The following is a 72089-nucleotide window of genomic DNA, read 5'->3' as shown; positions in this document are numbered from 1 at the left end:
AGAGGCTTATGTTAACCTCCACAGATAATACATATAAACAGCACGACTCAAACACAAATAAGGGCAATATTGTTAAACAGTATCCTAAGACATGATGTCTAGGCGAATATCAGAATACATGAGATATGCAATTTTTATTTTTATAAACTCTGAAGTAATGGCCCTATCCATTTGCCTACTAATTTTAAAATCAGAACAACATTAAGTGGAAGAAATAGTTTTAGAGCCGCGGGATTTGAAAACGTCCTATAGGCTTGCCTACACGCTGAATAGTGGTGTCCTAAGAGGATAATAACTACGCTTGACATAGTAAAACAGTGGGCAGATTTTAAAACTGACTCTTGAGTCCATATAGACATGCTTTCTAATAGTGAATTAAAACATTATTTTGAGAGAATTCATTTCAGGAAAACAAAGCGTTAATTAGACCAACTTCAAAGCAAACTACTCAAAAACTGGATTGACTTATTTAAACTAAACTAATTTTATATCTAGACAGAGTTTCTGATGTTGTTTCCAATAGGCATGCCATCTAATTGTTTAAGAGCTGATATTAGAAACTTGTAGGCATGATAACAAATGAAAACAGATGTAAACACTCGTTATAACAGAAGTTGAACTTGATCATATCCTATAGGCATGGTATCTACTTGTGAAATTGATTTTAAGACCTATAAACACGATTTCTATTATTGGAACCACTTGAAACATGTAGACATGATTTGTAACATGGTAAGGAAAGCATAGCAAATATAACATTCTATAGGCATGGTTTCTACCCATATTACCCCACAAATATGTAGCTATCCACCGTTTTTCACTAGTTACCCCAATATTTGTTTACAAATTATTACAAACCAAATGAATGAATTACATAAATAGATAAAAAAAGAAGAAGAAGAAGCTAAAATACAGGGAGCTTAAAGCAGGCCCAAATGATTTCCCAAGATCTCCAATAGCCTCAAATGCCAATTTCATAGACAATATCATTGTCTAGGTGCGTCAGAGTTCCCTAAGGATCTCAAGGATCCGGTGGAGTGCTCACACCTAGACTTTGTAACCAAATAGAGTAAGTGCAGTGTGGAAGGGCCAGCCTCAGTGTGACAGAGTTCAGAGGGTTCTCAAGAGGATCCCAAGGTAGTACACACACTGGAGGGGGTAGAAACTAGTGACTTAGGAGTAGAGTGAGAGTGCTTGACACTGTTTGAAAGGTTTTAGTGGAAAAACAGTGTTAAAAGGGAATTGCTTGAAATAGTTTTGTGAGAAAACCCATATGGAGCTACTAAATAAGACAGTTTAAAAAGTTAAGGTGACTAACAATCCGTCAAACCAAATAGAGAACCAGAAAGAGGTTCATCATCACTTCAATACATGAGTCAAACAGGTGCACACATCCACTTAAGGGTAATGGGTTTGGGGTAGGCGTAGGGCACATAGTAAGTATAGATGCACATAGGTACAGGGTCAGAGGATCCTCAAAAGCGGTCAAGGCTTTTAAAGTATAGCATGAACTGTAGAGTTAATACAAAATCAATAGGCTTAGGATAGCCAATTACTTCATACAGGAAGGTGCATGTCAGGGATCAGAGAAACATAGTCATATTGGGTCTTACTAGAAGTGGATCCTAAGGGGTATATAGCATGCAACAAAGAATACAATGAAGTATATATGTTAATTGCATGTTGAACAACAAAACCATAGGTAGAAGCATATTAGAAACATGACAAATTGAAGTAATTGGAGAAGTATTGTTTTGGGACTTGAATTAAAATTGGAACATACCAGTAAGGGGATAGTAAGCACAAAGTGAAAGAGAAACCAGTAGTTAGCCTTGGCTTGCAGCCGGCTGACTTTAGACAGTAGTAAGTAACTCAAAAGAGAGCAGAAAACTTTTAGTGTGAAAGAGAGAATGTTTGAACCAATGTGGTCGTGTTTGCGTCAATGAGAAAATAGATATATATAGTAGTTCGAAACTAGGTAAACTAAGGCAAGAATCACGATAGTATAGTAATTATGGAACTCAGAACCAATTATAGCAAAATCAGTACAAGTATTACCATAAGTTAAGGGAATCAGTTCAAACGGTAAGAACAAGTAACAAATAAAGAAAGAAATCAATGTATGACCAATAAGGAAAGATTTCAAATTCAGTAAGTATAGGGTAAACAATTAGGGCTAAGTTCAGAAACTGTAATTAAGGAGATAATCAGTAGGAATAAAATACTAATGCAGGCGAGGTAAGCAAATTAATCAATTTGAATAGAAAGAGTAAGAATAGAAGATTTAAAGGAAGGTCTTCCAATCAAACCATGAAATAGGGAATCCAGAATCAATCAAAGAGAAAGTCATGATTCAGTGTTCAACATATAAGTAGAATAAGATAAGAACAACCAGACATACCAAACACGAAGGCTAAACAACACTGATAGAAAGAAGCAAGTCTTGAACAGTCAAGATGGACACAAGCACATAGAAGTGATATAAGTTAGGCTAAAAATTCAGTAGGAACATATTCGAGGCAAGATAGTCACAGAACTCAAACAAGAAATGATCAGTCATGCTAATACATAGAACTAAATAAGGAAACCTAGAAAGTTAGGGCTTTCAACCAAGAGGAATTGAAGAAGTAGTATAATCATAGAATCAGTCAAAAGTATGCAAGAAATAGAAGTTTAAACACAAAGAATCAGTTAAACAAAATTTTAAAAGAAGTTCCGAAACCCTAATTCTTAGAAGAGGGTGAAAAACAATTGAAATCAACGATTCTTGCAAAAGAGTTCCAAGGACAGTGTAAAACATTAAAGAAACAAACTCAAATCGTCATAGATCTATACAGATCTAAGAGATATAGGAAGAAATTAGGGTTTCAGAAGAAACCCATAGAGAGATGAAAGAACTTGTCTAGAATCCCATTGATCGTAATAGATACAACATAATTTTGCTCGAAATCACACTAGAGTATCCGAGAACAGACAAGTGACGAACCCTAGATGCAAGTCGGCATGGCCTTAGGCCCTTGAAGACCTTAGAGAAGGCAGGCGTGACATGAGAGAAACCATTGGAGGCTTAGGAGATGATGAGAGGTCACCAGAGATGACTGGAGAAGAGAGGTCGGCAGTTAAAGGGCTAGGGTTTGTTTGAGAGTTACTGAGAAAAGAGAGGATCTTAGGGTGGCGGATTTGGAAAAATGGTTAGGGTTGGGGGATTATTTGGAATAAAAAAGGCAAGAACGAACGAGGGTCGTTGATCTTTTAGATCAACAGCCAAGATTTGATAGGTTTTGGGTCAGGTAGGGGTAATTAGGGCCTGGGTCAGGTTATTTAATCCAAAATTGGGCTGGGGTGTTGGGTTAAATTAAGGCTAAAATTGAAATGCAATTTGGCTAGATTTTAAATAGCCAATTTATCCCCATATAATTTATAATAAATAACAGATAATTCCTAGGAAGCAATTTTGTGTAGTAAAATGATTTAAATTATATATTTAACATTTAAAAATATAGAATATAAATTTTATGCATATAAATGTAATTGTACACTAATAAGACTAATATTGCAATTATATGCAAATTAGTTTTGAAAAATGCAAAAATGCAATTATAAAAATGCATTAACAATATTTTAATAATAGTTTTGAATAAATATAGAATTTAGATGACTAAATCACCACAATAATAATTTGAGGGTAATTATCGGGGATTTTATGAGTAAAAAGGGAGGAAATAAATCAATTTAAAATCTTTAAAATTATAGAAAAATTATAAAATCCTTGTACATGCTTATATATGCATATATATGCTATTTTGAAAGTATTTATGCATATTAAAAAATATATGAGAAAAAATTGGGTATCAACAGCTGTCCCTCTTTACCTGGGAAGGATGAAAGAGTTTTCGGGTAAAGAAATGATGGCTAATTTTGACCGGCGGGATGCCTTGGAAGATAGGGGTCGGACTCCATTCTTTGAGCTACCTACATATACCTGGTTTTACAGGAATCAGGCCATATGTAGTTCTGGGTTTATCTGCGGAATATGCCGATGAAATTATTGCAAGAACGGACACGCGATGCCGAACCGGCTATGGTGAGCGGTTAAAGCTCGGGTTGATTGGAGGGAATTGGAGCGAGATCGCTCCTTCTATGATAGCGGTTGCTCACTAGTTAACTGCAGATAGAATATTCTACAAGCATGTATTTGCGAAAAATTAAACATGATGCAAGTTCCCTTGGACCATGAAGGTTGTCTTTAGACAGTTAAAGATGTCGTCCCCAGACCATGACGTCCTGGGCCATGAATTGTTTGGTAAGGGATTTGCATGCCATGAAATGATGTTCTCGGGCCATGAAGACGGTGCCTCCAAACCATGATGCCTTTGAATAATGATATGCAAATTTGAGAGATCGTCATGCCATGGAATAATGTCTTCAGGCTATGAGGATGGTTCCTTTGGACTATGATGCCTTCGGATAGATTGGCTATATTTCAACCATGATATGCAGTAATGATGTTAATAAGACAAAGCTTAGTTCTTATGAAATGGAGGGCAGAGCTTAGCCCAACAGAAGAGCGAATAGATAGTGCTAGAAATAGAGCGAAATTTGTGCGAAAAGGGACATTGCTTAGTCCTTATGCGAATGGGGAGGTAAGGATTATCCTCATGCAAATATCGAGCCAGGGATTAGCCTCACGCAGGTATGGATTCAAAGATTAGACTCATACAAATAGGGAGGCAAGGATTAGCCTCATGCAAGTGTGAAGGCAAGGACTAGCCTCATGCTAATAGGGAGTCAAGGATTACACTTATGCAAATAGGGAGGCCGGGATTCGCCTCATCCAAATAGGGAGGCATGGATTAGCCTCATGCAGATATCGAGGCAGGCATTAGCCTCATGCAGGTACGGAGTCAAGGATTAGACTCATGCAAATAGGGAGTCGGGGATTAGCCTCATGCAGGTATGAAGTTAAGGATTAGACTCATGCAAATAGGGAGGCAGGGATTAGCTCATGCAGGTATGGAGACAAGGATTAGACTCATGCAAATAGGGAGGCAGGTATTAGCTCATGCAGGTATGGAGTCAAGGATTAGACTCATGCAAATAGGGAGGCAAGTATTAGCCTCATGCAGGTATGGAGTCAAGGATTAGACTCATGCAAATATGGAGGCAGAGATTAGCCTCATGCAAGTGTGGAGGCAAGGACTAGCCTCATGCCAATAGGGAGTCAAGGATTACACTCATGCAAATAGGGAGGCAGGGATTCGCCTCATGCAAGTGGAGGCAGGGATTACCTCATGGAGTCAAAGATTAGACTTATGCAAGTATGGAGGCAAGGATTAGCCTTATGCAAATAGGGAGGCAAGGATTAGCCTCATGCAAGTATGGAGTCAGGGATTAGACTCACGCAAATAGAGAGGCAAGGATTAGCCTCATGCAAATGTGGAATCAGGGATTCGACTCATGCAAATGGGTAGGCAGGGATTAGCCTCATGCAAGTATGGAGGCAAGGATTAGCCTCATGTAGAGATCAAGTAGCAAATAAGAGTAGTATATGTATTAGCTGGAGATGTATTCGATGTCTGATGGCCTGATTGATAGTGAATTATCTTTGTGTATACATGTTTTGCGAATGCTATCATTACATCAAATATGCCTGCGTTTAAAGAAAAAATGTATGTTTTGTGAGGGAAGGTTGGTTTGTGCTCCGTCCGCTGTCCTTGCTTTCCTCCGTTCTGAAAGCCTTTTGAGTTTACCTAGGTGACACCTGCCTGTTATGGAAATAGAATTTTTGAAAATATGCAATTATTGATAAAAATAGAGTTGTTTTGGGAACGCATTGATACATCAAGAAATTTTTATGAACTAGTGACTGTAACACATCTCGAAGGTATTGCAACTCTCTCATATTGGAATTTTGAGGGTCCTCCTCAAAATTCTACCCTAGTTTGGTAGATGATATTTGACCGTTTGCGGATAATGGATCTTGCCGAACCTTCTCTGAAATTTTGAGAATCCTTCTCAAAATTCTGCCCCAGTTTCTTAACTGGTTACTAACCGTCTGACATATATTGGCATTGGTTAGACTTGATCCCGAATTTTGAGGACTCTCCTCAAAATTTTGCCCCAGTTTCTGATCTTGAGGGAAATGAAAATTTTATTATGATATGACCAAACCCATAAGGCTGCCTACGTATCCCTTCTTAAACGGGAATCAGGTCAATCATAGTTCAATTATATTAGATGAGGAAATGTACATAATCTAAGCATAGTATCTCTTGACTACGTCTGAATTGATTTGTTTTGGCCAGATTTCTCCATCCATTTCTATAAGTATGAGTGCTCCTCATGCTAGCACCCTATGGACCATGTATGGACCCTGCCAGTTGGGAGAGAATTTCCCTTTGGCTTCATCTTTATACGGGAAGATTTTCTTCAATACCAGCTGCCCTGGTGCGAACTATCTTGGTTTGACCCTTTTGTTTAAAGCTCTGGACATTCTGTTATGATAAAGTTGGCTGTGACATACCGCGTTCATCCTCTTTCCATCGATAAGGGCCAATTGTTCATAACGGCTCCTTATCCACTCTACATCGCTGAGTTCAGCTTCCTGTATAATTCTTAAAGAAGGAATCTCTACCTCAGCTGGAATGACGGCCTCGGTATATGATTATAACGTTGGATTCATCATTTGAGTAGCGATTTGGGATGAAAATTTGGGATAAATTGTGGAGCTTCATAAAATGAATTTTTGTGATTTGAAAGCCGATTCAGAGTCGAAATTGAGTGAAACTAGTATGGGTAGTCTCGTAATTGAATGAGTTGTCAGATTTTGAAACTTTGGTCGGATTCCAAGACGTGGCTCGGGGCCTGTCTTTTGAGTTGAATTTTTGACTTTTGGCCTTAAGCTTAGCATTTCCTAATGGGATTCATTCTTTTAGCTCATGTTGATTTTATCGTATTGTTATGGCTAGATTCGGAGCATCCAGAGGCCAATTTGAGAGGCAAAGGAATCGTGGAGTAGGATGTTGGCTTGGTTGAGGAATGTAACGCTTTCAAACTTAGTTCTGAGGGTTTGAAACCCCGAACTATGTGCTATATGGTGGTATTTAGTTGACACACATGCCAAGTGACGGGCGTGTGGGCGTGCACCGTGAAGATTGCGGCCTGGTTCATTCCATGGCATCGCGTAGTAACTCTTTCTTGTTGATATCCATGTTTCTATCATGTGATTAAGTAAATGTGCTATGAATCATGCTAGATATCATGTTAGGGTTTTACGCCGATATTGTTGATACCCGAGTGGTCGTTTCTGCTATTATCTCATTACATTCATTGATATTCTGTACTCTGTCTTATTCATGCATATCATATCATATCTAAGTCTCAGTTATTATTATTTGGCACATCATATCATTATTTTGGGCTAGTTTCAACAATATGATACATTCCTTCGCTAGCTATGTTATAGCTCTTGGGATGTAGGAGCCCCTCCGGAGTCTGCACACCCACAATGGGAACGACTAGTTATTATTGAGGGATAGATCTTCCCAGGACATGGATCTTGTCTGAAGTACTTATATTTGCAGATGGATCTTCTCCATGAGGCTGGATTGGCGTATTCCTCGGTAGTGGAGAGTGATGGTCTGTGATGTGTATATATTCCGAGATGGATTTTCCCTGGGCCTTGTGAGCCATATATACAGTACCGAGTGGTTGTGAGGTTGTTATTATTATTAATATTGAGGGATGGATCTTCTCTGGATATGGATCTTGTCTGAAGTACTTATATTTGGAGCTGGATCTTCTCCGTCGGCTAGATTGGCCTTCTTTAGTACTGAGTGACTACTGTCAGAGATGTGTACACATTAAGGAAGGATCTTCCATGGGCCTTATGATCCATATACAGTACTGAGTGGACGAGCATTGAGTTATTGGGCACATGGGGTGCTTGGCATAGTACATTTCATAGAGTATGTGCATTGGCATGTAGATTTAACGGAGTTATACTCCTTTACCATGTTCATATCTACTTTACTTCCTTGTTTTGAGCTGTTTAATTAACTGAAAGAAATGCCTACATTTCCGTACGATATTTCTGTTTATCTTATGAAGAGGTTGAGTTCGTCACTACTTCTTAGTCCATAGTTTGGACTTGTTACTTACTGAGTTGGTATACTTACGTTACCCCTTGCACCTTGTGTGCAGATCCAGGTATCTATGGTCCTAGTAGTAGCCGTTGATTGAGGTCGCAGGCTGTGAAGTTGATGAGGTATCTGCATGGCATTCGCAGACCTTGACTCTCCTTCTCATTTCCAGTTGTATTTTTCTGATGGTTCTTAGACATTTTAATAGACTATGTAATTACCTTAGACGCTCATGATCTCTGTGACACCGTGGTTTCGGGACAATTGCATCATAAAATAAATCTTTCTTTTATGTCTTAAATGATTTGTTTTAAAAATGATGAAAGTTTTCCGCAAATGATTTTTAATATTTACATTGTGGTATTAGATTGCGTTGGTTTGAGGCTGGCGGGTTTAGTAGAGTCTTGCGGATCGGTAGACGTCTGTACTTATCTTCGAGAGGCTGCAAAACCTTTAGGAAATACAACACTATGAATTCTTATTGTGAGTTATTGATTCATCTTGAAGTGTAACTCTTTGAATTCCTTCCACGCGTTTGTATGCATACATGAGCTCTCGGTATTAGCTGTGCATCGACGGTTTGTGATTCTCTAGATGAGGTGCGAGATGTGATCTTGGCATGTTGATGATGGGCCTGTCTTGAGGACTTGAGGCGGAGTTTTGTCTGTGGCTTGAGTACTAAGATTTTGATTGTGTGAGCACGTGCATTTGGGACTTATATATCTGTTTGTGTCCTTATTGGTGGGAATTATGGCTGGATAGCTACGTGGTGAGTATGATGTGACTGCGAGATGTGTTAATATGATTTGAATGTGACAAGAAGAGTCTACTTGAAGGTAGAAAGAACTATCTAGTGCTTGAATTCCATCGTGTTTGAGGCATAGCCCCGAGTTGTGGGTGTGTTGAAGTACCTTTTCATGTTGTCCAGTTGGGAAGTGAAGTAGATTTCATGTTGTGATATGAGTTCGGACTTAGGAAGATTAAGTGATTGTGTAATAGTTATGATTATTGAAGAGTATAGAGAGATATCGGTTTAAGGCTAAGCAGGTGGGTTATTTCCTGCGGGGTGTCCTGAGGGTGAGTGATCCCTATATTGTTTAGTAGTGAATTTTCTTCTATCAGTGAACCATGTCGCACCTCCTTTTTACCGCGCCCGCGGGGCGCATGGGGGAGTTTTCTCCAATTGAAGGACAATCGAAACGGGATTTATTTAATTATTTCAGAGTCGCCACCTGGGAATTTTAAGGCGTCCCAAGTCACCAATTTTAATCCCTGAATCGAGGAGAATATGACTCTGTTTATTATTCTGCGAACCAGAAATCCTGAGTAAGGAATTCTGTTAATCCGGAAGAAGGTGTTAGGCATTTCCGAATTCCGTGGTTCTAGCACGGTCGCTTAACTATTTTTATTATTGGCTTAATTATCTTGATTTTACTAAATACGTTTTTATTGCATGATTTTACTACCGCTTTTTACTTATTGTTTACAATTATATGGACGAATTACGCGTACGTATATTCGTATTATATACTTTTTATAATTACCGGGGATCATGCCACGCGTACGTGTACACAATAAAATTGTCCATGTTATAGTTTTTATAAAAAATATATGTTCGAAATTTAAAATAAAATCAGGAACATCATCACCCTTTTTATTTAAATAATGAACTGCACACCTCGGGTTATATGAAATTATTTTAACATCCTTGGAAAAATCCTTTTCTTAAATATTCGCTCGAAATTGCGCGTACGCATAATCCGAATTTGCTTTTTTTAAAAAATAATCAGGGTACGCGAACGCATCCCCAATTGCGTAAAAATTTTTGTAATAATATTATGGGTTTTCCACAAAATTTTTTATTATATCTATACATTTTTTATATGAAATTCCTGTAAAATTCATATTTTAGGGGATGCCTTTAAATTCTTAAAAGAATTCACAATTTATTAAGTATTGCCCGTTGACTATAATTTCTGAGTATTAATTATGTTCATCCCAAGACTATTCAAATTCAAAGTAAAATAAGAACATGATTAATACTATTCTTCACAAATACAACATATACATATACCAAAGGATGAATGCCATATGAAACTCACAAAAATAATTTATGAAGGGAAGAGGTATTTTTGAACAATTTTTATTTATTTTAATTAGTGCAAATTCTACTTTTATTTACCATTGATATAAAGTGTTGCGATTTGTTCTTATACATATCACTTCATTCTCACATGCTTGTTTTTGATCCAGAATTATAATTGCTCAGTTTATTTATAACGATAAATAATCAAATTGATGAGAAAAGAGTTATTATTCAAATTGATTCAATTCAAATTGTATTACATATAATATAGTTGTACGCCTAAACATTCATAATATTCTTAACATCATGACGAGCTATACCAACTCACTTTACTCATATGATTATACCTGTCATCATACCATATAATAACTTATACCAATCTAAACAAAATCATATTTGTTGCAAGATATACTACTAATGTAACTTCTTAATATTTCCATTCTACTTTACATTTAGCTAATGGTATTATGGGATGTAATCAATGGCCCATTTTTATGCCTTACTCCCTGTTTTGACAATTCACATATACCTATACCAATGAGATTTCGGAATGACTAACATTATTACAAAGCTTTATATGAATTTCAAAATAAGACAATTAACTCATAGCTATCAAATTGAATTCACTACTAGTTAACTAACATGAAACAAAAAAAATGAAATTTAAACTAATGAACTTGGACAATTGGAAATAGAATTGCAATTCAGGCTTCATGGATTTGTCATGTTGAATCTCTTTTCAACATAAAATTCAAAAGATAAGTACCTGGAAATGAATGTAGAAGAAGTAAATTTCAGCAGTAGTAGCAGTAACAAAATACTGGCAGAATATCAGTATTTCCACAGATTTGAGCAATAACAAGACCCGAGAAACCCAGATTCACAAGAGTAAAGCTTCTTAAAGAATTTCAGATTTTAAGACCAAATAGTATCAGTACACAGACCCGGACAGATTCCAAAAAGAACAACAAAGTTTCGGATTTTTTCTTTTCTTTTCTATTTTTTCTGTTTCAGCTTCACTGTGTGTGTGTGTGTGTGCGAATACTTTCTTTTCTGTTTCTTTTTCTAAAAGAGCTCCTAAATCAGATTTCTTCTCCTTTCAAAATCAGATTTTTCTTCTTAAAATCTTTCTGTTTTAAAATCTGCCTCTATCAGATTTTTCTCTTTCAAAATGTGCCCTCAAATCTGATTTTTTTTCTTTTTCAAAAAAAATCTCTCTTATCAGATTTTTCTCTTTCAAAATCTGCCCTTAAATCAGTCCCAATCCCCCTCTATTTATACAGGGCTGTCCTGTACCCTTCTAGTGCTGCCTGGACCCTTTTCTCCTTTTAAAAATCAGAAAGTTTTCCATTAAAACTGCTTTTGAATACTTTAAATCTAAGTGCTCTTATCCTGATTTTTCAGCAGCTCATTACCCTTTGTTTCCCATTAGTATCTTAGATTATAGCCAAATAACATTCCACTTTCAGTCCACTATTCTATCACATTACCCTCACTATTCTGTCCCAAAAAAATGTCCCAAATTTCCTACTGTAATTACTGTTATTACTGCCTTAAATTCAGAATCTAACAATACAGATTTTAAAATTTGTTTAAGCAGCTATAACCAATCCTAAAGTTTTAGACTGAATCCTAACTAAGAATGTAACCTTCTAACACAATTACATCTAATCAACATTTGTAAATCACACTGAATTCAGAACTAACATCATAACAACATATTACTGAAATTATTATAACAATTCAGACTGGAACTTAACATTGAACCAAGATCAAACACACACAGGAGCATTGTCAATATACTGACAATGCCCTGTTCAGAAAACAATACATACACATCATACATTTGAATTTACTGATTTGTAAACAAACATGATTTAATTGACGAGTATTAATCAGTTGATTATTTACAACATTTGTCCATAATCAGTTTAAAACAATAGAAGCAGATTGTTTCAATCAGCATCATCATAAATGAGAATTCATAATATAACTAATCGACGAACTTAATCGAGTCGATTACTTACATTGTGAATAATCACAACCAACAGAAACAGTTTCATATTTTGATCATATAGACGGGCATGAGACAAAGATGACAGAATTAATCAAAACAAAAATATGAAAAATTAACAAGTTATTAAAACAAACGAAAATACATAGAGAATACACAAACAGAAATAGAAAAGTACCTCTGAATTTTAATCAAACTAGAACTCAACTTGGCTTCGGATTTTGTTTGAAATCAAATAGACCTTAGTCGAAGTAATTTCCACTGAAAATACTTCGACTAAGGTCGATTAAACCTCAATCTTTATTCAATCTGGACAGAATCCAAAAGTCTGGTATTTTTAGAGTTCTTGAAAGTTCGATTTGGGACTTATCCATTTCTGGTCAGATTCGAGGAGAACCAAGTACAACACAAGGGTGAGGGAAGCCTAGGGGTCATTTGGTGTCACTTTGGAACAGGTCTGGGTAAGTTCTTGTTTGGTCCGAATCTTCAAAAGAAGATTCGAAGAGTTCTGAGAGGATTCAAACCAAACAAACAACAGATCTATACTTAGGGTGGTTAGGGGAAGCTATGGTGTTATTTTGGAAGCCATTGGAAAGGTTGGAGTTTTCAGACCCACCTTCGATTTAGTATTCGAAGAGTTGGGGTCTGATTCGAAGGAAATTAAGGTCAGATCTGTGTAGAGGATGTTCAGGGGGTTCTAGGGTGTTATTTTGGTGCCCGGCGGCGTTGTTGCCGCCGGGTTTCAGGCGGTGGGATCCTAGGGTGGCTAGGGTTAGGGGTGAGTTTCGGAAGGGACGATGAACAGGGAAGGAGGGGGGGTTTGGCTAGGGGGCCGGGGTAAGGTTTTGGGCCTTATATAGGGGTGGGGTGGATTGACATTGTCCGTTGGATTAGGGAGGATAGACGGCTAAGATCTATTCACATAACCAAACGATGTCGTTTGGTTTAAGTAATGGGGACGGGTTGAACCGGGTATTAGATCGGTTAAGGGTCTCGGGTTAGGGTGATGAGATCTCGGCCGTTGGATGGATTTAATCCAACAGCCCTTGATGAAGGATGATGAAACGTCGTCGTTTGACGTAGCTGAATTGGACCGGACAGGCTTGTTTGGATTGGGCTGTGGAGGGTTTAAAATTGTTTGAGCCTGATTTTTTGTTTCAAGATTTTTGGCCCAGATACGTTTTACCCTCTTAATTTCCACTTCTTTTAATTTAATTATTAAAATCCTAATTAAGATTATAAAAACAAGAATTAACTTTACAATAATAATCAGTCTTTAACAATTATTAACACATAAAAAAAAATTAATCACATAGTGAAACATATTTAAAAATAGAACGAATGCATATATTTTTTATTTATTTAAATTATCTTTCAAATGCATAATTAAATCCTATATGCATGCAACATGTATTTTATTTTAATTTTCATTTCATTATGATAAAGTAACATTTACGGACATAACACAAATATTTAACACCACGCAAAAATTCAAAAATTACACAGTAAAAGAAATTTATTTTATTTTTTGATTTATTTTGGAGTAGTTTTCGTAAGGCAAAAATCACGTGCTCACAGCTGCCCCTCTTTGCGCGTAAACTCGAAGAGTTTTCGTGCAAAGATAAAGTGAGCAGATACGAGCGATTTTTGCCCGTTCAAATACTCCGTGGGAAGCATTTTTTTGAAAGATTTGACCGAACTTCTGCTTCAAAGGTTTCCTACATATCCTTGGCTATAAAGGAATCAGGTCAATGTAGTTCGGGAAGTTTTGGGGTAACTGGGACTACCGTGGGACTGTGATGTTACTGCTGCTTTGTGCTGTTTTTACTGCCTGCTGACCTCCTTATTACACCTTACTTCCAAGGTAATACAAAAAGCTAAACTAGACTATGGTACATGAATTATAAAATCTTATCTAGATCATGCCCTTGCGTTTCTTGTTGTCTTGATATCTTGGTGACTCTTGGGCATTTGGCTTTTTTCGTTTTCCTTTTCATTGTGTCCCGTATTTTCTTCATCTGTTTGGGACTCTTGTTGTTTCTTGCTGGGGATTTTGTTGGACTCCTCTACTTTATTGATTCTAAGTGTGCTCCTTTATCATATGAGCAGGCTTTTGACTTCAATACTTCAATTGTATTCACTTGTTCTCCAGGTGGGTGCCTGACTGCTTCTTTTCTTTCTTCATCCTCGTTCTCCAGGTGGACGCCTGACTTCTTTTTAACTTCTTCATCCTCATTCTTTAGGTGGATGCCTGACTTTTTTAATTATTATCCTCGTTCTCCAGGTGGACGCCTGACTTCTTCAATTCTCCATCCTCATTCTTCAGGTGGACACCTGATTTCTTCAATTCTTCATCCTCATTCTCCAAGTGGACGCCTGACTTCTTTAATTCTTATCCTCGTCTCCAGGTGGACGTCTGACTTCTTTAATTCTCATTCTCGTTTTCCAGGTGGACGCCTGACTTCTTCAATACTCATCCTCATTCTCCAGGTGGACGCCTGACTTCTTCAATTCTTATCCTCATTCTCCAGGTGGACGCCTGACTTCTTTAATTCTCATCCTCATTCTCCAGGTGGACGCCTGGCTTCTTCAATTCTTCATCCTCATTCTCCAGGTGGACGCCTGACTTCTTTAATTCTTATCCTCGTTCTCCAGGTGGACGCCTGACTTCTTCTTTTCTTCTTCATCCTCATTCTCCAGGTGGACGCCTGACTTCTTTAATTCTCATCCTCATTCTCCAGGTGGACGCCTGACTTCTTTAATTCTTATCCTCATTCTCCAGGTGGACGCCTGACTTCTTTAATTCTCATCCTCATTCTCCAGGTGGACGCCTGACTTCTTTAATTCTCATCCTCATTCTCCAGGTGGACGCCTGACTTCTTTAATTCTCATCCTCATTCTCCAGGTGGATGCCTGACTTCTTCTTTTCTCATCCTCATTCTCCAGGTGGACGCCTGACTTCTTCAATTCTCATCCTCATTCTCCAGGTGGACGCCTGACTTCTTCTTTTCTCATCCTCATTCTCCAGGTGGACGCCTGACTTCTTCAATTCTCATCCTCATTCTCCAGGTGGACGCCTGACTTCTTTAATTCTCATCCTCATTCTCCAGGTGGACGCCTGACTTCTTTAATTCTCATCCTCATTCTCCAGGTGGACGCCTGACTTCTTTAATTCTCATCCTCATTCTCCAGGTGGACGCCTGACTTCTTCTTTTCTCATCCTCATTCTCCAGGTGGACGCCTGACTTCTTTAATTCTTCATCCTCATTCTCCAGGTGGACGCCTGACTTCTTTAATTGTTATCCTCGTTCTCCAGGTGGACGCCTGACTTCTTCTTTTCTACCAGGTATTTCCTGACACAAATATTGTCTTTGCCCCTGTTTTAAATTAAAGAAAACTTCGTTAGTTTAAAGCAGGGTGGTTAACTGGGGTATTCTTGCCGATGGTGAGGCTTCTCTTCGTCTCTTTTTTGTTGCCTTGGAATGGTTGAAAAAGACCGTTTTGTCCTTGTAATTGATCCTTGACTATAGGATTTCCCTCTATATGTTTTCCTTCAAATCCTTTTAACTGTAATCATATGTCCCTTCTGACTTTGCTGATCCACTTTTGATTTCACTTTTCTTACACCAATATCTTTTTATCTCCCGCCTTTCATGGCCGTATTTTTCATCATGTAACCTTGAATCTTGGTAGTATACCTTGACATTCCTTCTTATTTGTTTGGAATAAAACTTATCTCAAAGCTTTAGAAAAGTAAGATTATTAGTGACGAAACGCGCTGATTTCGACAATTATAGAATGAAAAGAAAAATCCAAATTTGGATGACTGTCGGAGAAGGAATAAAACTTATCTGATTGGAGTTACTGACACCAATGATCAGGGTATGCATTTCGGATTAATCAACCCAGTCTTTTAATCAATCTCCTCTCAATTGTCTTATTTTCGTTTTCCCCAAAATTTCCATAATCCAACTTCATTTTTCATTTCACAGACCTGTTGGACTTGCAATATCTCAAAGAGTTTTCACCGATAAACCTTCCTCATTTGTTCATTTCTCACTTCTTTTTCGCCTTATGGTGCCTACGAAGGTTTTCACCAATAAGACTCTCTCATTTTTACTTTTCTCTCAACTTTCGTCGCCTTATGGTGCCCGTGTGGGTTTTCACCTATAAGACTCTCATTTTTACTTTCTTTTCTTGTTTGTACCAGAGTGTTATGAACCGTCTTCATTTGCTTGTCTCAGCATTTTTCTAAGATTGATCGAAAGGTCTTTTTGGTATGGGGTTAGAAATGGAAAAGGTATTAAAAGCTAAATAGCTTTGGTATGGGTTTAAAATTACAACTCTTGGAATCTTTTCTTATTTCCAATACAATTCCTGCCCCAGTTTCTTGATTGGGGTCTCTTAATGTTTCTTTTCGTGCACATTGTGTATGTTGTGCACCCTATGACCGAGCCGTGAGGCGCCTACGTATCCTTCTTTGAGGAATCAGGTCAAACGCAGTTCACTAAATAATAGTGATTTTCTCTTTTATTATTATTATTATTATTATTATTATTGTTACTTCAATTTGATTTTCATTGATTCCAAGAGAGGGTAGGAACGAAACAAATATGGCTCAAAAGGGGAAGCAAAGGGTATAGTGTTTGGATAGCAGAATAAATTGCCTTTGTCATTCCAATCTTCGAAATAATGCTAAATACAAATATTCAAAAGTTATGCGTAATATCTCTTTACCGCGTCAGAACTGATCGCCATGTCCATGCATTTGCCTTCAATATCTGTTAAGCATAGTGCACCATTCGACAATACTCTGGTCACAATGAATGGTCCTTGCCAATTCGGGGCAAATTTGCCTTTCGCCTCAACCTGATGTGGAAGAACACGTTTCAGCACATGCTGACCCACTTCAAACTTCCGTGGACGCACATTTTTGTTATATGCTCTTTCTATTCTTCTTTGATATAATTGACCATGACATACTGCAGCCAATCGTTTTTCATCAATCAAGTTTAACTGTTCCAGACGGGTTTTGACCCATTCATCATCATCAATCTTTGCTTCGGCGATGATCCGAAGGGAAGGAATCTCAACTTCTGCAGAAATTACTGCTTCAGTTCCATATACCAACAAATAAGGAGTTGCTCCTACTGAAGTGCGAACAGTAGTGCGATATCCCAATAATGCAAATGGTAATTTTTCATGCTATTGTTTTGAACCTTCTACCATTTTCCGAAGTATCTTCTTTACATTTTTGTTGGCTGCCTCTACTGATCCATTCGCCTTGGGCCGATATGGGGTAGAGTTGCGATGTGTAACCTTAAACTGTTGACATACTTCCTTCATTAAGTTGCTATTAAGATTAGCACCGTTATCTGTGATGATCACCTTCGGGATTCCGAATCGACATATGATATTTGAGTGGACAAAATCGACCACAACTTTCTTGGTCACTGATTTAAATGTCTTGGCCTCAACCCATTTGGTAAAATAATCAATAGCTACCAAAATGAACCTGTGCCCATTGGATGCCGCCGGCTCAATTGGTCCAATCACATCCATGCCCCAAGCAACGAAGGGCCATGGTGCCGACATTGTGTGCAATTCGGATGGTGGAGAATGAATCAAATCTCCGTGTATTTGGCATTGATGACACTTGCACACAAAACTGATACAATCTCGCTCCATGGTAAGCCAATAGTAACCAGCACGGAGGATCTTCTTTGCTAATACATATCCACTCATGTGGGGTCCGCAAACTCCCGAATGTACTTCAGACATGACAGCTGTAGCTTGTCTGGCATCTATGCATCTTAATAATCCAAGATCTGGTGTTCTTTTATACAAAACTCCTCCGCTTAAGAAGAATCCATTTGCCAATCGTCTAATGGTCCTCTTTTGATCTCCTGTGGCTTGTGCGGGATATATCCCTATCCTGATATACTCCTTGATGTCGTGGAACCATGGTTCACCATCAAATTCTTCTTCGACCATATTGCAATAAGCGTGCTGATCGTGGACTTGAATATGTATCGGATCTACATAAACTTTGTCCGGATGATGCAACATTGATGCCAGGGTAGCCAATGCATCGGCAACCTCATTATGGATTCTTGGAATATGTTGGAACTCCACTGATTGAAACCGCTGACAAAGATCATGTAGACATTGTCGGTATGGTATGAGCTTCAAGTCTCGAGTTTCCCATTCTCCTTGAATTTGATGTACCAAAAGATCTGAATCTCCCATGACTAAGATTTCTCGGATACCCATGTCTACGGCTAGCCTTAACCCCAAAATGCAAGCTTCATATTCATCCATATTATTGGTACAATAAAATCGCAATTGAGCCGTAACAGGATAGTGATGCCCTGTTTCAGAAATGATTACGGCTCCTATCCCGACTCCTTTCATGTTAGCGGCTCCATCAAAGAAAAGTTTCCAGCCAGGTTTTTCAATTCGCTCCACCTCATCGATATGCATTGTTTCTTCATCAGGAAAATAGGTTTTCAACGGCTCGTATTCCTCGTCGACCGGGTTTTCGGCTAAATGATCGGCCAGTGCTTGAGCCTTCATTGCAGTTCGAGTCACATAGATGATGTCAAATTCTGTGAGCAATATCTGCCACTTTGCAAGTCTTCCCGTTGGCATAGGCTTTTGAAAAATGTATTTCAATGGATCCAATCGAGAAATGAGGTAAGTAGTGTAGGATGACAAATAGTGTTTCAATTTTTGAGCTACCCACGTTAGGGCGCAACATGTCTTTTCCAGATGAGTATACTTAACCTCATAAGCTGTGAACTTCTTGCTAAGGTAGTAGATGGCCTGTTCTTTTCTGCCAGTGAGGTCATGTTGCCCCAATATGCAACCAAATGAATTTTCCAAAACTGTTAAGTAAAGAATCAAAGGTCTTCCTGGCTCTGGCGGGACCAACACAGGTGGGTTCGATAAATACCCTTTTATTTTATCGAACGATTCTTGACACTCATCGGTCCATTTGACCGCAGCATCCTTTTTCAACAATTTGAAAATTGGCTCACAAGTTGTTGTGAGTTGAGCAATAAACCTGCTGATATAATTTAACCTTCCCAACAAACTCATTACTTCAGTTTTGTTCCTGGGAGGTGGCAATTCTTGGATGGCTTTGATTTTTGATGGGTCTAGCTCGATGCCTCGTCGACTGACTATGAATCCTAGCAACTTTCCAGATGGAACTCCAAATGCACATTTGGCAGGGTTAAGCTTGAGGTTGTACCTGCGAAGTCTTAAGAAGAACTTCCTCAAATCCCCAACGTGGTTGGCCTGATGTTTTGATTTTATGATCACATCGTCCACGTATACTTCAATCTCCTTGTGTATCATATCATGAAACACTGTGGTCATTTCTCTCATATAGGTTGCTCCAGCGTTCTTTAAACCGAATGGCATTACCCGGTAGTAATAAGTTCCCCATGATGTGATGAATGCCGTCTTTTCTGCGTCTTCTTCATCCATTAGAATTTGGTGATACCCGGCATAACAATCCACGAAAGATCCTATATCATGCTTGGCATAATTGTCGATCAAAATATGGATATTGGGTAATGGGAAATTATCCTTTGGACTTGCTTTGTTGAGATTGCGGTAGTCGACGCATACTCTAATTTTGCCGTCTTTCTTTGGTACAGGAACGATATTAGCCAACCAAACAGGATATCGAGTGACTCGAATGACCTTTGCTTCCAATTGTTTGGTGATTTCTTCCTTAATTCTCACACTCATGTCAAGCTTGAATTTTCTCAGCCTTTGCTTGACAGGAGGCACCGTTGGATCGGTGGGCAATTTGTGAACTACTAAATCAGTGCTCAGGCCCGGCATGTCGTCATACGACCATGCAAAAACATCTTTGAATTCTATGAGTGCTTTAATTAACTCCTCTCAGATTTTTGGTTCGAGATGGACACTTATTTTAGTTTCCCGGACATTACTCGTGTCCCCTATATTGATGTCCTCGGTATCACTCAAGTTAGGTTTGATTTTTTCCTCAAAGTGAATTAACTCTTTACTAATCTCTTCAAAAGCCTCATCTTCATAATATTCTGATTCATAATCACAATATATTTCTTGAATTATTACTTTGGAACCAGATTGATTTTTAAGACTGGGCTGAGGATTCCTCATGCATGCCATATCACTAGAGCCAGCATAAAAAGAACTGTACAGAAAAAAGAAAAAGAAAAGAAAACTATTAGGAATGACAATAAAAAGGAAACTGCTTTTTATTGGATGATGAAAGATAACAAGGTTTGCACACTTCAAACAAACTGTAAGATAAGCTTTGGGATTACAACCCTGAAGTAACCCAAACAAACTTGAAAGGAAATAAAAATAAACTACCAAGACTCCTTTCGAATGGGGAGAGGAGTGGCTTTCCAATTATTAAGCTTTGTTTTTGGCCCAACGAATTGAACTTCCGCGTTGCTACACCCTTCTCCGCTTTCCAACATATTCACATCATCAAACAACTTCTCGAATCTTTCAATCAACTTCTCCTCAGGATTGACCCGGGATTTAGGAATTGTTGTTATCGGGCGATTTCTAGCACCGGTCTTGACAAAAGATTTTGACAGATGTGGGACTGGTTTTGGAAGATCCCATGCCTTATGTTTCAACTTTCTGGCCTTTATCACGTCATTTACGGTGGGTATGAACCCCGATCTGAATGTTCCCCAGTTCTCGGGGAGAGATACTGGTTGTATAATTCCTTGCAAAGATAAGCCCAGGCCTTTTCCGGGTATAAAACTATTTTTTAACATTTCATAAGCTATCATGACTGATGCAGAGGATATCTTTGGATTCAGAAGGTATTTCCCCTCTGGAATTTTCTCTACCGACACTGTGTCGGATACTTGGTATACCCATGGTCCCTGGTCATTTTCTGTTCCCTCGACCGGTACAATGGTACTGCTGCGAGCATTTAAACTTTCTTCCCCATGCACAACTATTTCTTGATGATCCCATTCAAACTTGACAACCTGATGTAGTGTTGACGGGACTGCTTTAGCAGCATGGATCCATGGTCGGCCCAACAACAAGTTGTAAGAGACAGTTATGTCCAACACTTGAAATTCCATTGTGAATTCAACTGGCCCTATTGTTAGTTCCAACACTATGTCGCCAAATGAATCTCTGCTTCCACCGTCAAACCCCCGTACGCAGATACTATTCTTCTGGATCCTCTCCTCTTTAATTTTTAATTTGCTTAAAGTGGAGAGAGGGCAGATATTTGCACTTGACCCATTGTCAACCAATACCCGGGTTACTACGGAGTTTTCACATTTCACGGTGAGGTAAAGAGCTCTGTTGTGCTAAGTACCTTCCATAGGTAATTCATCATCAGCAAATGTAATTCTATTTGTCTCAAAGATTTTGTTGGCTATTCTTCCTAAATGATTTACGGAGATCTTTTCAGGAACATGAGCCTCATTCAGGATTTTCATCAAAGCCAGACGGTGCTCCTCTGAATGAATCAGTAATGACAACAATGAAATTTGAGCGGGCGTCTTCTTTAATTGATCCACAACAGAATAATCATGGAGTTTCATTTTTCTTAAAAACTCTTCCGCCTCTTCTTCCGTCACAGCTCTCTTTATTGGTGTTGGATTGTTTTTAGTTTTTCTTAACTCTTCGGGCGTAAAACATCTTCCCGAACGAGTCAAGCCTTGCACCTCACACACTTCTTCCTTGACTTCTTTTCCTTTGTACATTACAGTTACCCGTTCGTAGTTCCATGGGATGGCTTTGTTGTTGATGACCGGCAGCTGGATTACAGGTGCGATAATAACCCGATCTGTACGGGCTCCTTCCACGAATACAATGGGTTTGTTAGCAACCCCTGGTACTATCACTTTCGGCCTTTCTTGTTTTGCGGCAACTTTGTTCGATGATCCCTCCTCGATTATCATAGATGGTCCATCACCATTTCTATTCTACTTAGGTACCGACTTCTCCTCTGTTAACTGCTTATCTGATTTGGGTTCATGAGACTTGATCATCATGACAGTTTGTGACGGCTTCTTTGTCTCCCCATCAGCTTGTATGATTTCTATCATATTAGCCCCTTGATGGGCTGGCATTGGATTTCTATTGATATTTGGGACTTCGGGGGTTTGAACCTCGATTTTATTAGTATCAATCAGCTTTTGTATTGCATTTTTTAAATGCCAGCATTTCTCCGTATCATGGCCTGGTGCACCGGAGCAATATTCACAGCTAATGGTGTAATCCAGATTCTTTGGAGGAGGATTGGGTAGCTTGGATTGTATTGGTCTCAGCATGTCTAGCTGTCACAGCCTGTGGAACAGACTAGTGTAAGACTCTCCCAATGGAGTGTAAGTTTTCTTTTTCTGTTCTCTTTCCCCCCTGAACGCTGGCCTCAGCCTGAAACCTGGTCCGGGATAGGCTCATGGGTAAGTACTTGGTGTGGCAGGAGCACGCCAATTGGTGTGAACAGGTGGCTGATTGTATGCTTGAGCATGGTAATGGAGAAATGAGGCTCCGAAGGGTGATAGTAGTGTTGGGATGAATCATGGTGGTAAGCTGATTGGCGAGGTCGTTGTTGATTATAGTAAAGCGGTGAACCTCTGGGTCCCGACCAAATTCCTGAATCAACTACCGCTGTTTCCTCCCTCTTCTTTCTTCCGATTCCTCCTACCCCGCCTTGAATAGCTTGAGTAGTTGCCTTAATTGCTGAATAGCTCATAATTTTATTTGTTTTGAGACCTTCTTCCACCATACCTCCCATCTTCACCACTTCGTTGAATGATTTTCCAACCGCTGAAACCAGATGGGCATAGTAAGTTGGCTCCAAGGCTTGGAGGAAGTAGTCTACCATTTCGCTCTCCTTCATAGGAGGATCCACTCTTGCTGCCTGTTCTCTCCACCGAAAACCATACTCTCTGAAACTTTCATTGTGTTTCTTCTCAAATTTTGTCAAAGATAATCGATCTGGGATGATTTCCAGATTGTATTGGAAATGGTATGCGAATGCCTGTGCCAGGTCATCCCAGGTGTACCATCTCCCATGGTCCTGGCGTGTATACCACTCCAAAGCTGATCCGCTTAAACTTTGACTGAAGTAAGCCATCAATAATTCATCCTTTCCCCCAGCTCCTCGCATCTTGCTACAGAAACCCCTTAAGTGGGCTACTGGGTCGTCGTGCCCGTTGTATAGGTCAAATTTGGGCATCTTGAAGCCAACTGGTAATTGTACATTGGGGAATAAGCACAAATCTTTGTATGCTACACTGACTTGCCCACCTAATCCTCGCATGTCTCTGAACGATTGTTCTAAACTCTTGACCTTCCTGAACATCTCTTCTTGTTCAGCATTTTTGGCTGGCTTGTCAATTTCGGTTGGGAGATCAACACGATGAGCAGTTGAATTAATTTTGGAGGCTTTGAGGGTGGGTTCCGGGGGGTAATATTGGTTGTCCTAGGCCTGGAATGTAGGCTCACTAGGAGATTTGTGAAATGTAGCAGGGGGAGGTGCTACGAAAACAGGAGTCATAAGTGGAGGAAAGTATGGAACTGGTTTCGGAGGTGGAGACTGTGGTGTCTGAGAGGTGGTGCCTCGGTAGTGCTGGTAAATGGGGAAGTTTGGGGATAATTCAGTGGTAATATTATCCTGAGTTTGGGTCATTGATGGAGCAGGGTTATTTGGGTAAGATGGGGGTAACTGTCCTGTAGACCAGGATTGGTACATCTCAGCCATTTGCTGCTTGAGTTTAAACATCTCTTCTTTCATTTTCCCGACATCCATCTCATCTAGCTCCATACCTGTGTCAACATCTGGGATAGACATACTTTCGGGTATTGGTCCTTTTGATCTTGTGTGATAGTGATAATATGCCAGTATACTCTTTAGAGAAACTAACTGCTTGAATTCTGAAAATGAACAAACTTGTTAGTTTTGAGAGTTTAACACATATATAATCACACGTTGAGATGCAATGCTCCTAGACAAATAATCCCTTTCTATTATGCATTTGCTCGGCTGCTTGTGTCGTCCCAGCTTTCTTGAAATTTTTATTGTTATTCACTTCTATTTATTATATATATCTTTTATCGTGGTGGTCGAATCTTATAGAGATTGCCTACGTATCATGCCCTTACATGAATCAGACCTTGCGTAGTTCGGACTAAAGGCAATCACTTTTATTCATTATACAAAGATGGAATTACATTTGAAAACTTTTAAGAAAATGTCTTGAAACACACACACTTAAATCAAAATAAAAGATACAATTCTTAACATCTCACAACGTGCCCCACTTTCCACTTGTGTTGTATATTATTAGACTATTTGCTCAATGTGGAGCTTGACCTGGATGACCTCCCAGCGTACGATACATCCTTTCCAACTCCATTGCTAGATGACGAGCAAAAGTGGGCGCATGCTCTGTAAACCTTTCATAATCCATTCCTTGGCAGTTTACATAACTTTGAGATGTGAAGACTGCCAGGTCGTGGATTTGTGCCCTGAAACCTTGAAGACGTTGGTCTTGGTCTTGCAATTGCTGCTGACGAGTGGTGGCTATATCTCTGACACGGTTTTCACGATCTAGAGCTGATTCTAACAGAGCTCGGAGTCTGGCCTGCTCTAATCTTGCTTGCGCTCTTTCTCTGTCGAGGTCTGCTTGTTGATGTTCTTTGTTGCATCTTCTTGCCTCTTCTAGTTGTGCACGAAGCTGGTTTTCTGATCGTATCCAATGGTCTTTTTCCTTCTTGAATTGTGCCTTGTCTTTTTCGGATTGCCTATCTTGGCGTTCCTTATTAGACATGGCTTCTTCGTTTTATCGTTGGATCCTTTCTTTTGCTTTGCTCAATGTCCTTTCGTTTTCTGCAATAATAGAATCATAATCTTGCATTCTTTCAAAAAGATTGGCGATGGTTTTTTGATCCTTCCAGCTCCTCTTTGGTGTTTCAGAAACTCTTTTCATTTTTTGGAATCGAGCATGAAGATTTTCATTCTCACAAGCTAGACTCTTCTTCTCGCCTTCGGCTTCTTGTGCTTGCAAATCTTTCTCCAAACTGACGCTTCTCAGATTTTCTTTTAGGGCATGGATAGTTGCTTTGTACCCTTTTTCCTTTTCTCCCCAGATCAACCGCTCTTGGATTTCATCATTGAAGTTTTGAACATGGGGTCTTTTTGTTGGCCTTCTTAGCTCAGGCTCTGGTACATCATCCACGCGAGACCGTTTTTCAAACCACTTTGCATATCCAGGATTTATCTCACCCTTTGTAGTGTCTGGGACTTGAGTATCACTTTTTAAGTATCGACATCCATTCCACATCTGCTGAAGTAGAGCCTCGGGAATAGTGGCTTCTGGGTGTAATTCGATTACTTGCATACTCAAATCTTCATCATCAGGAACTACTTGATATCTCCCTAGTTGCCTTAAGACTCTTAGTGGCACATACGGCTGAATGCTTCTCAATCCCAATAGTAGTAGATAACTATTTGAGGTTGACATGTGTATTACTTCCCTCATCCGGAGCCATCCCAAAGTCCATTCAATCTGATTTGCCGTTAAAGCCTTTAGATGAGATACCCATGCTTTTATTCCTTCTGGAGCCTGATAATTTTTTGTTCTTTCCTCATAGATCTCGATGCAATTATCATTGTTTGACCCATACTATATGATCTTGGGCTGTTGTTGGAGATGTTCCATCACCCACATTTGCAACAAAATTTTGCATCCTTCGAAGACCTTTGCTCCTGATTTACATAAAGTCAAAGCCCGATAAATGTCTGATAGAATGATGGAGACAAGGGTGTGATTTTCTTTGGTGGTGAGGGTTTGCACAATTTTTGCGGTGCGAATATCAATTGTTCGCTCTTTGTTTGGGAAGATCACGATTCCTAGAAAAGCCACCATGAAGGCAAAGCGACGGTGAATCTGCCAGATGTCTTTGTTTTGCTTGTTAGTAAGGCCTTTCTCATGAATTTCGAACCCATATGACTTTCCGAACCTTGAATACAAAAAGTTAAAGGAACAACATCCATTGATGACATTGCTTTTCCTGATTTGACTGCTGATGTTCAGAAGGCCGAAGAATCGAAGTACCGAAGGAGCCTTTGTGAATATCAGGCTTTGATTTCTTAGACTTCTGTCAAAACCAGCATATACAGCTATTTCCTCTAATGTAGGAGTAAGCTCGAAGTCAGAGAAACGAAAGACATCGTGAGCAGGGTCCCAAAAAGTTACTAATGCCGCAATCAGATCATCACGGGGTTTAACCTTCATAATATCCGTGAGGTTTCCCAAATGCTTGACGACCCATCTTTGACCGTCTTCGCCTAAATCATACCACCATATTTGAAGCTGAAAGAGAAATTCTTCTGTACTCGTGGATGAGGGGCTTTGTGTGGTGCTCATTTTGTATCTGAAGTTTAATTTAATAAAGTTAAGACTCATTTTGAAAATAAAAATAAAAACTATTTTCAAAATTTTATATTTTTGAAAATTTACACTAAAGAAAAATCATTTTATTTATTAAATTATCTTTATTTCAAGATTAAAAAAAACCCATTTTATTCCTCTCTTCTCACCATGATTTCGTTTAAGCTGGTCAACAAGCATGTTCGAGGCAAATGAATGCACAAGTAGCAAGTAGGATGCATCAGGATGGTCTTTTTGTTTCGGGTTCACCTGTCCTAGACAGACCCAACCCCTGTGTTGAGTCTCCAAGGCCAAATGTATATGATGCAAATAGACATTCCTACTAGGGATCCGGTACATGGCTGAGTTATTCTAAGTGTAAAACCTGAGGTTGATTGTTCTAAACCTGGCTTACCCAAACGGACAGTTTGAGCCGAAGCGGGGGCAACGTACCGGGAGCACGAAAGTCTGCCCGGCCAAGTTACTTGTCCCAACTCCGTCTTATTTGGTATGACTTTAACAGAAAGGTGGGTCACGCGCACGTGTACACCATAAATTCAGAAGACTCAGAAAGAAGGGGGTTTCGTAGCAGTTGTATATATTCACAATTCAAATAATATTAAAGCGGTAAAAAGCAACATTTAGCATATTAGCATATAAATAGTTGAAAATCATATAGTAAATAAAGCCAATTAACACAGATATTTTAAGCTCGAATTCTTTAAACCCTGAACCAATGGTTCTGGGTTACAGTTTACACTGTAAAGTCCCCAGTAGAGTCGCCAGAGCTGTCGCACCTCCTTTTTACCGCGCCCGCGGAGCGCGTGGGGGAGTTTTCTCCAATTGAAGGACAATCGAAACGAGATTTATTTAATTATTTCAGAGTCGCCACCTGGGAATTTTAAGGCGTCCCAAGTCACCAATTTTAATCCCTGAATCGAGGAGAATATGACTCTATTTATTATTCTGCGAACCAGAAATCCTGAGTAAGGAATTCTGTTAATACGGAAGAAGGTGTTAGGCATTTCCAAATTTCGTGGTTCTAGCACGGTCGCTTAACTGTTTTTATTATTGGCTTAATTATCTTGATTTTACTAAATACGTTTTTATTGCATGATTTTACTACCGCTTTTTACTTATTGTTTACAATTATATGGACGAATTACGCGTACGTATATTCGTATTATATACTTTTTATAATTACCGGGGATCATGCCACGCGTACGTGTACACAATAAAATTGTCCATGTTATAGTTTTTATAAAAAATATATGTTCGAAATTTAAAATAAAATCAGGAACATCATCACCCTTTTTATTTAAATAATGAACTGCACACCTCGGGTTATATGAAATTATTTTAACATCCTTGGAAAAATCCTTTTCTTAAATATTCGCTCGAAATTGCGCGTACGCATAATCTGAATTTGCTTTTTTTAAAAAATAATCAGGGTATGCGAAAAAATTTTTGTAATAATATTATGGATTTTTCACAAAATTGTTTATTATATCTATACATTTTTTATATGAAATTCCTGTAAAATTCATATTTTAGGGGATGCCTTTAAATTCTTAAAAGAATTCACAATTTATTAAGTATTGCCCGTTGACTATAATTTCCGAGTATTAATTATGTTCATCCCAAGACTATTCAAATTCAAAGTAAAATAAGAACATGATTAATACTATTCTTCACAAATACAACATATACATATACCAAAGGATGAATGCCATATAAAACTCACAAAAATAATTTATGAAGGGAAGAGGTATTTTTGAATAATTTTTATTTATTTTAATTAGTGCAAATTGTACTTTTATTTACCATTGATATAAAGTGTTGCGATTTGTTCTTATACATATCACCTCATTCTCACATGCTTGTTTTTGATCCAGAATTATAATTGCTCAGTTTATTTATAACGATAAATAATCAAATTGATGAGAAAAGAGTTATTATTCAAATTGATGAGAAAAGAGTTATTATTCAAATTGATTCAATTCGAATTGTATTACATATAACATAGTTGTACGCCTAAACATTCATAATATTCTTAACATCATGACGAGTTATACCAACTCACTTTACTCATATGATTATACCTGTCATCATACCATATAATAACTTATACCAATCTAAACAAAATCATATTTGTTGCAAGATATACTACTAATGTAACTTCTTAATATTTCCATTCTACTTTACATTTAGCTAATGGTATTATGGGATGTAATCAATGGCCCATTTTTATGCCTTACTCCCTGTTTTGACAATTCACATATACCTATACCAATGAGATTTCGGAATGGCTAACATTATTACAAAGCTTTATATGAATTTCAAAATAAGACAAATAACTCATAGCTATCAAATTGAATTCACTACTAGTTAACTAACATGAAACAAAAAAAATGAAATTTAAACTAATGAACTTGGACAATTGGAAACAGAATTGCAATTCAGGCTTCATGGATTTGTCATGTTGAATCTCTTTTCAACATAAAATTCAAAAGATAAGTACCTGGAAATGAAGGTAGAAGAAGTAAATTTCAGTAGTAACAAAATACTGGCAGAATATCAGTATTTCCACAGATTTGAGCAATAACAAGACCCGAGAACCCAGATTCACAAGAGTAAAGCTTCTTAAAGAATTTCAGATTTTAAGACCAAATAGTATCAGTACACAGACCCGGACAGATTCCAAAAAGAACAACAAAGTTTCGGATTTTTTCTTTTCTTTTCTATTTTTTCTGTTTCAGCTTCATTGTGTGTGTGTGTGTGCGAATACTTTCTTTTCTATTTCTTTTTCTAAAAGAGCTCCTAAATCAGATTTCTTCTCCTTTCAAAATCAGATTTTTCTTCTTAAAATCTTTCTGTTTTAAAATCTGCCTCTATCAGATTTTCTCTTTCAAAATGTGCCCTCAAATATGATTTTTTTTCTCTTTAAAAAAAAATCTCTCTTATCAGATTTTTCTCTTTCAAAATCTGCCCTTAAATCAGTCCCAATCCCCCTCTATTTATACAGGGCTATCCTGTACCCTTCTAGTGCTGCCTGGACCCTTTTCTCCTTTTAAAAATCAGAAAGTTTTCCATTAAAACTGCTTTTGAATACTTTAAATCTAAGTGCTCTTATCCTGATTTTTCAGCAGCCCATTACCCTTTGTTTCCCATTAGTATCTTAAATTATAGCCAACCAACATTCCACTTTCAGTCCACTATTCTATCACATTACCCTCACTATTCTGTCCCAAAAAAATGTCCCAGATTTCCTACTGTAATTACTGTTATTACTGCCTTAAATTCAGAATCTAACAATACAGATTTTAAAATCTGTTTAAGCAGCTATAACCAATCCTAAAGTTTTAGATTGAATCCTAACTAAGAATGTAACCTTCTAACACAATTACATCTAATCAACATTTGTAAAATCACACTGAATTCAGAACTAACATCATAACAACATATTACTGAAATTATTATAACAATTCAGACTGTAACTTAACATTGAACCAAGATCAAACACACACAGGAGCATTGTCAATATACTGACAATGCCATGTTCAGAAAACAATACATACACATCATACATTTGAATTTACTGATTTGTAAACAAACATGATTTAATTGACGAGTATTAATCAGTTGATTATTTACAACATTTGTCCATAATCAGTTTAAAACAATAGAAGCAGATTGTTTCAATCAGCATCATCATAAATGAGAATTCATAATATAACTAATCGACGAACTTAATCGAGTCGATTACTTACATTGTGAATAATCACAACCAACAGAAACAGTTTCATATTTTGATCATATAGACGGGCATGAGACAAAGATGACAGAATTAATCAAAACAAAAATATGAAAAATTAACAAGTTATTAAAACAAACGAAAATACATACAGAGTACACAAACAGAAATAGAAAAGTACCTCTGAATTTTAATCAAACTCGAACTCAACTTGGCTTCGGATTTTGTTTGAAATCAAACAGACCTTAGTCGAATTATTTTCCACTAAAAATACTTCGACTAAGGTCGATTAAACCTCAATCTTTATTCAATCTGGACAGAATCCAAAAGTCTGGTATTTTTAAGGTTCTTGAAAGTTCGATTTGGGACTTAACCATTTCTGGTCAGATTCGAGGAGAACCAAGTATGACACAAGGGTGAGGGAAGCCTAGGGGTCATTTGGTGTCACTTTGGAATAGGTCTGGGTAAGTTCTTGTTTGGTCCGAATCTTCAAAAGAAGATTCGAAGAGTTCTGAGAGGATTCGAACCAAACAAACAACAGATCTGTACTTAGGGTGGTTAGGGGAAGCTATGGTGTTATTTTGGAAGCCATTGGAAAGGTTGGAGTTTTCAGACCCACCTTCGATTTAGTATTCGAAGAGTTGGGGTCTGATTCGAAGGAAATTAAGGTCAGATCTGTGTAGAGGATGTTCAGGGGGTTCTAGGGTGTTATTTTGGTGCCCGGCGGCGTTGTTGCCGCCGGGTTTCAGGCGGTGGGATCCTAGGGCGGCTAGGGTTAGGGGTGAGTTTCGGAAGGGACGATGAACAGGGAAGGAGGGGGGGTTTGGCTAGGGGGGCCGGGGTAAGGTTTTGGGCCTTATATAGGGGTGGGGTGGATTGACATTGTCCGTTGGATTAGGCAGGATAGACGGCTAAGATCTATTCACTTAACCAAACGATGTCGTTTGGTTTAAGTAAGGGGGACGGGTTGAACCGGGTATTAGATCGGGTAAGGGTCTCGGGTTAGGGTGATGAGATCTCGGCCGTTGGATGGATTTAATCCAACAGCCCTTGATGAAGGATGATGAAACGTCGTCGTTTGACGTAGCTGAATTGGACCGGACAGGCTTGTTTTGATTGGGCTGTGGAGGGTTTAAAATTGTTTGGGCCTGATTTTTTGTTTCAAGATTTTTGGCCCAGATACGTTTTACCCTCTTAATTTCCACTTCTTTTAATTTAATTATTAAAATCCTAATTAAGATTATAAAAACAAGAATTAACTTTACAATACTAATCAGTCTTTAACAATTATTAACACATAAAAAAAATTAATCACATAGTGAAACATATTTAAAAATAGAACGAATGCATATATTTTTTTTAAATTATCTTTCAAATGCATAATTAAATCCTATATGCATGCAACATGTATTTTATTTTAATTTTCATTTCATTATGACAAAGTAACATTTACGGACATAACACAAATATTTAACACCACGCAAAAATTCAAAAATTACACAGTAAAAGAAATTTATTTTATTTTTTGATTTATTTTGGAGTAGTTTTCGTAAGGCAAAAATCACGTGCTCACAAACCATATGTAATACAATTTGAGTTTGGATCACTTAGGATAATGAGCTTGACTATTACGAGGGTGAATGCGAGAATTGCAGATGATTGAAACACTAGATGGTTTGTGTTGCATGAGTTTGTGAAGGATTCAGTTGAATCTCACTTTGGTATTATGGTAGTAATAGAGTATGGGAATTGCGAGTTTTGTGTGTTTTGATCTATGGCTTTGAGCCAAGTGGGGGAGTTCGCTATTGATTAGTTGATTGCACGGTTATGTGTTGTATTGGTTTCAGTTTGAGGTATACGAGTGAATCAGTTGTGGCTTGAAAGGTTTGAGATTGAGGATGGCTTGAGTAAAGGAAATCTCAGATAAAGGTTGTGTTATACTCTATAGGTATGTGAGAAGCATGGAATGATTGAGTTGTTATTGGTGAAGGATGTAATGTGCGAGGGGCAAGGATTTATCTGGTTGCATTAAGGTGGGTTACTTAATTGGGTGTTGGAGTGCTAATGGGGCATAGATCATTCGGTTCGTTCGATTAGTCTAATTGATATTTAAGCATAGTGGCTAACTCTCGAGAACGGTACTAATATGTTCAAGATTTATACTTGGCAATTGGGAATCTTCAGGATGTGTGCTGGCTAGAAATTGAGATTTATATGGGAGTATGTCAGGACTTGTGGCATTTCTGTATCATTATGGATTCTACATACAAGTATCAGGAAGGCGAAGGTAATGGATTTAGATTCGCAGAATGGTCTCTTCAGAACGGGTATCTTGGTTTTAGTACTTTTGGGGGTACTTCAAAAGAATACAACGGTTTATGAGCCTTAGGGCGGTGTGGTCTTATGATTAGGTCGCGTGTGGTGAGTCTGAGCTAAGGATTTGCAGTATTATGGTGAGGAAACATATCTAGCTAAAGGTAATTCAGAAGGAAACTCACAGAATTAGGATAGCTTGGTAGTGGGTTGGATTGGTATGGTAATAGATATGATCGGTTCTTGGGTGCATATGATGCGGTGGGTTTCTATAGGTGTTTCGTTGCAATGCTCTTAGGTTTTGATGGCTTGCGTAGCTTGGTTGTGTTAGAAGGAGTCAGTCCTGATGGTTTGGTTTTGTGCAAAGGGGATTCAGAGAGTTCTTGATGATTTCTACCATAGTTGGAGGTCTACATTTTCTACTGGCGTGAGGAGCATGGGATGTATAGTGATTTTCTCCTAGATGGGATCAATGGATAAGTTCTTAGCCGGTTGAGTACATAACTGCTTGTACCTCGGAGTAGATTATGAAGTTCTCATATTTATCATAGGATGGTATGATATATGTGGTATGTTGTGTAGGGTTGAGATTGCATGTGTAAGGTCACAGTTCAATTTTGAAGGGAAGGTCATAAGTTCTTAGACATCATAGACAGGTTCAGATGACTAGATAAATGAGATCACTGATTGGTATGGCTTGATGAGGATTTACATTTCAGAAAAGGCGATGTGGTTGAGTTAGAGATACATCATTAGTATTGCTACACTCTCTTATTGGATCCATTGTTGATATTCAAGTTTGCTTGGAGGCACAAAAGAATTATCGGAGTATCTCTTGTGGAATGATCGAATATTAGATGTGTGTTAGATGTTCGGGCAGTGGAGTTGGGATCGGATATGGTGATTCGTGTGCTTTATGGATTTGGAGACTGGGAGTCCTCATAAGCAAGTTATTTTGTGGTTGTGGACTGTGAAGATGTGGCAAGCTAGTCAGATAATAGTATATGCTATGATTCAGTCATTATGAACTTTCGGAGAGTTATTTATCTATTATGGGTGACTAGAGTTGATTTGGGGTTCATTGGTATGCCAATATGGATGTGTGTTTTGCATCAAGTCAGATATGTCGACTCCGAACTGCTATTGTTGAGAGAGGGTGTTACGACCCCGGTTCGCGCTCCATGAACCATCGAGACGCCACCTAGTCCATACCACTAGGTAAGCCTAAATTGCGGAAAATAAACCAATTTGCAGAAGTAAAATAATTTAAAACAGAATTAGAGTAATAAGATAGTGTTTAAAAGTGCCGCTCAGCATACACAATATTTAACTCTCATAAACCAATACTTATCTCCAAGACCTGAAACCCATGAATCATAAGCTGAGGATCACTATATAGTGCTCTAACTCTAGAATAGCCTAAAACAAAATAAATACAAAAGGGCGGTAACTATAAGAGAGAGAGGAGAGAGACTCCTCGGTCTGTGGACGCTGCAGATATACCTCAATGTCTCTGAATGGTTGCCTCGCCTCAATGATTGTAAGTCTGAGTCAACGTACCTGGATCTGCACATGAAAAACATCTGCATAAAGGGCATGAGTACACCACAGCGCTACTCAGTAAGTGCCAAGCATAACCTCGGTCGAGTAGTGACGAGGAAGGTCAGGGCCCTACTGAGGTTAAATAAACTATAAAGTTCAACAGTGTAGAACAGAACAGTATAAATAAGTACAGAAATAAAAGTAACACAAGATATAAAGAGCAACAACAACTATTACAGAGACAAGGTAAACACATAAAGAAATGCGGTTCAGCACCAAAATAACAATCGGGGATCTCCCAAGATATCGTCCTATAGTCCCAAATATACATATCCAATGGATCTCCTGGGATCCCGTCCCGTAGACCAACTCATAGTGCGCGGGGATCTACCGGAATCCCGTTATGTAGTCCCAAATGTAAATACCCAGTATTTGGGGAATCTACCGGGTGCATTCTAGTAGTTCCATATAACTATGCAAGGGGATCTACCTGAATCCCACATCCGTAGTCCAAAAATAAACAAACAAGGGGGAGCTACCGGAATCCCACATCTGTAGCCCCAATGTAAATGCACAACATCAACAAGAAAAATATTCAGAAATGGCAAATTTCATATTAAGGCAAACAAGTAATTCTAGCCTAGCATGCTGCACAGAATTCAGGTAAGGCAGTTTGAGCAAGTAAAGCAATTAAGTCACGTAGACATGCTTCCCTAGGCTAACAACAGGCTTAATAGTGCAGGTAATAAAAATAGGAAAGGAAACATACTAGTAATTACTTAATGAAAACCAGATTTCCAACAATTAGCACAAGTACGCACTCGTCACCTCACGTACAAGGCATTTCAATTACCAAATATACCAAATCCTATGGGGAAGGTCCCCCACATAAGGTTAGACGAGTCACTTACCTCGAACCGGCTCAAAATCAACTCCTAACCATGTTTTGCCACGAGTACTCGACTCCAAATGGTCAAAATCTATTCAATTCAATTTCATAATGTAAATAACACTTCAAGTAACTGATTCTACAAAGAAATTCTAAGCTAATACGCGAAATTAGGTAAAATTACCAAAACGCCCCTGGAGCCCACGTCTCGGAATCAGGTAAAATTTATATTTTCAAAATCTTCATACTCTCACGAGTTCATGCATACCAAAATTATCAAAATCTAAGGTAAAATTCCCAATCAAAAGTCGAATTTTAGGTCAAAGAACTTTCTTCCAACTTTTCCCCAATTTTTATCTCCAATCCGAAATTAAATGATGAAACTAACTATAGATTAATGGAATATAACTAGAAAAGGTTAAAGAATTGTTACCCACTGATCTCCTCTTTAATTTCTTCCCAAAATCGCCCTCTCCCGAGCTACAAATCGAATTTCCAACTTTTGAAACTAAACCCTCGAAATTTCATATTTCTGCCCAGCCGTTATTGCATCTGCGGTCCCGCTTCTGCGGAGTCAAGATCGCATCTGCGACTTCTCACTTAAAGGCTAGATTCCGCACCTGCGATTACCCATTAGCAGATGCGGTACCGCTTCTGCGGTAAGTCTCCCGCATCTGCGGAACCTGCTGATAACCCCCAATTTCTCTTCTGCGGTTGGTTCACCGCTTCTGCGGCTCCGCACTTGCGAAACCCAAACCGCAGGTGCGGTTATGATAGATAGCAGCTGAAGCTGCAAACTTCTAACTCCAAATTCCTTCCGTCAACCATCTGAAATCATCCCAAGGCTCCCGGGACCTCAACCAAAGGCACCAACAAGTCTAACACCACTGTCCCAACTTATACCAATCCTTAAAGCAGCTAAAACAACATCGAAACGACAAATCAACCACAGATTCAAGCCTAAGAACTCCAAAATTCTCAAATACGCTTTCGATCAAAAAGTCTATCAAACCTTGTCTGAATGACCTGAATATTTGCAAACACATCACATTCAACACTACGGAGCTACTCCAACTTCCGGAATTCCATTCCGACCCTCGGATCAAAATCTCACTATCGAACCGGAAACTTCAAAATTCAACTTTCGGCATTTCAAGCCAAAATTAACTACGAACCTCCAAAACATAATCTGAATACACCCCTAAGCCCAAAATCACCCAACGGAGCTAATGGAACCATCGGAATTCCATTCTGAGACTGTCTTCACACTATTCCGACTACGGTCAAATTTCCAACACTTAAGCTCTCATTTAGGGACTAAGTGTCCCAAAACTCTCCGAAACTCAAAATCGAACATCCCGGCAAATCAAAATAGCAGAAATAAACTCGGGGAATGCAGTTAATGAGGGATCATGGCGTAAATTCTTAAGACAACCGGCCAGGTCGTCACATCCTCATACACTTAAACATTCGTTCATTCTCGAACGAGCATAAAGACATTTATGAAGTAATGAAAATATAAGGGTAACAGCTGCGCATCTTGCTCGGTCTCCTAGGTCACCTCCTCGACTGGCTAACCCCACCACTGAACCTTTACCGATGCAATGTTCTTTGACCTTAGCTTTCTAACCTGCCTGTCCAATATTGCCACTGGCTCCTCAACATAAGATAGATCCTTGTCCAACTGTACTGAACTGAAATCTAACTCGTGCGACGGATCACTGTGATACCTTCGGAGCATCGAAACATGAAATATCGGGCCATGTTTACCCGTCATAAACAACCTCCCAACATGCCTCAATATCTCAAAAGGGAAAATAAATCTTGGACTCACCTTTCCTTTCTTCCCGAATCTCATAACGCCTTTCTTAGGCGAAACCTGAAGCAGAACCCGCCCTCCAACCATATAGGAAACATAATGAACATTCCGGTCCGCGTAACTCTTCTGTTTAGACTGGGCTGTATGGAGTCTATCCTGAATCACCTTAACCTTCTCCAAAGCATCCTAAACCAAGTCTATGTCCAACAATACAGCCTCACCTGGCTTAAACCAATCCATCGGGGATCTACACCGTCTCCCATATAAAGCCTCACACGATGTCATATGAATGTTGGACTGATAGTTGTTGTTGTAGTCGAACTCCGCCAATGGCAAGAACTGATCCCAAGACCCTACAAACTCAATCCACACACGCGGAGCATATCCTTATGAATCTGAATAGTGCGCTCGGACTGTCCGTCCATCTGAGGGTTAAATACTGTACTTAACTCCACCCGAGTACCCAACTTATGCTGAACAACTCTCCAGAATCGTGATGTGAACTGAGTACCATTATCTGAAATAATGGAAACCGGAATACCATGCAGACGAACAATCTCCCGGATGTATATCTCCGCCAACTGCTCTGAGGAGTAATTAGTACACAAAGGAATAAAGTGAGCGGACTTGGTCAGCCGATCCACAATCACCCAAATACCATCGAACTTTCTCAAAGTCCGTGGGACCCCAACTACAAAGTCCATGGTGATCCGCTCCCACTTCCACTCCGGAATCTATATCTGCTGAAGCAACCCACCCGGTCTCTGGTGCTCATACTTCACCTGCTAACAGTTGAGGCACCGAGCCACAAATCCTACTATATCTTTCTTCATCCGCCTCCACCAATAGTGCTGCCTCAAATCCTGATACATCTTCGTGGCACCCGGATGAATGGAATACCATGAATTATGGGCCTCATCCAGAATCAACTCCCAAAGCCCATCAACATTGGGTACACAAATCTGACCCTGCATCCTCATTACTCCATCATCACCAATAGTCACATCTCTGGCATCACCGTGCTGAACCTTGTCCTTGAGTACAAGCAAATGAGATTCATCATATTGATGCTCCCTAATACGATCAAATAAGGAAGACCGAGAAACCACACAAGCTAGAACCCGACTGGGCTCCGAAAGATCCAATCTCACAAACTGGCTGGTGGCCTCAACATCCATCGCCATAGGCCTCTCTAATGCTGGTAAATAAGCCAAACTGCCCAAACTCTCTGCCCTGCGACTTAAATCATTGGCCACCACATTGGCCTTGCCCGGTTGATAAAAAATACTGATGTTATAGTCCTTCAGCAACTCTAACCACCACCTCTACTACAAATTTAGATCCTTTTGCTTGAACAGGTGCTGCAAGATCTGATGGTCAGTGTAAATCTCACAGGGATCTCCGTATAAATAATGGCGCCAGATCTTCAGGGCGTGAACAATGACAGCTAACTCAAGGTCGTGGACAGGGTTATTCTTCTCATGTATCTTCAACTGTCTGTACACGCAGGCAATCACCCTACCGTCTTGCATCAACACCGCTTCAAGGCCAATCTTCGAGGCATCACAATAGACCGTATAAGACCCGAACCTGTAGGCAATGTGAGGCCCCGTGAAAATTTCCACTATAAACCCGAAAGCTCATAGTGGCAATTAGGAATATGTGTTAGAGATGCGTAAAATTCTTCGCGGCGAGCCTTTATAACTAGTCTATGCATTAAAAAGTCAAAGAATAATGTTTTCCAGAAAAGTGCCCTTTTTGCGGTCCACTATGCGGTCGCATAATAGGAATGCAGACCGCATAGTCGTCGTAGAGTGAAGCAGTGTGTTGGCCAAATCGATGTCAACTATGCGGCCAATTATGCGATCGCATAATCGATATGCGGGCCGCAAAGTCATCGCATAATTCCCTTGGGATTTTGTAAGGGGTAGTTCTATGGTGCATTATGTGATCGCAGAACGGGTATGCAGACCGCATTTCTGCCGCATACCCAGGCAGTGTGTTAAGGTCTTGGGGAGCATTTTTGCGGTCCATTATGCGGGCTACATGTCCACTTTGCGATCGCAGATCCAAGTCGAGGCTCCAGTTTTCTAAATTTTAAACCCGACCCCCTGTCGTTATATCCTATGCAATAGCTCATTTTGAGCCCATTTCCTAACACTTTTAGAGAGAGAGAGAGAAGGGGTCTAAGAGAGGGAAAGTGCTTCCCATCAAAATTACTCCACAAATCCTTGGTAAATCATTGAAGATAACACTACTAGAAATTAGGCTTATGGTAACGGTTCCCCAACCGTTGTGGCAGGCAGGAAAACCGTTGCCACAACGCTATTGCGACAGTTTTTGTGCTCGTTACAATAGATCTATTGCGACGGTTTTTAGTAACGGTTGAATAACCGATGCAATAGAAAGCCTATTGCAACGGTTGTTCTTGATTTATATTACAGCAAATTTTGCGATTCTAGAGGAATGGTTAAAAAGCGTTGAAATAGAGTTTATCTGCAATTGTTGCTGAGGCTATTGCTACAGTTATTTAATACTATTGCAATGGTACTTTATGATATTGCAACGGTCACTTTTGGCTTATGCGATTTGGGACTCATGTCTTTTGCAACGGTTATGTTGTTATATTACGACAGTTATTTTCTAGGCTACTTCAACGGTTATTGTAGCTCTATTGCAACAGTTAAACAAACCGACAATGTAACATACCTTGAAATATATATAATTTACGAGAAAAATCTAATTATAAATAAAATAAGAATCCAGGTAGGTGTAATATCCAAAAAAGCAAAATATATAACAATATTTGCCAGTGAATTGGAACACATAAGTTTCCAAAGTGTTCAAAAACAAAACATTCCTACATCATATGTAAAGTTTCTTCATGAATCAAGCTAATACTCCTAAGTCAGATCTTCATCACTTTCGTCTCCTTGTTCATGTTCTCCACCTGCAAATAGTTAAAAAACAAATAATTTAGCAAAAGTTTTATAAAAGGATTTCATTTAAACATATAGGAATATCGATGTCATGTCACGTAATAAGACACAACAATCTAATAGTTATAGGGAAGGGATAATCCAAAATATTTCTCATTCAATAAGATCTCTGAGAATCTACAAGACAACAAGATTCTTTCTAAAAAAAGTTCAATTGTCTTTGTGAAATGTGAAGCAATGGAAACACCAACAGAAATAATAGATCCTATTTTTGATATACTACAACAACAACAACATACCAAGTATAATCACACGAGTGAAATCTGAGGAAGATAGAGTGTACGCAGACGTTACCCCTACCTGGCGAGGTAGAGAGGCCGTTTTCGATAGACCTTCGGAGATTAAAGCAAAAGTAACTTTCAAAATAAAGTTCAGAAAAAGGACAAAGATCAAGTATCAAGAAGGAACAAGGAAAGTTTTGAGTTAATGTGTCATGTATTCCTACCCAACATGTCCCCATTTATAGTAATATTAACACCACCACTCAAGAAGAAAGCAAAAATAACAACAGTAATTCAATGTGTTTACTGAAAACAAGCAAGCAGGAAAAAAATCTCCTACCTAAGAACAAACCATAATGACATTTAAAATTAGGGCCTATTGGTTTGATTTATCTTAATGAATCAAGTTTTACCGGTTCAATCAATTTTATTAATCATAGACACCAATTTTTTGGAGCTATTCGAGAAAAGTGTTGTTTTAATCGATTATGTCACAGGCACTTATATACAGTAATAGTCCGCATAATCCAAACCAAACAAAAGAATTTGCATAGACACACTCTGTAGAATAAGATTTATCATACCACAAACAAAAAAAAACTTGAATAGGACAAAAAGTATTCGCAGTTGAAAATACAACAAAGTATCTAGTGTGACATACAAGAGAATGATAATTGAAGATCAAACGTATTCAATCTCCAAATGTCAAGATCTTCATAAAGACCTATTCAATTTAATAATTAAATTTAAGATCTTCATAGACCCCACATAGTCCAATCTCCAAATGTAGAAAGTAGAAACTAGAGGTTGTTATACCAGAGGTTACAACAGCTTTGCAGGCAACTCTCTTCACTCTACTCAGAAATTTTTTTGTGCAACTCTCTTCATAGTAGACTGCTGGTTGGTAAATTACAAGTACACCTTGGATCAAGAGGTTCTTTTATCAATCACACTAATAGAGGTTCTTTTATCAGTCACACTAACAGTGATTAACATTTCCGTATTTGGAATTCCAAGAGAACCCCATGTTTCAATATGAACTTGAACCTCTAGTAATATGAACTCAGTCACCCAAGATGATAGCATTAAAATATACTAATAAAGTTTATACTAAACACTATCTGCAGAAATATTAATGGTTCTATAATGCTTCATATCAGCATGATTTCATGATTGGAAGAAACGCAGAAAAAGAGCAGATTTTATTAAAAAAATCAATAGTTTTTAACTTTAAAAAACAGTAGTTTGACTGCAGATTTTAAGCAAAAAAAAGCAGCTTTGCAGTTGGTAAAATATATATTTTAACCTAGGAATAAAGTGATACTAACCTTGATTCTATCACAGTCTTATTAATTCAATCACAGTCTTATTAATTCAATCATCTAGACATAGTAAGAATCTTTGTCATGATCTCTATCCAACAACCAATTAAAGAAGATGAAAAAGAGTTCCTAATGGTTTCTACAGGTCTGGACATGTCCATTATATACAGATATTACAAATTGTGGAGACTATTATCAAGACAATGGTTTATATTTACCTGTAGTTTATCAGAACTCCAATATTTCAGGAGTTCTTTAAACTGATATTCTGGTATATAATCGGGCCTTTTTGTCGTTCGAACATCATCATTTTGATAGGCATCATAATGATCTTTCTTCAGTTGACTTTTATTCCTTCTCCAAGCATTTCCAATTGAATATAAAGTCCATTTTTTGCAGCATCTGGAATATCATACTTCGACTACAATTTGATTTCATTTGATTAGCGAAAATTGTAACATACTTTTAACAAGTAAATGAACATTTGGATCGGAACTTAAACCTTGGTATATGTCCATAAATCATCTTTTGTGTCCATTTTCCTCCAGTCCAATATATCCAGTGGGCAAAGGGTTGCAGTCCTTGCCAATGTACCAAGGAAGCTACCAAACTCTCTTACATCTTTTTTAGAAGGACCAATGGGCTGATTGAGATTGTTAAGTGTGATCACCTTACGCACCTTTCGGCCATGGACACTACGCATTTGTGTCCTGCCTCTCTTTCTTTTTTGAGTCTCAAGACCAGAAGCTACAATAAAATACAAAAAATCAGAGGTCATGGATGAATTCAGTCAGATTCTAAGTTATGTGGTCTTGCCTTGTTCTTCAGATTGTTCATTAGCTGTAGGAGTGGTAGAATCTATTTGCATCTGCTCATCTACAATTTGCTCCTCTACAGATTGCTCCTCTAAAGATTGCTCCTCTACATGTCGTTCATTTGCTTCAGATCGTGGTCCTATTATTGGTTGTTCTTCAATTAATTTTAACAGATGCTCTTTCTCTAACCGTATAGTTTGAACAGTTTCTTTTGTTGTAAATGACATTCTCTTTTTTTTGCCAAACATGACAAACTTCCAGCTTGAACATATGACAGACTTTTTCCTTTTTTATTTTTTCTTGAAGACCCTTCTTGACCCATAACTATCTAAATCTGTATATGTAAGACAATCAAAGCTAATCAGGTTAGAAGAAGGTTAGTTGAAGAATCAGGTAGACGACACAATAATGACACTGAAAATTACAAAAAAAAGGAAGAAAAAGCATGAGCATTATATCTATAATAAGTACTTGAAATAATTTGTGCCACTTACTTGAAAAATAAACTTTATGCAACTTACATGGATTGTAATCTACAATCAGTAACACTTGTTGGTATATAACCTGTAAAATTGAAGTAATTCAGAATAAAACTCTAAGAGATAAACAAATGCAAAAGGACTAAAAACATATAAACAAGAAAAACAGTCACATAATATTTCTAAAAATGGCATTATTACTCACTACAAAATAATGATGAGTATATATTTAAATAAGTTTAGAAGATCCTTCATCAATCATCAACCTCCATCCAATTCCAATCAGTATCATCATACTCATCCTCCTCTTCCGATATTTCCATAGTTGTATCTTGTGATTGGGAAGGCATATCAATGATATCAACAGGTATATCTTCTCTCGACCATCTAACATCCACATCGAGTAATCTATTTGATGAACCAATATCATCATCAGGCTCTCTCCAAAAACGTTTCTCCAATATTAGGACAATTCTCTTCTTCCAAATCATGTAGATCAACAGGGACATTATTTCTTGCATAATAAACATCTTTCTCAGTTGGATCCTCCACATAAAAAACTTGATGTACTTGAGATGCTAGTACAAAAGTATCATTTGTACTGCATTTTTTGTTGAAGTACATCCGCGTTAATCCATATCCATCAATTTCATTATGAAACCAATCACATCTAAATAGTACAACACTAAAATAGTCCTAATAGTCAATTTCAATTATATCCTGAATAGCTCCATAGTAGATAACCGTTCCACCGATGGGATTTTGGTCCCTAGCACTAGCAAAACTATTTGTTGTTGCTGACAAAGTTACTCTATTATTTTGAGTCTTGCATGGAGCATCTCGTTCCATTGTATGAAATCGATATCCATTAATGAAATAGGCAGTATATCTTTTAGCCACTGTATTAGGCCCTTTAGCTAGCCATCTTAAATGATTGGGCACTTCAACATTTTTAACTTTCTCTCTAAGCCAATTTTCGAATTCTCGACTATGAATTCGTGCTTTTAGCCATGCATTTCCTTTAGTATGATTGCCAATGAAATTCTTATGCTCTTTGTAAGTATAAATATAAAATTTAATCATTAGACCATTGGAGAAAAAGTTTAAAATATATTATCATGAAAAAAATAAAGTTTAAACTACAAATGACAGTTATATATTTTATCTTACTTGATAAATGCCTCAACTTGTTCATCTCCAGTATTGAACAAAACATATCGATGTGCTTCAGACCATAACTGTAAATCCATGTCAAAAGTCTTGCCTTTCCTTTTATTCTTACTTCCGATTGGATGGCCTATATTAGGAAATATAGGTGAAGAATTATCTCCCTCTATTTGAATGCCTTCATCATCCTCAGTTTGATAGCGACTGAATCTTGTCTTCACCCCATCATGTAAGTATCTCGAACAAAAGTTCAATCACTCTTCTGCCAAAAATCCCTCTGCTATTGATGCTTCTGGATGAGTTCGATTACGAACAAATGCTTTGTACTTACACAGGTTTCTCTCTAAGGGATACATCCAACATAAATGAGTCGGACCGCCAAGCTTAATTTCATTTACTAAATGGATAGGCAAATGTGTCATTATATCAAAAAAGGTTGGCGGGAAAATTGTTTCGAGGTCACATGCTATATCTATAATTTCAGACTGCATTTTATCAAGATCCTATTGCTTTACAACCTTACTACACATGGTTCTAAAATAATTACCCAACCTAATCAAGGCCAAAGAGACATTCTTGGGTAACACTTTTATAACCGCAACTTGGAGCAAGTAATGCATTATGAAATGAGCATCATGGCTCTTGTATCCTAATATTTTCATCTCATCCACTTGCACTCGATGTGATATATTTGAGGCACACCCTTTTGGTAATTTGGCATTTTTTAAGACAGTGCAAAATAATCTTTTTTCTTCCGATTTCATAGAGTAACAAGCTTTAGCTAGATGAACTTTTCCATTTTTTATCATCTTTTAATGGTTGAAGCTCCTTGCGTATCCCCATTTCTTGCAAGTCATAGCGAGAATTTTGATCCTTGGATTTTCCAGGTATATCTAACAAAGTCCCAAGCTAGCTATCACATATGTTCTTCTCTATATGCATCATGTCAAGATTGTGCCTCAATTTATTATGTGCCCAATATGGCAATTCAAAAAAGATGGATCTTTTCTTCCATGGACCGTCATTATGCCGAGGCCTTTTCTTTTGGCCTTTTCCAAAGACATTATAGAATTCACGTAGTTCTTCGAGCATTTCTACCCCCGATAAGGGAGTGGGCATGGCTCGATGCTCCTCTTCACCATTGAATGATTTCTTATCTTTCCGAAATGGATGATCATGCGGTAAAAATGCCCGATGCCCCAAGTAACACATCTTACGACTATGTTTGAGATATTGAGAGCAAGTATCATAATTACAAGTGGGGCATGCCCATCTTCCCTTGGTGCTCCATCCGGAAAGCATTGATAATGCTGGAAAATCACTAACTGTCCATAATAAGGCTGCACGCATTAGAAATGTTTGGTTAGTTTCAACATCATATGTTTCTACTCCAATTTCCCACAGTTCCTTCAAATCAACAATTAGTGGTTGTAGGTACACATCTATATCCTTTCCTAGAGATGATAGACCTGGAATGATCATTGACAACGTTATATACTCCGGCTTCATGCAAATCCATGGTGATAAATTATAGTTCATTAACATGACTGGCCATGTACTATGGGAAATGCTCATGGTTCGAAATGGGTTAAAACCAACGTTTGAAAGACCCAATCTAACATTACGAGGATCTTTAGAGAAGTCCGGGTGCAACAAGTCAAAATCCTTCCAAGCTTCCCCATCAACAGGATGTCTTATATTTCCATCTTTAGGTCGTTCAGTAGCATGTCATCTCATTGATACAGCTGTTTCAGAACACATGAATATCCTCTGAAGCCTAGGCTTTAAAGGAAAGTACCTTAAAACCTTTGCAGCAACTTTGGTGTTCCTATTAGTCAAGCCATCACACACATTCTTCCATCTAGAAGATCCACACATAGAGCAATTATCTGCCTTCTCATTCTCATTCCAAAAAAATATGCAATTGTTCGGGCATGCATGTATTTTATCATAATGAAGACCCAAATCTTTTATCATATTTTTTGCCTTGTGAAAAGACTCAGGTAATTTAGCAAATGGAAATGCCTCTTTTATCAAGTCTAACAAGTCTGAAAAGGCCACATTACTCAACCCATGAATGCATTTAAACAAGAACAACCGAATAGTGAAATCCAGTTTAGAGAAACTTTCACACCCTGGATACAACTCTTGTTTTCCTTCCTCCACTAATTTAAAAAATCTCTTTGCATCTTCAGATGGTCCCTCTCTCACTCCTTCACGGCTCAAGTCACTTTCTACATTTCTAAAAGTATCATGAAGCAGACCATCAATATCGTCATGCATATCAGAACCATCATCATCATCATTGGTTGGATGTGACAAATCTCTGGAGGAAAACCCTTCTCCATGAAAAACCCATTTGGTGTATCCATATGTAAACCCATAAGCAACTAAGTGATCCTCCACCACATTTCTATAATGCCAATTACGATTAAAGCACTTTTTACATGGGCATAATATTTCATTTCCTTGGGAAGATCGTTCAAATGCTTTATCAAGAAAATCATTTACTCCACGAATATACTCATCGGTGGATCTTCGAAGACCCATCCAATTTTTATCTCCATTATCCATTGGGTATCCTACATGATACGAGCAAAACACTTAAATCAATATTCAAATTGTAAATTTTAAAAAAGATCTGTTCAATAGCACTATCAACAAGTTCAATGTATGATCCAATTTCATAATTGGCATACAGGGTTTGAAGCAAAAAGAATATAAGGTAGAGTATCAAGCGATTTTAAATGGTTTAGTCTGATCCTTCATTAATTTGTTTCTTTTCATTGGGTTCACGATAAGTACTGATACTTTTTCTGATAAACTTTTCCTTATCAGAAAAAAGGAAAAGAGTGGTGCCCTTACAACGAATAAGGTTTAATTAACAAAATCTATCTATCTTGTTTGTTACCCACTTTTATGACTTGGGAAAAAAATATACACATTGACAGAAAGCAACAAAAATGCAAATAAAGAGACTTACTTATAAGAGAGGAAACGAATTTTTTCCATTTGTTATCAGGTGAGCTAAAGCTCAGCAAATTTAATATAGTTTACTTACTCATGAACTATTTTTTTAAACTTTTGAAACCATTTCATTGGTGAAAATAACATATGTCATCCTACTTGCATAATCTGCTGAATAGTCTGAAATGAAGAGTCATAACAAAGGTTCTATCATGTACTTTCTAAATAAAACTTTCAATCAACAGACCACTAAACTATTTAACCTTTCAATAAAGCAGTAAGAGAATAAAATCACCCACACATTGAATAAAAAAATACATAAGAAACAAGCAAATCTAGCAACTAAGTAATTCAAAAGAAATAGAATACTTAGTACATCTAGCTAAATTATTATGTTTTGCAATTTTGGTAGATACAGATTAATGAGTTAGTTATCTATATTTTCAATGCTTGGTGGGATTTTATGTATCTTTCAGCAATAAAACCTGTTAGCTTTCTTATATTATTGAAGAGTTACCATAAATTGATACCAAGAGAAATATCTTCAGTTCCTACTACACAATGAAGACTATTTTACTTTAAAGCAACTATTCAATCATACCATTCAAATTAATTAAAAAGCAACTAATTACCCACCCTTTATGTCACATATTACACTTTTCTCAATTAACTCCCTAATCACTGGTCTTTGCAGGACTTCATTTTCTCCTCTTCTTTTGATAAGTTATTTTTCTCATATGGATCAAAAGCAAATAGAAATTCACTGATATCTAATACCTTCATTTTTCCTCCCTTTGATAAAGACCCAACAAGTACTTTATAAGCATAGAAGAAAAGCAAATTGGACATTGCGCATTATACTTCAACTGATCTTACAAGTGAAATATAATTGCAATGACAAATAAAGCAGCTATTCCCATGGTTTATTTCAATTTTCCATTCACTTGCAAAATAAATAAATAAATAAGAACAAAAAAATGAAACTTAACTAGTATAAAGGAAGAGCAGACCTACAAGAATGAATTCAATAAGTGCATACTGCCTTTTAGTTAACTAGCAAAATAAACCCATTCACCAATGAACATTCAATTTCATCCTAAAAAATATCGTTACCTAAACCCAAAATCAAACAAAACCACCTAAAAATATAATAACCCATCAACCGAAACTTTATTCAAAGCAAACCCAAATATTGCAATTTTTCAATAAATAGAAAGGCAAACTCATCGCATACATTTTTCTATCAATAAAACAAAAGACAAATCATCAAGGATTTTCATATAATAAAGTACTAACCCTTTTGATTTGAAGTGAGTATGATTATTACCTCAATATTCTTAGTGGCAAAGACTGAGAGAGCAACGAAGTAATGAAAAAAATTGTTGTAGAATAAAGGTACAAAGGCGTTAGGGCAAGGGGGAGAGAAAGAGAGAAGAACCTGTTGGAATTTCTTCAGATCTTCGTTAGTGGATCAACTATGTTGATTAGGGATTTGGGTACCGTGTATCTTTGTTAGGACATTAATTTTAGTTTTTCTTTTTTTCCTCTCCGTCTCTTATCTTTTCCTTGAAAAAATTGGCGGGTTAGTAAATTGGGAAGCGGCAATATAAGGAGGGAATGCAACACTGTTGCAATTGTATTTTTTTTTAAATAACCGTCACCATAGATATATATAGTTCCACGTTTAAATAAATCGTCCCAATAGACCTGTCTATGGCAAGGGTTATTCCCCTAATGTGACGGTTTATTGTATTAACTATCTCACTAGCCCCGATAGAATTATGCAACGATTATAACCGTTGCCATAGATTATCTTTTGCAACGTTTATATAACTCAAAATTACTCCATGAATCCTTGGTAAATCATTGAAGATAATCAAGTGAGGGACCTAAACCCTCATCCCAAGAGGTAAGGCTTCATCACCTCAGCTCTCATTTTTACACATAGCTACAAAGGGTCATTGGTGAGGTAATTCATGGGGATAAGGGGGTTTGCATTGCATGCATGTGTTCTTGAAGAGTATGAGGAATTATAAAAGAGGAGGCATGGGTAATGGGCTAGTGTAATCTTGCACAAAAGAACCATTAGGCCTTAATGATTACTAAATTCTCGGTAAAATGCTCAAGAGAGCTTAGATTATGATCTTTTCTTGATTATGAGTTAAATTGTGCTATATTGCTTAAATAGATTGAAGTGCGAACATTCCGGAACGTTATAGGATTAAGGAAAGCTCGGTTAAGGCATGTATGGCTAAAACCCCGTCTTTTAGAAATTGAGCTTCATCGGTATTTGTGTGAATATGGTAAGATTAAAGCTGAATTATTGTATTGCTTGTCATTTTACATGAATTGATGTTGTAATCGTATATGCATGAAAAATGTCTCAACATGATCAATGAGTTGTCTTGATAACTTGAAGAGGGCAAGGATATGAATTATGTATCGAAATGCTTGGACTTTAAATTGAAATTGAAGCTGCGTATGTTGCGCCATCCATGTGAGGTCTCCTCTATGCCTATAATTTTAATTGCTCTTGTGTGCGCTTATTATCCTAAATTACAAATCTAACATTGAATGTGGGAACGATGTAAATATGCGGCCTAGTGCCAAGGATAATTTGATAAGTTGCGGCCCCAAGTGCCTATGAAATGATATATGTGAAACAAAGTGATTAATGCGAAGGGAACAATGCCTTGGAAAGGCGGCCTAGCCGAGCCGATCGGGCCGAGATCGGACTCCGCTCAAGATAGCGGTGGTATTCTGAATGAATTACAGAAGGGAAAATGAGATTGTGATTGAAATATATTCCTCAAATTAGGCGACCTAGCCGATCGGATCGAGATCGGACTCCGCTCAAGATAGCGGTGGTATTGTGAACAATGATGAATAGTGTGAAATGCTCCAAAGTAAAAGCTATGTAAAAATGTTGTGGAATTTGTATGATTCTTTTATTTGATAAGGTGGTGATCGTTTAAATCTTGAGTTATACTTGTGATTTCTTATTCTTGTATGAAAGTTCTTTCTAACTAGATGGTGTTTAGTTATACATACTAGTACTATTTCATGATCTTAACGTCCCTTTTGTCGGGGGTGCTAAATTTTTAAATAAATGTAGGTGGCTCCATTGTAGATAGTGCGGATCGCGTGTAGCGGAGTACCGTCTTCTTGAAGTCTTGGTGAGCCCCTTTCTCCTTCAAGGGGTTATATTGCATATCTTTTGTTGTAGACTTCTACTTTTGAGGTATAGCCGGGGCCTTGTTGCCAGCATTGTCATAACTTGTCTTTTCATCCTTAGAGGATCCGTAGACATATGTGTGAGTTATGTACGGGTATTGGATGGGTCTGCCAACTATGATGTAATTGAAATTCTCGCTTTTGCTAAAGTGCATTTGCATGGAATCTTGGAACTTATCGATGGTTTAATGTTGTGATTTAAATGATCTAACATTGTAGAATGCACCCTCTCTAATAGAGTCCTTCTTATCGGTGTGTAGTATCATATCTATAAGTTGGAGGCTACGTGGGCATTTAGGAATAACACCCTTCTTTGATATTCCGGATCGTGCGGTGACACTGTTCCCTCTCTAATTAGTGCATTGTTCTATCTTTCAGTAAATGTCACCTAAGAAGAAAGAAAGAATTGGACAGGAAGCTAATGCTAATGCCACTTCTAGAGTGGCTGATAATTCACTACTTGATACTATGGGTGAGGATAGCCGCCCTGCTATCACTCTGTTTGATTCTTCTATTCTAGAGCAGACTACCCCAGTCCCTACACCCGTGGAGGGTACCACCATCCCTCCCGTTGATACCACTGTCCCGCCTCCTGCCCCGGTTTCCGGTTCTAGTATTTCTGATGGAGATCTTAGAGGATCTATTCAGATGTTGACCCAGCTAGTGGCCTCTCAGGCCCAGAGGTCAAATGTTGCGCCCAGTTCATCCAGCCAGCAATGGGATTCTACTAGTTCTAGGGTGAACAGATTTCTTCAGTTAGACCCTCCAGTGTTTTCAGATGCCAATCCAGAAGAAGACCCTTAGGATTTCATTGATGAGATGTACAAGACCCTCAGGGTTATGCGTGCAACTAAGACGGAGGGAGTATAGTTGGCTGCCTATCGTTTGAAAGGGGTGTCCTATTCATGGTTTGAGTTGTGGGAAGATTCCCGAGAGGAAGGGCGCCCTCCGGTGAGGTGGAGCGAGTTTGCTGATGCCTTTATAGATCATTTCCTGCCTGCTGAGAAAAGGGCAACCCGTGCAGCAGAGTTTGAAAATTTGAAGCAAGGTAACAAAAGTGTGTGGTAGTAACACATGGAGTTTGCTCGCTTGTCCAAGTATGCCATTCATATGTTTCCCACAATGGAGGCCAGGGTGCGCGGGTGTGTTCAGGGCCTTAATTCATTGACTATTAATGAGGCTTCTACAACTGCATTGAATCCTGACATGAATTATGGGAAGATAGTGGCGTTTGCTCAGGCCACAGAGAACCGTAAATTGAAGAACAGAATGGAGAAAAAGGGTAACAGCGAGGCCCGGTCTACGGGCAACATGAGAGAGTCACTAGGTGGGGAAAGATCAGCTTTCAGGGGAGGATCATCAAGGCCTTCCCAGTCTGTTGCACAGTCTTCAGGTAGTGCACCGCCATCAAGGCCTAGCCAGCAGTAGTGGAGTCATTTCAGGCTCGGTCAGGGCAACAGGGGATCCCATCAGCGGGGTCGGTCAAGAGAGAGGTTCCAGCAGCAGCAGAGGTCCCCGTGCCCCAGGTGCGGGAAGATGCACTCGGGGATTTGCTACATGGAGTTGCCCGTATGTTATGGATGTGGGATGAGGGGCCATATTTAGAGGCATTATCGCGTGTCCCGCTAGGGAGCAGGTAGGGGCACAGCACAACCAGCCAGCCTAGCAGTTGCTACATCTTCAGCCTGCTCTCCATCTCGAGGTACCCTAGCACCTGCACGACATGGTGCAGCTAGGGGTGATGCGCAGAGTTCAAAAGGACCCAGCCGGTTCTATGCTATGAGTGGACGCCAGACTACAGAGGCTTCCCCAGATGTTGTTACAGGTATTCTGACTGTCCAGTCTCATGATGCGTATGCACTTATTCACCTAGGTTCCACCCTATCATATGTTACCCCTTTTGTTGCTATGGAATTTGGGAAAGAACCAGAGAAACTTCATGAACCATTCTCGGTGTCTACTTCGGTTGGTGAGTCAATTTTGGCTACTCAAGTTTATAGAAGTTGTGTTGTCACGGTGTGTGGTAGGGATACCATGGCCGATTTTATTGAATTGGGAATGGTGGATTTTGATGTAATAATGGGAATGAATTGGCTTTATTCATGTTTTTCCAAGCTTGATTGTCGGACTAGAACTATGAGGCTTGAATTTCCTAATGAGTCCGCTATTGAATGGGAGGGAGATAATGTAGTGCCTAGAGGCAAGTTTATTTCCTACCTTAAGGCCGCAAAGATTATCAGGAAGGGGTGTATATATCATTTAGTTCGGGTTACGGACACCAATGCCGAGGCGCTTAGCCTTGAGTCTGTACCAGTTGTGAATGAATTTTTGAATGTCTTTCCAGATGAGCTCCCTAGGATTCCACCATACAGGGAGATTGATTTTGGGATCGATGTGATGCCAGTCATGCAGCCTATATCAATTCCACCATACAGAATGGCACCGACAGAATTGAAAGAGCTAAAGGAACAATTAAAGGATTTGCTAGAAAAGTGTTTCATCTGGCCGAGCGTATCACTGTGGGTGCACCGATCCTGTTTGTAAGGAAGAAGGATGGGTCTCTGCGGATGTGTATTGACTACCGGCAACTCAACAAAGTCACAATCAAAAATAAATACCCTCTACCAAGAATAGATGAGTTGTTTGATCAACTTCAAGGTGCTACGTGTTTCTCAAAGATTGACTTGCGGTCCGGGTATCATCAATTGAAGATAAAGGAGCAGGATATTCCAAAGACGGCTTTTAGAATTCGGTATGGGCACTTTGAATTTATGGTGATGTCCTTTGGGCTAACAAATGCCCTGGCAACTTTCATGGATCTTATGAATCGAGTCTTCAAGCCTTTTCTAGACTCCTTTGTGATAGTATTCATTGACGATATTCTTGTGTATTCCCGAAGTTGGGAGGACTATATGACCATCTCAGGGCAGTTTTGCAGATTCTTCAGCAACATCAATTGTATGCAAAATTTTAAAAATGTGAATTTTAGCTTGAATCTGCCGCGTTCTTGGGTCATGTTGTTTCCAGGGAAGGAATTATGGTTGACCCTCAAAAGATTACAACAGTGAAGAATTGGCCTAGACTTACCACTCCAATGGAGATTTGCAGTTTCTTGGGTTTGGCTGGGTACTACAGGAGATTTGTGGAGGGGTTTTCTACTCTTGCCTCTCCATTGAATAAATTGACCCAGAAAGAAGTTAAGTTCTAGTGGTCAGACACTTGTGAGAAGAGCTTCCATGAATTAAAATCAAGATTGACTACAACATCAGTACTAATCCTGCCGGAGGGTATAGAGGAATTTGTGGTGTATTGCGATGCTTCCAGGATCGGGCTCGGTGCGTATTAATGCAGCACGACAAGTAATAGCCTACGCTTCTAGGCAACTCAAGAATCATGAAAAGAACTATCTAACTCATGCCTTAGAGCTTGTGGAAGTGGTGTTTGCACTAAAGATTTGGCGACATTATCTATATGGGGTCCATGTGGATATATTCACGGACCACAAGAGCCTTCAATATATTTTCAAGCAGAAGGAGTTGAATTTGAGCCAAATAAGATGGCTAGAGTTACTCAAGGACTATGACATTGATATTCTCTATCACCCGGGAAAGGCTAATGTTGTGGCAGACACTCTTAGTCGAAAATCTATGGGAAGTTTGGCTCATTTAGAGGCATGTCAGAGGCCGTTAGCTAGGGAGGTTTACCAGTTGGCTAGTTTAGGAGTTCGCCTTGCGGACTATAATGAAGGAGGGGTAATTTTGCAAAATAGGGTTGAATCATCGCTTATGGCGAAGGTGAAGCAAAAACCATTCAATGATCCATTATTAGTACAACTGAAAGAGGGGATTCACAAACACAAGACCAAAGCTTTTTCCCTTGGCATGGATGATGGTACCCTACGATACCAAGACCTCCTATGTGTTCCTTATATTTACGATCTTCGGGGAAGGATCATGGCAGAAACTCATACATCCAGGTATTCCGTGCACCCAGGTTCTACGAAATGTACCATGATCTCAAGGAAATTTATTGGTGGAACAACATGAAGAAGGATGTGGCGGACTTTGTGGCAAAGTGTCCGAATTGTCAGCAAGTGAAGGTCGAACATCAAAGGCCCGGTTGATTGGCTCAAAGCATAGAAATTCCAATATGGAAGTGGGAGATGATTAACATGGATTTTGTGGTAGGGTTGTCGCGCACTCCATGCAAGTTCGACTCAATTTGGGTAATCGTGGATCGACTCACAAAATCAACGCACTTCTTGCTCGTTAAAGCTACCAACACAGCAGAACAATATGCCCAGTTGTATATCAAGGGAATAGTCAGGTTGCATGGTACTCTAGTCTCAATCATTTCCGATCGAGGGGCTCAGTTCACCGCCAACTTTTGGAAGAAATTTCAGCAAGGTTTTGGCACGCAGATAAATCTTAGCATAACTTTTCACCCTCAAACCGACGGGCAAGCATAGCGGACCATTCAGACGCTTGAGGACATGTTACATGCTTGTACTCTTGATTTCAAGGGTAATTGGGATGACCGTTTGCCACTCATAGAATTTGCTTACAACAACAGTTTCCATGCTAGTATCCAGATGGAACCATTTGAGGCATTGTATGGTAGGATATGTAGTTCTCCCATTGGATGGTTCGAGGTGGGAGAAGCGGAATTGATAGTGTCGGACCTCGTGCATCAGGCCATGGAGAAAGTCAAGATTATTAAGGAGAGGTTGAAAACTGCTCAGAGTCGCCAAAAGTTTTACTTGGATGTTCGTCGTAGAGATTTAGAGTTCAAGGAAGATGATTGGGTATTTTTGAAGGTTTCCCCTATGAAGGGTATCATCCGGTTTGGGAAGAAGGGAAAAATGAGTCCGAGGTATGTCGGACATACAAAATTATTAAGAGGATTGGACAGGTGGCATACAAGCTCGAGCTACCACCCGAGTTGTCATTGGTACATCCGGTCTTCCATGTGTCTATGTTGAGAAAGGTAGTAGGAGATTCGTCCACTATTGTGCCAGTTGAAACTATTGAGTTTAATTAAGAGCTGTCATATGAAGAAGTTCTAGTTGCGGTTCTTGATAGGCAAGTTGGAAATTGAGAAATAAGGAAATTGCATCTGTGAAAGTGTCATGGTGGAACCAGCAAGTTGAGGAAGCCACTTGGGAAGCCGAGGATAAAATGAAAAAGTACCCACATTTGTTTGAATAGTCATAAAATAGCTTTTATGCACTTAGCTCCTATGAACTATTATCTTTTGAATTAATCTATGTAAAATTGTCCTGTTTTGGTTATATATATATGTTGCCTATGCGGCCATGGTTAGTATTGTACGAGTTATGTTATGCCTATGGAATGTGTACCTGCTGTTAGGATGTGTTTCTGGGGCTCTCTGATAGGTGGATAAGGCCCATATACAAAGGAAACTCTGGCGAAATTTTCGGCAATTCAGGGAGTTAGCCAAATTTGGAGACTAATAGTATATTTAGGTTGAGAAAAAAATCAGAAGGTTGCATAAGAGATTGCTAATAAGAGAACCTTGATCCTCATTCGAGGATGAATGATCTTAAGTGGGGGAGGATGTGTGTTGGCCAAATCGATGTCAACTATGCGGCCAATTATGCGATCGCATAATCGATATGCGGGCTGCAAAGTCGTTGCATAATTTCCTTGGGATTTTTAAGGGGCAGTTCTACGGTGCATTATGCAACCGCAGAACGGATATGCGGACCGCATTTCTGCCACATACCCAGGCAGTGTGTTCAGGTCTTGGGGAGCATTTTTGCGGTCCATTATGTGGGCCACATGTCCAATTTGCGATCGCAAATGCGATCACAGATCCGAGTCGGGGCTCTAATTTTCTAAATTTTAAACCCGACCCCCTGTTGTTATATCCTGTGCAATAGCTCATTTTGAGCCCATTTCGTGACACTTTTAGAGAGAGAGAGAGATAGAGAGGGGAAGTGCTTCCCATCAAAATTACTCCACGAATCCTTGGTAAATCATTGAAGATAATCAAGTGAGGGACCTAAACCCTAATCCCAAGAGGTAAGGCTTTATCACCTCAGCTCTCATTTTTACACATAGCTACAAAGGGTCATTGGTGAGGTAATTCATGGGGATAAGGGGGTTTGCATTGCATGCATGTGTTCTTGAAGAGTATGAGGAATTATAAAAGAGGAGGCATGGGTAATGGGCTAGTGTAATCTTGCACAAAATAACCATAAGGCCTTAATGAACACTAAATGCTCGGTAAAATGCTCAAGAGAGCTAAGATTATGATATTTTCTTGATTATGAGTTAAATTGTGCTATATTGCTTAAATAGTTTGAAGTGGGAACATTCCGGAACATTATAGGATTAAGGAAATCTCGGTTGAGGTATGTATGGCTAAAACCCCATCTTTTAGAAATTGAGCTCTATCGGCGTTTGTGTGAATATGGTAAGATTAAAGCTGAATTGTTGCATTGCTTGTCATTTTACATGAATTCATGTTGTAATCGTATATGCGTGAAAAATGTGTCTCAACATGATCAAAGTGTTGTCTTTAAAACTTGAAGAGGGCAAGGATATGAATTATGTATCGAAATGCTTGGACTTCAAATTGAAATTGAAGCTGTGTATGTTGCACCATCCATGTGAAGTCTCCTCTATGCCTACAATTTTAATTGCTCTTATGTGCGCTTATTATCCTAAATTATAAATCTAACATTAAATGTGGGAACGATGTAAATATGCGGCCTAGTGCCAAGGATAATGTGATAAGTTGTGGCCCCAAGTGCCTATGAAATGGTATATGTGAAACGAAGTGATTAATACGAATGGAACAATGCCCTGGAAAGGCGACCTAGCCGATCGGGCCGAGATCGGACTCCGCTCAAGATAGCGGTGGTATTGTGAACAATGATGAATAGTGTGAAATGCCCCAAACTAAAAGCTATGTAAAAATGATGTGGAAGTTGTATGATTATTTTATTTGATAAGGTGGTGATCGTTTAAAGCTTGAGTTATACTTGTGATTTCATATTCTTGTATGAAAGTTCTTTCTAACTAGATGGTGTTTAGTTATACATACTAGTACTATTCAATGGTACTAACGTCCCTTTTTCCGGGGGCTCTACATTTTTAAATGAATGTAGGTGGATCCATTGCAGATAGTGCGGATCGCGCGTAGAGGATGACCTTCTTCTTGAAGTCTTGGTGAGCCCCTTTCTCCTTCAAGGGGTTATATTGCACATCTTTTGTTGTAGACTTCTACTTTTGAGGTATAGCCGGGGCCTTATTGTCGGCATTATCATAACTTGTCTTTTCATCCTTAGAGGCTCCGTTGACATATGTGTGGGTTATGTACGTGTGTTGGATGGTCTGCGATCTATGATGTAATTGAAATTCTCGCTTTTGCTAAAGTGTATTTGCATGGAATCTTGGAACTTATCGACGGTTTAATGTTATGATTTAAAATGATCTAACATTGTAGAATGCACCCTCATTCCTCGTCTAAATAAATGAATGAAAGCATGGTTTCCTTATTCGTATCGAGTTGGGTAGGAAGTGTTTGATAAGGCTTGCTCAATTGGGGGGCTGCTCGATTGGGCGCCGGTTGCGCCTCCCGAGGTTGGGGCATGACATGCAGTATCAAAATTGGGGCTGTGGTCAAAGCTATCTTGAGCTTCTGAAAGCTTTCCTCACACTCCTCTGTCCATTGGAACGGACCACCATTCTAGGTTAACCTGGTCATAGGTGTTGCAATTCATGAAAATCCCTCTACAAAATGATAGTAGTAGACCGCCAAGCCAAGGAAACTGCGAATCTCGGTAGCTGAGGATGGCCTGGGCCAACTCTACACGACCTCTATCTTTTTCGGATCCACTTGAATAACATCACTTGATACCACGTGGCCTAAGAATGCCATTGAATCCAACCAAAACTCCCATTTCGAGAACTTAGCATATAACTTCTTCTCTCTTAGAGTCTGAAGCACAGTCCTCAGGTGCTGCTCATGATCTTCCTGACTCCGGGAATACACCAGAATATCATCAATAAAGACAATGATGAGCGAGTTAAGATACGACCGGAACACATTGTGCATCAAGTGCACAAAGGCTGCTGGGGCATTGGTCAGCCCAAATGACATAACAAGGAACTCATAATGACCATACCGAGTCCTGAAAGCAGTCTTCGGGATATCTGGCTCCCGAATCTTAAACTGATGGTAACCTGAGCGCAGGTCAATCTTAGAAAACACTCGTGCGCCCTGAAGCTAGTCAAATAGATCATCAATACGAGGCAAATGATAATGGTTCTTCACTATGACCTTGTACAAATGGCGATAATCAATACACATACGCATAGAAACATCCTTTTTCTTCACAAACAAGACAGGAGCGCCCCAAGGTGATACACTGGGCCAATAAAACCCTTATCAAACAATTCCTACAACTGATCCTTCAACTCCTTCAACTCAGGAGGAGCCATACGATATGGAAGAATAGAAATGGGCTGAGTGCCCGACAATAGATCAAAGTTAAAATCAATATCTCTATCATGCGGCATGCCCGGAAGATCAGTTGGAAACATATTAGAAAAATCGTGTACTACTGGGACTGAATCAACTGGAGGGGTATCAATATTGACATCTCTCACATAAGCTAAATACACGTCACACCCCTTCTCAACCATATGTTGAGCTTTAAGAAAAGAAATAACTCTACTGAGAGTGTGATCTAAAGTACCCCTCCACTCAACACGCGGCATGCCTGGTATAGCCAGCGTCACGGTTCTGGTGTGTCAATCAAGAATAGCATAATGGGGCTACAACAAATCCAAGCCCAAGATAATATCAAAATCTACCATGCTGAGCAACAATAAATCGGCTCTGGTCTCAAAACCACTAAGAGCAACCAAACACAACCGATAAATACGGTCCACAACAAGAGAATCTACTACAGGAGTAGAAACATACGTAGCTTCAGCAAGGGGAAGCAACCCTGCCTGAGCCAGAGTGGTGTACATGCTCATAAACTGTGCCAGAGTCTCCTGAAGAGCTGGAGTAGTAGTAGCAGTAGGCGTGTCAGGTGCCTGGACTCCGGCTAGAACTATTGGTGGTACCTCAGCGGTAGCTCGCGCAGGTGCTCTGGCTACACCACGTGCGCATCCTCGGCCTATACCCCGGCCCCGGCCTTTGACGGCTGTAGTAGGGGGCCCGAGTGCTTGATCATCTTGGGTAGCATGTGTCCTCACCATCTGTGAGAGAATAGAAGACAGAAGTGTAGAATTGTGATGTCAAAATATCGCATTTTCCTAATAGTTACATAGCCTCTAGTAGATAACTACAGACGTCTCCATATCGATCAATGAGAATCTAATAAACTGGCTTGTGATCCATGAATCCTATGAACCTAGAGCTCCGATACCAACTTGTCACGACCCCAATTTGCCCTCCATGAACCATCGTGATGGCATCTAGTCCCTACGACTAGGTAAGCCTAAATTGCGGAAAATAAACCAATTTGCGGAAGTAAAACAATTTAAAACAGAATTAGAGTAATAAGACTGTTCTTAAAAGTGCCTCTCAACATACACAATATTTAACTCTCAGAAACCAATACAGATCTCTAAGACCCGAAAACCCATGAATCACAAGCTAAGGATCACTACATAGTGCTCTAACTCTAGAATAGTCTAAAACAAACTAAATACAGAAGAGCGGTAACTATAAGAGAGAATGGAGAGAGACTCCTCGGTCTGCGGACGCGACAGACATACGTCGAAGTCTCCGAACGGTCACCTAACCTCAAGATGGTAAGTGTGCGTGAAGGTACCTGGATCTGCACATGAAAAACATGCGCAGAAAGGGCATGAGTACACCACATCGGTACTCAGTAAGTGCTTAGCCTAACCTCGGTCGGGTAGTGATGAGGAAGGTCAGGGCCCTACTGAGGTTAAATAAAATATAAGTTTCAATAGTGTAGAACATAACAGTATAAATAAGTACAGTAATAAAAGTAACACAAGGTATAAAGGGCGACAAAAACTATTACAGAGACAAGGTAAACACAAAAAGAAATGTAGTTCATCACCAAAATAACAATCGGGGATCTCCCAGGATACCATCCTGTTGTCCCAAATATACATATCCAATGGATCTGTCGGGATCCCATCCCGTAGTCCAACTCATAGTGCGTGGGGATCTACCAGAATCCCATTCTTTAGTCCCAAATGTAAATACCCAGTACTAGGGGAGTCTAACAGGTGCATTCCCATAGTTCGATATAACTATGCATGGGGATCCACCGTAATCCCACATCTGTAGTCCCAAAATAAATAGACAAGGGGGAGCTACCGGAATCCCACATGCGTAGTCCCAATGTAAATGCACAATAACAACAGGAAAAATATTCAGAAATGGCAAATTTCATATTAAGGCAAACAAGTAATTCTATCCTAGCATGCTGCACAGAATTCAGGTAAGGCAGTTTGAGCGGGTAAATCAATTAAGTCACTTAGACATGCTTCCCTAAGCTAACAACATGCTTAATAGTGCAGGTGATAAAAACAGGAAAGGAAACATACTAGTAATTACTTAATGAAAACAGAATTTCCAATAATTAGCACAAGTACGCACTCGTCACCTCATGTACAAGGCATTTCAATTACCAAATATACCAAATTCTAAGGAGAAGGACCCCCACACAAGGTTAGACAAGGCACTTACCTCGAACCGGCTCAAAATCAACTCGAAACCACGTTCTTGCCACGAGTACTCGACTCCAAATGACCCAAATCTATTCAATTCAATTTCATAATGTAAATAACACTTCAAGTAACTGATTCTACAAAGAAATTTTAAGCTAATACACGAAATTAGGTAAAATGACCAAAATGCCCCTCGGGCCCACATCTCGAAATTGGGTAAAATTTATATTTTTAGAATCCTCATACTCTCACGAGTTCATGGATACCAAAATTGTCCAAATCTAAGGTAAAATTCCCAATCGACATTCGAATTTTAGGTCTAAGAACTTTCTTCAACTTTTCCCCAATTTTCATCTCCAATCCCAAACTAAATGATGAAACTAATTATAGATTGATGGAATATAACTAGAAAATGTTAAAGAATTGTTACCCATTGATCTCCTCTTTAATTTCTTCCCAAAATGCCACTGATCTTGCAAGGCGCGCAACAGGTCTACGAAGCCTCGCGCACCGATGACAGCATACAGCACATTGACCGACAGGAAGATCAAAAAACCCCGGCCCGGGTAGAAAAGGAAGTTAATCTTCATGTTATTTTTGAAATTTTACAAGCACGGTAGTTGGCTATCGCTCAGCTGCAAAATTGCCCAGAGACTCCCAACGCAGTAGCGCCGGAGACACCTCCTTACGCCGAGCTGGTACCTGAGAGATCAAGTATCGACGGATCGGTAACCGACCCCGCCAAATGAGGATGCTTGGGAATCTCTTCGATAGGATCGAATCAGGTTAGTGGAAGCTCTTACAGCAAACATCTCCCGAGGAAACGGTCTCGAAACTCGCTTCACAAAAATCCGGAACGCCGAAAACCCTAGGTGTGATAGGACCTCAGATCTCTACGGGCGCACCACCACTTACGCGAGCTTATTCAAAGGCAGTGACCTCCAAGATAATGAGTTTGAGCCCATCTGTTGAGGAAGTTCGAAGAAACTCTCTCGAAAGAATCCATGATGTAGCGCCACCTCCTTGCACCTGACCTTACAGACTTGCTTACCATACCAGCGTGGTCCTCTGTAGAAGCATGTGCCGATGCCGTCAAAGCAGTACCGAGAGGGCCCGATACACCTGAGGCCAAACGAAGAAGAAATGAAATACCGCGGGAAGCTGCACCCCATTCCCTAATAGGACGAATGAGATCGCTCCCAATTTCGGACGATCGAGCAACACAGGCCTTCACCAGAGGCCTGAACGAAGCATGTCCGACGACTCCAGGACATTTCAAGAAAAGCCTGATCAGATACCTAACCGAGGTTTGGTCGTATGCCCACACCCGGCACCGGCCATGAATCAGGGCCGTGGACAACCGTCCGGGAACCTCCTCGGGTTTGGTATATCTAAGCAGACTCCCGATAAAGAAGCTGATGCCAAATGGATGGAGGTATCGTCCATGAGCTGTGAATGGAAGGAACGACTCGAGATGCAACCTACCTCACAAAAATAGGTAAATAGCTTGAGGACAATACCCTTGAGGAACCTCCAATGGAACCAGATTCAACAAGGCACAGCTAGCAGGGAAACCCCGCCCAGCCGAGTACGATTTCAGCATTGCTATACCAAAGATCGTGATCACCATAAGCAAAATCGGGAAGCGTAGGAACCGCAGGGCGGCACGGTCACCGGCTCAAAAGAATGACAACTGTGCTATTCAATAGAGATCGCCACCAAGTATCATCGAGCGGTCAGGCTCGGATCCAGCTCCAAGGGAGGAAGGAGATCGAGAAAAATGAAGCTGACCAGACACGGCATATTGCCATGATAGTAAAGGGGCGGCGACACCCTTCAAAGATCCATAAAATATAGAGTGAAAGGGCTCATCGTCGGGGAAATACGGGTCCGGGTAATATACCTAAAGGACACCCTTGCATTCAAGGAAAGGGACGCCGAGACTTCGCCTCGACCTCGTATTAACGCGATTGGTAACCCCTTCCTCATTTGACCTATTTCAAATAAAACATGTGTTCATGAGTGAAGATGGTTCGATCAAATATATCGACGATGTCAGACCAAAGCTAATGGGGCGGTTCGGACTAACGAACCAAATCAATCCCACACCTCGAATCTTTGATGGATTCCAGATGCCGATCACCACAACAATCAGTAAGGTCGCTCCCTCTATACAGCCCGCCTGAGCTCGGGATGGAACGCCGAGCCTGCAAAACACGGATGTTTCATTCAAATGACAACGGGCACACCGACCAGAGGTGACTTTGACCACACTCCACCAAAGGGATGAAACTCCACCATAGAGGTGGGACTAAACTATTTGACAAGGAGCTATATGCGATGAGAGGAAATCCCTTACCATATGACCCATCGCCAGTATCAATGCCTCCGCCCTTGAAGGGAACAGAGGGTGAGCAGAACTACATCTTCGGCCAAGACTGGTTGAACACATCAGAAGGCTATATTAAGGGCTTGCGCCTGGAAACAACAGAAACATACCAGACCTCGAAACGTCGCCTACATATCCTGCAGCAGGGAAGAACTACTCTACTCCCTTGTCATTTCTTTTCTTTTTCTAACCTATGTGCAGGCAGTCAGCCGGGGCATTCATAAGTTCTAACTCCACTCGGATATCCGAGGCCTCTGCGAGGCCTATCCTGCTCTCTTCCCTCGACTGGACTTCCAAGCTAAAGAGGGTCCCGCCAGTAAGATTATTAGCAGAGCAGCACAACCCCTAGAAGAGGATCCTACGAAATCGCATGCCTTTCTTCTACAGGCAGACGACGTGCGATGGCCTTCTCTTAAGGACATCGTCCCCTCGGAAGGGCCAATAAATGGCAGGCTAAGTTTCAAAACGGAATCATGTAAATGTATCAGATGATCAGAGGAGCCGCACCCACGGGGGCTAATCTCACAACAACGAGACGACATGTATTTATAGCCTATATTTACACCAAGCAATGAAGAATATCTTTTCAGCATTTCATACTTCGAAAAAGGCTATTTCGGAATATTCGCAGCAAAGGCTTCTCCGCTAAACACGTCTCTAGATACTCAGAGACCTAAATGGTTCAACGCCCACAGAGCCCTAGGGTTGGAACCCCGGGCTCACAAAGCCCTCACAATGCAACTTTGAGTTCATGAGAAGCGGTCTTCAAGCTTAACCAAACTAGATGACTCGGCGACTGTCGCCAATCGCCGAGCACTGAAAATCCGAAACTGTAAGACCCCTAGAGGGCAGACTCGATATAACCAGATCTATTCTACATCATACAAATAGTAATCTCAATGCGACTCGGACACTGCACCCGAAAACTACAATATGCCTAAGGGCATGAGTTCCACTATCGCCGGCTAGGAAATCGAGGAAGTTTAAGGGTCGATTACAGCTCGAATCGCAATGCGACTCAATGAATGGACCTGAAAACTACAATATGCATAAGGGCATGGCATAAGTGCCACTATTGCCGGCCGAGTAAACCACCGGGCCACGCGCCCGTAGGGTCACTTCGACCTAGAGCATAAAGGGCCATCATCATCAGCCCATGCAGGCAGGAAAGAGCTTGAGGGTCAATTGAAGCTCGAGTCACAATGCGACTCGAAGACTGGACCCAAAACAGTTGGAACAGCAAATGCTCAAGGGGAAGAGATAAAAACAATTACTATCTATCCACACAGGCTCACAAAATTCGAGGACAAGGAGGCTCGAGCCGGAGCCCGACTCAGAGACTAAGCCTAAACAGTCGGGCCAAGCACGGAGGCCCCAGCACCTACTCGTACCAATGATCGTACTTAAGAGCCCCCGAGTTTGTCCGATCCGTTCCGGACCTATTATAACCTTGCCAAACACCAAAACCAGCCTGCCCATTCGAAAGCAACAACAAAAAAAAAGGTATAGAAGAAATAAAGCCTCAAGTTTTTTCTTATATATTACATGCGCAAAAAAAGCGCATTCTCCATATACAGGCATACCGTACATATATCAGAGGCAAAACAACAAAATAGCGAAATCTAAAGCGACAAAATGAAAAAATCTAGAGCGACAAAATGGCAAAGTCTACACTCTGCGCTAAAGGGCTATAGTTTGTTAAATTCACCCACTACAACGTCAACAAGAAATAGCCGAGCATCACGCTCGTCTGCCCTTGCTTGAGCCAATTCCTCCGAGAGGACGATGCCCCTTCCACCGACCTCCTCCAGCACCTCTCTTAGAGATCTACAACGAGCATATTCTTTGATCCTCTTCCCTGGTCGAGGGCTCGCTTCAGCTTGGCTTGGGCATCAACAACATCCTTCATATGAATCGCTATCTCACGATCAGCCTTGGTTTGGCTTAGTGTCGCTTCTACCCGGGCATCAATTATCTTGGCTCTGAATTTAGAGAGATCAGATTCTACTTTCCTAATCATATCCACTTGAACTTTGGCGTTGTCATGTGTCAAATGGAGTTGGACCTCGAAGGCAAGAATCTTAGCCGAGGCACTCATCTCCTCCAAAGTTCGAGCCTGCACTTGAGCTTTTAGCTCCCCACAAGCAACTCTGACACGGTTGATGTCGCCTTTGAGGTACTCCAAGGCCTCCGCTTTTCTCTGCAACTGATACGGCAAAAGGGGTTAGCCTTAAGGATAGAAAAGAGCGAAGCACGTACTATAGAAAGTTAACTGCTCCATCAAATAGCTCTCATAGTTTGAGCTTCGGTGCGCCTCATATCGCCAATGCTACAGTTCAACTTCCTTCTCCTCGCTAAGGAGCCTAAGGGATTCTCCCTCATCCAGAATTTTTTGAAGCTTGGCCCCTTGACGGAGCAGCTCAGACCTAAGCCTATCACAGTCCTGCATAAGGAAGGTTCAATAGAGGTAGGAGGGCACGGGGCACGGGGAAACTGTACATGAACTCTCCACAAAGTGATGCCGACGGACTTCCTCGAAGTCAAAATACACTCCTGTTAATCTTGCCCCTGCGGCCCTAGAAGAACCGAGCTCGGGCGTGATGTATTCGCTCAAAGGAATCGCTGGTCGGGAGTCAGGCGCTCCGGGAGCAGCAGACCTGGGCGACGCCCCTTCCTTAGAAATGTGAGCCTAACCAGCAACACTAAAGGCTCGATCACACTACGGGTGCGCCATCCCAAAGAACCTCCCGATATATGCAAACGGCAAATACAACACAAATAGAAGCGGAAAATATTACCTCGAGTATGCGAAGTCAAGGCAAAGGCAGCATACGCACATACCTTGGTACCGCACTGCCCATCCGGTATGAAGTACAACTCGCCACCTGTGCTCGTCGCAGGACAAATGGGTCACTAGCTTCCGAACCCAGCCAGGCAGATCATGGACTTTGCCCGGCGTCCACGAAGTTGCTGCAACAAGGGAGACGACATTATTACTCAGTTGATTCTCGCTATAGGTGAAACCTGAAAAAGCGCCAAACGCCTCACTCACGTGCATAATTCCACCCTTTGGGAAATGGCAAAAACTCCACAAGGATATTGTCGGTCGTCCGGACACGGATAAACCAACTGGCCCACTCTCGATCCCCACATTCCTCGTCATCAATAACAAAGGGCGTGGACAAACAACACCTCAAAGTTAGCAGGCCTCAATGATGGAAGGGCCGATATAGCTTGACAATGTGATTAAGCGTGAATTCAAGCCTGACTTTCTACACGAAGAACCTCATCATCAACGCCGTTCGCCAAAACGCTGGATGAATCTGTGCCAGGGTAACCCGATACTTCAAGAAAAAATCAAGCACAACCCTATAAGGGGGGCTAAATGCGATAGGGTATAGGTATACACTCAAGAATCCATCGATGGAGTCCGCAATGCCCTCATCTGGGGAAAGCACCTGCAGTGTTATCCCCTCGCTCCACCCGCAGTATCTCCTCGCCATCTCCAAGTATTCCTTTCTTATCAAGGATGCCATCTCTAGAGCGAACTCCCTCGGTTCTTGAGCACTAGGAGCAGCACCCCCCGTCCCCAACCGGATCAGCCCCGACATGGTTTCCATGACTATTGTGAAACTAAGAAGTCAAAGCAAGGGCGTGCACCAAATATTTTTGTGCCTAAAGAGATGAAGTACCCCGTTCCAAAGTAGAAATGCGACTATCTAAAAATAGTGAAGTCTTGCGAAAAAGTTGAAGCCGCCCCACATATATGCGAGAAGCAGCGACGAATCGCCTACCTAAGGCAAGCCCCGGGAAGCCAACATCCTCGATACAGATCGACGGGTCAGTACCTGATCCAGAAAGCATCCTTCGACGAGAAGTGAAGACTCGAGGGGCCGTTCGTATTATCTCCTAGCTCAAGATATCACTCTACGTCGAGAATTCCCGGCCCAAAGAAGTCGGACTTTGGGAAGCCTTAAACGCCAACATTTGATGCAAGGCAAGTACTTGGTCTCTGATCCCATCTTTCTAAAAAGAGGATTAAACACAGGAAGCTCAGATCGCGAAAACTCAACGAAGGTCCAAGGAAGCGCCCGAATACAGGCAAACCCCTCAGCAGAGGTCTACCCTATACATTTTAATGGGGCTATCTACATCAAGATCAATAGGGGGCCCCGGATACCCAAAGATGACCTTCATCTAGGGTAGCATTCCCGAAGGCCCCAAAATTCGACGCATGATCTCCATACAACTCGGAGGGCCTCCACAACCTAGACCTATCAGATCGATCCAATATTGGTCCGAAGTACGATGATGGGTTTGGAAAAGAACCATGCCGATCAGCAGAAGACCTGGACGGACGCCGCCCAATATCAGCGGCCAACAAACAAAAGAAAGCATTCAAAGGGCCTCAGAGGGAACAAAAGCATACAGAAGTAAGGAAAGCAGAAATCAACGGGGTATATTCTTATTCATAAAAGTTTGTGTACAAGCAGCCCTCGAGGGGTCGTTACATACTAATTGCAAAAGCCTACAGGGGTCTACGCCTAAGGAAGAGACAAAGGTATGCACACGCAAGGTGAAAGCCCGAAGACCGATCCACCTTTAAAAGTCCACAACATGCGGCTCGTAAGAAAACTTTTTGCAATCAGTTTCAATATCAAGATCAATCAGTATATAAATAGAGTGAACAGAAACATCAAACATGCGAGGCCAAACTCATCGGAAGAAGAAACAACACGTAAGGGTAGCAGAAACAAGCATATGATTTAGTAGTAAGAAAAATAGTCGAAGCATAGTAGTCAAGTATGTCAGGTTGTCACATAGAATCAATAGTGAAGAAATCATAGCAACAGGTAAAGAGAATCGGAAAACAAGTAAAGTTCTCACAACAACAAGTGAGGAAACCTTTTGAACAATAGTCGAGTAAAACTCAGAATTAGGTAAGTCACATAATGAAAAGAGAGTCTGAAATAGGGAGCCTTTAATCGAGTCAAGTATACTTTCAAACAAACAGTCTCAGGCCAAAAGACCTAGGGTTTTCCACAATAATCGAGTTTAAAAGATGGTAAAACTCAGAATCAATTAAGTCAAACAAGAACGAAGAACTTAATCAAACCAGTACACATTTAAACCAAACAATCTCAGAATTCGGATGAGACCAAAAAGGAATTAGGGTTTTCAACATGCTGACTCAGATAGAAGATAACATGAGAAAAACATAGCAGAATCACAAACAACATTAAAAATCGGAGAAGATATATTTTGAAAAACATAAAGGAAAACCTTGTTTCAGAGAGAATTTAGAGGGTAAGGGGATTCAAAGGCGGCAGGTGTAGAGAAATGATTTAGGTTTAGGGGTCGTTCAGGGTTAAAAAAGGAAAGGGCGTATAGTGGTTGTTGATCTAAATGATCAACGACTAGGATTAAAGGGGTTAGGTGGGATCTGGGTTTGGTCGGTTTAGTTGGGTTAGGGGTCGGGTTTAAACGAAATAGGGCTGGGGTAATTAGGTCTGATTTGGGGTTCAAATTAGGCTACAATTGAAATGAAATTGGGCTATCATTTAAATAGCCAGTTTTCCATTTTTAAAATTATAAAAAATAGTAAATTAATTTCTGGAAATAAATTGAAAGTACTAAAATGATTTATAACATATAATTATCAATTTAAAAATACTGGATTTAATTTTTATGAATATAAACGCAATTAAATCGTAAAAGAGGCTAATATTGCAATTATATGCAATTTAGCTTTAATAATACTAAATAAATTTGTAAAAATATGCAAAAATTACCTTAGTTATATTTTAGCATAAATAAAAGTCCAACAAACACCAAAAATGATAATTTTGGAAATACTTATTTGTTTTTTATGGATAAAACGGGAAATAAATTGATTTAAAAACTTTTAAAAATTAAGAAAAAATAATAAAACATTTGGACATACTTATATATGAATACATATACTATTTTGAAGTTATTTTGCATATTGAAAATATATAAGAAAAAATTGGGTACCAACAGCTGCCCTTCTTTACCCGGGAGGATGAAAGAGTAGTTGAGTAAAGTTATGATGGCCAATTTTGACCGAACGAAACGGTTCGAAGAAGATAGGCCACGCCCTTGCTTCTGAGATGCCTACATATTCCTAATTTTACAGGAATCAGGCCATATGTAGTTCAGGATCCGTCGGTGGAGTATGCCGATGGAGACTTTCCAAGAACGGATGCAATATCCAGGACGGGGTGAGTGGGCGGCTTGTGAGAATGGTTAAGGTTTGATATGGCTGTGGGAATTGGAGCAGGCTTGCTCCTGCCGATATGGCCGTTGCTTGCTGGTGTACCTACAATTAGAAATAATAAAAGTGTATACTGTGCATAAATTTAAACATGATGCAAATTCCCATCAGACCATGAATGTTGTCTTTGGACGGTTAGGATGACGTCCTTCAGACCATGACGTCCTAGGCCATGAAGTGTACAATAAAGGATCTGCAGGCCATGAAATGATGCTCTCGGGCTATGAGGAGGGTGCCTCCGAACCATGATGCCTTTGAATAATGATATGCAAAAGATTAAAAGGGGTCCTCAGGCCATAACATGGTGTTCTCGGGCTATAAAGATGATTCCTCCTAATATTGACGCCTTTGGATAATTTGGCAATCTTTCAGCCCATGAGATGTAGTATGAGGTGATATTTCAGCCCATGCAGTATGAGGCGATCTTTCAGCCAATGAGATGCAGTATGAGGCGATCTTTCAGCTTATGAGATACAGTATGAGGCGATCTTTCAGCCATGCGATGCAGTGAGGCGATCTTTCAGCCATGCGGCTGCAGTGTGAGGCAATTTTTCAGCCTATGAGATGTAGTATGAGGCAATCTTTCAGCCATGCAATGCAGTGAGGTAGTGCTTAGTCTTATGCAAGAATGAAGGCAAATGGAGGTAGAGCTTAACCTCGAAAGGCAGAATGGTAGCCTTATGCAATGCAAAAATGCAGATGGAGACAACGTTTAGTCTCGGAAGGCAGAATGGTAACCTTATGCAATGCAAATGCAGATGGAGGTAGAGCTTAACATCGGAAGGCTGAATGGTAGCTTTATGCAATGAAAAAATGTAGATGGAGACATCGTTTAGTCTCGGAAGGCAGAATGGTAGCCTTATGCAATGCAAATGTAGATGGCGGTAGAGCTTAACCTCGGAAGGTAGAATGGTAGCCTTATGCAAGAAATAAAATGGCAGATGGTAGTAGAGCTTTCTTAGCTGATAGCAGATTACGACATTGTGATTGCTGGGGACACTATGACATACGGAATATCACGGGTGTGTGTGGATAGCAAATGTTTGTAAGTAGAAACAGTTTTGAGAGTTGTATTCCTGAATAATGTTTGTCCCACAGGTGTATAGTATGTTTGATGATTTCGCAATCCAAGTGTCAGCATCCAAAGAAAAATCATGAGTTTTGTAAAGGGGAGGCTAGTTCGTATCCCCGCTGGCTTTGCTTGACCTGCTCGGCTCTGATCTGGTGATACTGTATGTATCATTAGTGTAGCGTTGCTAAACAAAGCAATTTCAGTAATATGCATGATTTTGTAAAAATGTGGCATAATAATTTTTTGGATGAACTGACGACTGTGACATGGTTCGGGACATTGCAACCTCTCTTGCTACGGAATTTTGAGGGTCTACCCCAAAATTTTGCCCCAGTTTAATGGGTTGATGCTACTGACTATTGCTTACGACGATCGGCTGAAATTACTTCGGAATTTTGAGGGTCCTCCTCAAAATTCTGCCCTAGTTTCCAATTGTGGGGGCAGATGAAATTTTATTGAATTGTGACCGAACCTATAGGGCTACCTACGTATCCCCTCTTAAACGGAAATCAGGTCAGGCGTAGTTCAAATTACATCATAAAAGGAAAGCATAAAGATTACACATAGTAACGCTTGACTGCATCTGAATTGATCGGCTTCGGCCAGCCTTCTCCGTCCATTTCTGTGAGTATGAGGGCTCCTCCTGTCAGAACCCGGTGAACCATGTATGGGCCCTTCCAGTTGGGAGAGAATTTCCCTTTGGCTTCATCCTGATGCGGAAAATTTTTCTTTAATACTAGTTGCCCTGGTGTGAACTGTCTCGGCTTGAATCTTTTGTTGAAGTCTCTGGACATTCTATTCTGATAGAGTTGGCCATGGCAGAATGCATTCATTCGCTTTCCGTTGATAAGGGCTAGTTGCTCATAACGACCTTTCGCCCATTCCGCGTCGTCGAGCTCAGCTTCTTGTATGATCCTTAGGGAAGGAATTTCTACCTCAGCGGGACTATGGGGGTTGCCCTAGTTGATGTGCAGACTATGGTGCGGTACCCCAATAGGACAAATGATAACTTCTCGTGCCACTGTTTATGCTTCTTTATCATTTTCCTCAATATCTTCTTGATATTCTTGTTGGCGACTTCCACAACTCCATTCATTTGAGGCCTGTAGGTTGTGGAATTCTTGTGTCTGATCTTGAAAGTTTCACACATAGCTTTCATTAAGTCACTATTGCGGTTGGAGCCATTATCAGTAATGATCGACTCTGGAATCCCGAATCGACAAACAATGTGGCCGCGGACAAAGTCTGCCATGACTTTTTTAGTTACTACTTTGTAAGATGTTGCTTTGACCTATTTGGTGAAATAGTCTATGACTACTAGGATAAACCTGTGTCCATTAGAAGCGGCAGGCTCGGTTGGCCCAATAATATCCATTCCCTAAGTGACGAACAACCATGGTGAGCTTGTTGCATTAAGCTCATTTGGAGGTACCTTTATCATGTCTGCATGTATCTGA

The 72089-nt window shown here is 39.8% G+C and overlaps 1 protein-coding gene across 14 annotated transcripts; it reads right to left on the bottom strand.

The window, feature by feature from the left end:
* Window positions 1-39754: 39754 nt before the first annotated feature.
* LOC107765967 (uncharacterized) lies at window positions 39755-48604 on the bottom strand. Of its 14 annotated transcripts, none has more exons than XM_075253795.1 (7): window positions 48390-48604; window positions 43988-46566; window positions 42340-42902; window positions 42026-42270; window positions 41742-41944; window positions 40220-40312; window positions 39755-39931 (listed from the first exon to the last, which is right to left on the bottom strand). In XM_075253795.1, the coding sequence occupies exon 2, from the start codon at window positions 46556-46558 to the stop codon at window positions 45713-45715; it is 846 nt and encodes a 281-aa protein (XP_075109896.1). In that variant the 5' UTR covers window positions 46559-46566; window positions 48390-48604; the 3' UTR covers window positions 39755-39931; window positions 40220-40312; window positions 41742-41944; window positions 42026-42270; window positions 42340-42902; window positions 43988-45712. The 14 variants fall into 14 exon arrangements, with proteins under 14 accessions (XP_075109896.1, XP_075109890.1, XP_075109889.1 ...); XM_075253789.1 differs by lacking the exon at window positions 40220-40312 and having other exon boundaries at window positions 42340-42672; window positions 42833-42902; XM_075253788.1 differs by lacking the exon at window positions 40220-40312 and having other exon boundaries at window positions 42340-42672; window positions 42860-42902.
* Between the last annotated feature and the right edge of the window lie 23485 nt (window positions 48605-72089).

The sequence above is a fragment of the Nicotiana tabacum genome, chromosome 1 (genome assembly GCF_000715075.1).
Source record: "Nicotiana tabacum cultivar K326 chromosome 1, ASM71507v2, whole genome shotgun sequence".
NCBI lineage: Eukaryota > Viridiplantae > Streptophyta > Magnoliopsida > Solanales > Solanaceae > Nicotiana > Nicotiana tabacum.
Note: the sequence above shows the minus strand (reverse complement) of the source record. Positions and strands in the feature narration are given on the sequence as shown.

Excerpts from the sequence above, each read along its gene's own strand:
- LOC107765967 (XM_075253795.1), bottom strand. The coding sequence starts at position 46,558 with ATGGATAATGGAGATAAAAATTGGATGGGTCTTCGAAGATCCACCGAT.